General features: G+C 44.8%; 4 protein-coding genes and 1 pseudogene across 5 annotated transcripts in view; 4 read left to right on the top strand and 1 right to left on the bottom strand.

Moving 5' to 3' along the window:
* Nucleotides 1-8,242: 8,242 nt before the first annotated feature.
* Nucleotides 8,243-10,570, bottom strand: LOC308160757 (kelch-like protein 10; the record flags this gene model as incomplete). Its single annotated transcript, XM_080534698.1, has 5 exons — nucleotides 8,243-8,608; nucleotides 8,696-8,845; nucleotides 8,958-9,551; nucleotides 9,658-10,147; nucleotides 10,476-10,570. 5 exons carry the CDS (start codon nucleotides 10,568-10,570, stop codon nucleotides 8,243-8,245), a joined length of 1,695 nt encoding a protein of 564 aa, XP_080390824.1.
* Nucleotides 10,571-16,899: 6,329 nt separating this feature from the next.
* Nucleotides 16,900-18,719, top strand: LOC308160756 (kelch-like protein 10; the record flags this gene model as incomplete). The annotated part of the gene is made up of 4 exons (XM_080534697.1): nucleotides 16,900-17,319; nucleotides 17,426-18,004; nucleotides 18,117-18,266; nucleotides 18,354-18,719. 4 exons carry the CDS (start codon nucleotides 16,900-16,902, stop codon nucleotides 18,717-18,719), a joined length of 1,515 nt encoding a protein of 504 aa, XP_080390823.1.
* A 19,540-nt stretch (nucleotides 18,720-38,259) lies between these two features.
* On the top strand, nucleotides 38,260-40,093 carry LOC308160754 (kelch-like protein 10; annotated as a pseudogene). Its single transcript has 4 exons — nucleotides 38,260-38,679; nucleotides 38,786-39,378; nucleotides 39,491-39,640; nucleotides 39,728-40,093. The product of its transcript is annotated as a kelch-like protein 10 (transcript).
* A 14,683-nt stretch (nucleotides 40,094-54,776) lies between these two features.
* LOC308160753 (kelch-like protein 10) lies at nucleotides 54,777-56,596 on the top strand (the record flags this gene model as incomplete). Its single annotated transcript, XM_080534695.1, has 4 exons — nucleotides 54,777-55,196; nucleotides 55,303-55,881; nucleotides 55,994-56,143; nucleotides 56,231-56,596. 4 exons carry the CDS (start codon nucleotides 54,777-54,779, stop codon nucleotides 56,594-56,596), a joined length of 1,515 nt encoding a protein of 504 aa, XP_080390821.1.
* A 6,279-nt stretch (nucleotides 56,597-62,875) lies between these two features.
* LOC308160752 (kelch-like protein 10) overlaps nucleotides 62,876-72,089 on the top strand; it is a gene marked incomplete at both ends in the record, with an annotated part of 125,048 nt that continues 115,834 nt past the window's right edge. The window contains 4 exons of the mRNA XM_080534694.1: nucleotides 62,876-62,970; nucleotides 63,298-63,781; nucleotides 63,888-64,481; nucleotides 64,594-64,743. Of these exons, the coding sequence (XP_080390820.1) occupies nucleotides 62,876-62,970; nucleotides 63,298-63,781; nucleotides 63,888-64,481; nucleotides 64,594-64,743 (1,323 nt within the window). The remainder of the gene's footprint in view (nucleotides 62,971-63,297; nucleotides 63,782-63,887; nucleotides 64,482-64,593; nucleotides 64,744-72,089) is intronic.

The raw sequence follows: 72,089 nt of genomic DNA, 5'->3' as shown, positions 1-72,089 counted from the left end.
ATTGCAGGTACCTGTGCCAGTGAACCACAGTGAACCGCCCACCACAAACAGAAGATCATCCACCACCTCGATGCCAAAGTTGCTCCGTGGGTTCAACATGGTGGGAACTGCGCGCCAGGTGTTGGTCTGGGGATTGTAGCACTCTGCGTGTCGCAGACAGTTGGCTCCATCAAAGCCGCCCACCTAAGAGAGGATAGGAGAAATGTGGGTCAATAACAGAATATCAGAACTTGAGCATTGATTTATTGTGTATTTTTATGTAGGTCTCACCGCATAGACCTGCTCCCCATAGGCGATGACCCCCAACCCAATGCGGCGGCTTCTCATGGGGGCGATCAGAGTCCATTGGTTGGTCTCAGGGTTGAAGCACTCTGCTGTACACAGCCGCTCATTCCGATTGGAACCACCACATATGTATACCTAGAGTTAAGGCAACTTGTAAATTCATCCATCCTGGCTTTTTAATAGATTCATTGTACAATAGTTATCAAGTTGTGTTCCAGGTACAGTTAGTCTTACCTATTCCACTTACCTTTCCAAAAAGTGTGGTGGCACTGGCATCACTCCTCTGCTCATGCATGGGTGAGATGAGTGTCCACTGGTTGGTCTCAGGCTCATAGCGCTCAGCAGTGTTGAGTCGCACATAGCCATCAAAGCCGCCCATGGCGTAGATGCAGCCACCCAGCACAGCCACACTGACCCAGCAGCGCCGTGAGTGCATGGGTGCCACTTGGTGCCAAGTGTGTGTGACTGGGTTGAATTTGCGCACGTCGTAAAAGCCTCCCACGCAGTACACAAAACCATTGAGGTAGGCAGCACCGTGAAAGGCCCGTGCGCTCTCCTCCTCTCGAGTCACATTGACCCATCGGTCAGCCCGTGCATCATACGCCTCAATGCCATTGGTGAGGCTGCCACCACACCAACCACCGATGGCCAGTAAGATGGCATAGGGCAGGCGAGGGCGGGTCAGAGGGTTGCTGCTGTCAGAGCTGAACATGGCCTTCAGTGCGTTGATGATGATGGGCTTGCAGTCATCATTGGCTCTCACCAGTGGATTATTCTTCACATTGTTCATGAAGTAGTCTGCTGTCATCAAGGCCATGCGTACCTAAGCAAACAGACACAGACAGATATGGACACAGAATGCAGTCGGCAGCCTTTATGAAACGCATCAAACATTTACGTGTTACGTGTGTTGTCCAACTCTCAGTCACCTTAGGCAACAGCACCGAGATCTGGGCTTCGCGGTCTTGAGGAGAATGGCCAATCCAGCACAGGATGGCCTCAAACACTACATCTTCCTGCTTCACATTCAGGTCGTCCTTCTCAATGATGTCACGAAACTGCCACAGCGAGAGTTCTAGGAACTCCTCGGAGCTACGCACCATCTCCTTAAAGTGATGCAGGATGAAGAGAGAGGACCTGCGCCTCAGCTCATAGCAGGAGTAGAAGTCTGCAAACGTACAGATGCCAATGCAGTTCTCCGGGCACAGCTGGGCCTCTAGGTAGTCAGAGCAGGCTTGCACACTGCCCATGACAGAGAACTGATCTGCAGCCACCAGAAGCTGCTCCACATTCTCGTCAGTGACAGGCACAGAGCGTGTGTAGGCATACTCAATAATGAGACGCATCATGTCCGGTGACACACCAGGAATATTGTACACCCGCTTTTCTTTGTTCCAGACAATTGTGAAGAGAGCTCTGTGGGTCAGGGTTTAGAGAGGAGGGATATGATGGTCAGGAATCATCCATACTGTACCTGATTTTCTCAATACTCTTTTCAATACAGCACAGCTATATAATAAACACCCTCTGCAAGTATATGACAATATAAAGAGGGGTACACAAATATTATGAATCAATAGTTGCATGCTATCTTTTATAGAATGTATCATTGCTGCCACAAAGAACAATGTGTAAGCTCTTGTAGGATCTGGCTATTTTCTTCTGATTATCCTTTGGATCCATGCCAAGTGAATCCCTGCCATCCATCATGGCCACATCCCCACAAAGTTAAGACACTCACCGGAAATAAGGACTGCAGCCGCAAAGGATATTCTTGTGTGCGTTGAAGTCGATGCCATTGACTTTAATCACCACGTCACAGAATTTTCCTTCCATCCTCTATCAAATGATGGTAAGTGTAGTGTCCTTGTTTTTCAATGAAAGACTACAATACGTTAAATGGAGTGGCCGACCAGAAACCACAATGATCAAAATGTTCTGAGCCTTGACTGTCTTACACTAATGTTAGCTAGCCAGATTCTAGCTAGACACATTATTTAGACACATAGAAAGACAAACTAAAACACTAGAACAACAGTCACATGAACAACTACAGGACAGTCTTGTCAGATACGGTAGCTAATCAGTTTCGTGTTTGTAAATATGTCGTGTTGCCATCTGTCAGTGGGTATCATCATAACAAGGCAGTCATCACCCTGCAATTACTAAGGGTAGAGGGTAATAGCGGGTAATAGCGCGGCTAATGTTAACAAGCTAACGGTTGATAATGCTAACGTTTAGGACGTTATCACATCATTTCAGTCAGTCTAACTTGATAACTAAGTTGATAGTCTCTTTTTATCAGCACAGCACGTTTCATACACGTTTCAATAACACTTAGCATCTCAGTAGAACTCACCGAGACTTTGCCTTCGGCAAATAGCAGCAGACTTGTAACTTCAGGGGCTACAGGTCTTTCAAGGTTCGGTGGATCTGGTTGGGGAAGATATTTCCTTTACTGAATATTTTAGAAAGCTATACTAGATTTACCGATAGTAACCACACACATATATTTTACTTACACGTGTTACTCCGTTCTCTGCCTCAACATGTCTGCTTCCAGTGGCGGTAGATATTGATAGATATCGGCTGGCCAATAGAGGGCGCTAGGGCGTTTTGAGGGACTTTAAGAACGTAATTGAACGGGAGAGCCTTCTTTATGCTGCCATCTTGTCCGTGTCTCAACCGGAAGCCTATATGGAGCATGTTCATCTGTGACAGAGTTAGAAACATTTGAGGAGTCACCAAGAGCCAAGTCAGGCTCAGAAATGGAGGATACTCTTTCTGGGTCACTTAGATATAAATCATGTTCATTAACTTTTCTGAAAATTCCTTTTGTTGATGAGCGTGACCTTGTTTGTTGTATTCCTACATGTCTTATGCCTTTATTAGTACAGGGATCACTAACACCCTGTGCAAAACCTCCACTGGCTGTGTACTGATGGTGTCTGTTAGTATAATGTCAGAGTACATTTACATTTACAGTCCCACAGAGTACATTTACATTTGTCAAAAATGGTCGTCTCTTTTTTGATATTAGCTGTGTTGATATTACCCCCCTGCCCCCCTCTACCCTTTCTGTCAGCCCTGAAAATATGGTAACCATTATGTCATCATCCGATATGGATGTGCTTAACCATTACTGAAAAAATTAAAATGTCTGCATTAGGTAAGAGAAGATAAGTTGACATTGTGTATTGTACACGTATTGTTATTTACAAAAAACCCTGTTCTTAAAGGCAGACTAACTGCTTTTTAAAAGTTAACAGTTTGAACCCTCTCCTCCCCTCCTACCTCTCCCACCAACCCCTCTCCTCCACCCACCCCTCTCCTCCACCCTCTCCTCCCACCCTCCCCTTCTCCCACCCCTCCCCTCCTCCCTCCCCTCCTCTCACCCTCCTCCCTCCCCTCCTCTCACCCTCCTCCCTCCAACCCCTCCCCCTCCTCCAGGACTCGTGAGAGCCTTGCCTCCAACACCTCCAGCATCATGACGGAGAATAACAGACGTCAGAACTCTGCAGTCCTGAGCCCCCGTCACATGATCCCCGGTCACCTGACCAGCGTCGGCCCGCCCTTCAACTTCCGCGCTATCCCACAACCCCCTGCTTCCGCGCAGAAGGACAAGCTGACCAAGCCCCCGACCCTGGCCTCCATCACTAGCGTCTGACAGACAGACAGACAGACAGACAGACAGACAGACAGACAGACAGATAGGCAGACACAGGCAGAGAGACAAACAGACGGACAGAGAGAGACAGACAGACAGACAGACAGACTGACAGAGAGACACGCATACAGACAGACAGAGAGAGACAGACAGACAGACTGACAGACAGAGTCAGGCAGACAGACAGACAGACAGACAGACTGACAGGCAGACATATAGGTAGCGAGACAGACACACAGGCAGACAGACAGACACACACACACACACACACACACACACACAGAGAGACAGACAGACAAACAGGCAGACTGACAGACAGACAGACAGACAGACCTAGAGAGACAGACACACAGACACACAGACGCACAGACAGACAAACTGACCTCCATCGCAGGCGTCTGATGGATGTACGGAGGGACTGATAGAGGTGGAGGAGATGGGAGCAACCCTGAAGCCCCCCCCCTTTCCCTCCCTAGGGATGATGGGACTGTTCGTGACACTGGCATGACTTCCACTTACTGTTCTTACTGCTTCTAGAACACTCTACTGCAAAAACAACAACAACAACAACAACAACAACAAGAAAACTAAAATATCCTCTCTACCCTGCCCCCTCCAGGATGTACCTGGCTTGGGACTGAAATGATTGTTATTTTTTGCCTTTTCCAGAATTCCTGGATGTTGTAACTGGAGAGAGTTGTTGCCAGGAGACACAGACTGTTGGAGGAACACTCGTGGTGCGTTCACGACATGTGTCTGAATTACCACTTTGAAATGTCTCATTTGGAAACTCGTTGTACAAAGATGATACCCGAGTTTCTGACTCAGAGGGTGTCAGAATCCACCAATGGGAAGCCTCGGTTACCTTTCACTCTGAGGTTCCAAGTCTCCGAGGTGTCATGACCTTAGACACCTCGCCCCCCCCCCCCCCCCCCCCCCCCCCCGTCTGGGAGACTCTGGTGTCAACGCAGCGTTACCACGGCGACCAGAACTGGTCACCCTGTGACGACACACAACGTTACCACGACGACCAGAGACACAGCCTCCTGAGAAGCAGTGAACCAGGAAGAGCTCCAGAGGGTCTGATATGTGCAAAGTATTCTAGTTCCATCCTCCTATCCCTATAAGTTCTTTATTGTTGCGATCATGTATACTCAATTCTTTTAAATGTTTAAATGACCAAATACTTGGAGAAGAAAAAAACGTCATTAAAAAGAATAATGTTGAAATGAGAATTTATGACTGGCAAAAGTTTATTTATTTTTGGGGGTTGTATCTGTGTTTGAACCACCTGTGTTTTCACACACAATCATTTCATTGGATGAGAAATATCTTGCCCCACGCCATGGTGACACATTAAGTGTGATAGCTGTCAGCCTGTCATGTGTCTCAGACATACATACATACATACATACATACATACATACATACATACATACATACATACATACATACAGACAGACACAATGAGGTGATACAATGTGGACAGACTAGTTCATACAGGGGAGAGCTGTATCAGTGAGGAGCAAGACAGAGAGCTGAGCACTGATGTGGGAGACAGATCATAACCGTAAGTTGGTGTTTTACATAGTTTTTCACTGTTTAATATGATTTGAATAAACTTGCATGCCTTTGTATCATCTCACAAAATGATGTAGCCCTAACATACTACAGTAGCCAACTGTATGTGACCAGCCTGTTAAGAAAGCCTCAACCTGATTTTGTCCAGCTGACTGTGATCTAGTAGGTTCAACTACATGAGGCCCTAGATAATAATAGATAATAATGACTGTGTCTAGACTAGTCAACAGTCTTTACAAAGGTCACTATTGACCAATCAGCAGAGCTATAAGACTGACAGAAGACTGTTGAATACACTCCTCTATGAAGGGTCAATTAGTTGGTTTACTGTATGTCTTTTTTATGTAAAAATGGGCTTGTGTGATCAAAGTTAACTTTTAGGGTTATAGAGAGACATTGTAAATATCCCTTGTTAGCTTCAGGAGAGAGAGATACTGTATATACAGTATCAGCATACTTTCATGTCCCTTTCCTATGCTGTAGTTTCTCACTTCACAGTTTTTAACTTTGGTCTCCTTTAATGTGCTGCGTGTGTTCATTGTTCAGGTTTACAGCAAGAGGTCCTTTAAGGAGAGAGTGGAGGAGACCCCTGGCTCTAAAATGAGTCTCTCTGGAGAGAGAGAGGAGGGGACCACTGCCTCTAAAATTAGTCTCTCTGGGGATGTTGAAGCCATGGGGTAAGAGAAGAGTCTCTGGAGGGCATTTACCATGAAGATGATGATATTGATGATGATGATTATAGATACTTCATTCATAACCAGATTAATGTTAGACATAGGAATGTAGATGTACTGTAGTTCAATGCACACTGTATTTACTGTGTACACTAGTCTCAGGGAGATCACACTGAACACCAAAGGCTCAAAGATGATAGATCAACATGTCATGATGCATTGTTACACAGATCAAGCTTCATACACTCAAACTCAAAGGTTTTGATGTTCCACTAAGATCAAGCCTACACACATGCAGTTGGACAGTGGTGTGTTTTCCCTGAGTTGTTGGATGTACAGATGTCCCCTCTCCCTTGTGTGCAGTGTGCAGGGTGTAGTGTGTAGTGTGCATGGTGTAGTGTGTAGTGGCAGTGTAGCTCTCGTGATGAGTAGCCCTGCCAGTCCAAATGGATGTCCTAATGGTAGAATCTTAGGTCATCCAGGGGAGAGATCCCCAGTTTGAGCCCTGCTGGTTACATCAATCCCACTCTGACCACCAGAGGGCAGCAGTGTATGCTCATAAGAGTTTGTCACATTGGGTATTTGAGCCATGATGCTGTACTTATCTTATTGAAGTTCTTGCAGTCCAAAGAGAACAAGACTGTGATGACAGAGGCAGGAAACTAAGGGAGTCTTGAGGAGAGAAATACCCACTGTGTTGTAATCACACATGACCATGACCCATCTTCCACTAATAGCATAAAGAAGTAAATATGTTTCCATTGTCAGTTTTGCTTTGAAGCACACTTCCACTTCAACATGGTTTTGTTTCCCATTCTTTTAGAGGTAAAACGGATATGACCCCTTGAACTTTAATCATGTGTGGTATTTGACATTTTAGATTTAGGGTCTGCTTTTGAGTGTGTTTATTTTCATGTTTCACCTGAACTTTTTGAAATTGTCCTCCTGCTTCCTCCTGCTGTGAGAATAGCGCTCCATCACTTTGTCAATGATGTTGTCCCTTTTTCACACAAAACACACACGCACACACATGCATACGCGCGCGCACACACACACACACACACACACACACACGCACGCACGCACGCACACACACACAGTAACACAGCTGTTATGAAACACACAAAATACATATCAATAATTTATACAGATGAGGTAGTTAGGTTTGGTTTGAGTTCAGAAACTCTGACCCTGGACCTTTTTAGATGCTTGTTTTGTTTTCATACAAATTGGATTTGACGTACTATGGGCATAAAGCAATAATGCTCAAAGGACATGATTGAAATGGTAAGATGTCAGGAAAGAAAGGCCTCTAGTCGCTGCCAGATAATGAAGTTGACCACACCAAGTCAATTCTGTGATGTAGGTGCAATAGCGACCACTGGCAGATTAGCCAGATCAGTCCAGTAATCTGCAACAGGGTTGACAATCATTTCAACATCTAACAATATATAAACAAATAAACAGGATAGTTACTGTCCTCCAAGATGGAGTCCCATTGACAATATCATTATCCGCACTCATAGTTCAGCAGCACATAACTGTACAGATGACATATTGCATTCAATACCCACTAGGGGGCAACAAAGTAACTTTTTAAATATAACCTTGATGCCTGATCTGTCTTGAATGTGGGGTTGAAATGGATAGCTAATCTACATGATTGTTGTGTAGCCCAATATGTGTATGCATCTTTCAAGGCAAACGATAACATTCGTCTTTTGTTTGGAGGGTATTTACATGTAGACGTCAGATATACACGTATTGATGGACATTAATGGGCATGGGCTTGCCCAGCAAAGTTAAGACATGATTGCAAACTAGCATTCAATTAAAGCCTCCCTTATACGTTCATTGTAGAAAAATTATTGTACCACCCGGCCTGATAGAAGCAATAAGAAAGACAGAAATGTTATGTGATTTCCATGGGCACTTGAAGGATTTATTTGGATGGTTTCTGTCTCTGCCCAGATGGACTGCAGTGGGCAGGACCGGGTCATGTAGGGATGGGGGGTAATGGTGGGTAGATATGGTGTCAGACAGTAAGGATGCTATTGGAGGTGGACAGTTTGAGCTCCTCCCGGGGGTTCTGCAGGGTATCTCGCGGGGCAGCATACTCGAGCACATTGGGTAGTCCGTGCACCACACAGCAGCTAACGCCACTGCGGAGGATGCCCATGTCATGGGCGTCATGCCACTCATCTGTCTTCTCATCGTAGCACTCCACATTGCAGGTATCTGTGCCAGTGAAGCCGCCCACCACAAACAGAAGATCATCCACCACCTCGATGCCAAAGTTGCTCCGTGGGTTCAACATGGTGGGAACTGCGCGCCAGGTGTTGGTCTGGGGATTGTAGCACTCTGCGTGTCGCAGACGGTTGGCTCCATCAAAGCCGCCCACCTAAGAGAGGATAGGAGAAATGTGGGTCAATAACAGAATATCAGAACTTGAGCATAGATTTATTGTGTATTTTTATGTAGGTCTCACCGCATAGACCTGCTCCCCAAAGGCGATGACCCCCAACCCACAACGTCGTCTTCTCATGGGGGCGATCAGAGTCCATTGGTTGGTCTCAGGGTTGAAGCACTCTGCTGTACACAGCCACTCATTCCGATTCATACCACCACATATGTATACCTAGAGTTAAGGCAACTTGTAAATTCATCCATCCTGGCTTTTTAATAGATTCATTGTACAATAGTTATCAAGTTGTGTTCCAGGTACAGTTAGTCTTACCTATTCCACTTACCTTTCCAAAAAGTGTGGTGGCACTGGCATCACTTCTCTGCTCATGCATGGGTGAGATGAGTGTCCACTGGTTGGTCTCAGGCTCATAGCGCTCAACAGTGTTGACTGGCACATGGCCATCAAAGCCGCCCATGGCGTAGATGCAGCCACCCAGCACAGCCACACTGACCCAGCAGCGCCGTGAGTGCATGGGTGCCACTTGGTGCCAAGTGTGTGTGACTGGGTTGAACTTGCGCACACTACTGATGTAGTCAACGTCGTAAAAGCCTCCCACGCAGTACACAAAACCATTGAGGTAGGCAGCACCGTGAAAGGCCCGTGCGCTCTCCTCCTCTCGAGTCACATTGACCCATCGGTCAGCCCGTGCATCATACGCCTCAATGCCATTGGTGAGGCTGCCACCACACCAACCACCGATGGCCAGTAAGATGGCATAGGGCAGGCGAGGGCGGGTCAGAGGGTTGCTGCTGTCAGAGCTGAACATGGCCTTCAGTGCGTTGATGATGATGGGCTTGCAGTCATCATTGGCTCTCACCAGTGGATTATTCTTCACATTGTTCATGAAGTAGTCTGCTGTCATCAAGGCCATGCGTACCTAAGCAAACAGACACAGACAGATATGGACACAGAATGCAGTCGGCAGCCTTTATGAAATGCATCAAACATTTACGTGTTACGTGTGTTGTCCAACTCTCAGTCACCTTAGGCAACAGCACCGAGATCTGGGCTTCGCGGTCTTGAGGAGAATGGCCAATCCAGCACAGGATGGCCTCAAACACTACATCTTCCTGCTTCACATTCAGGTCGTCCTTCTCAATGATGTCACGAAACTGCCACAGCGAGAGTTCTAGGAACTCCTCGGAGCTACGCACCATCTCCTTAAAGTGATGCAGGATGAAGAGAGAGGACCTGCGCCTCAGCTCATAGCAGGAGTAGAAGTCTGCAAACGTACAGATGCCAATGCAGTTCTCCGGGCACAGCTGGGCCTCTAGGTAGTCAGAGCAGGCTTGCACAATGCCCATGACAGAGAACTGATCTGCAGCCACCAGAAGCTGCTCCACATTCTCGTCAGTGACAGGCACAGAGCGTGTGTAGGCATACTCAATAATGAGACGCATCATGTCCGGTGACACACCAGGAATATTGTACACCCGCTTTTCTAGGTTGTTCCAGACAATTGTGAAGAGAGCTCTGTGGGTCAGGGTTTAGAGAGGAGGGTTTATGATGGTCAGGAATCATCCATATACTGTACCAGATTTTCTCAATACTCTTTTCAATACAGCACAGCTATATAATAAACACCCTCTGCAAGTATATGACAATATAAAGAGGGGTACACAAATATTATGAATCAATAGTTGCATGCTATCTTTTATAGAATGTATCATTGCTGCCACAAAGAACAATGTGTAAGCTCTTGTAGGATCTGGCTATTTTCTTCTGATTATCCTTTGGATCCATGCCAAGTGAATCCCTGCCATCCATCATGGCCACATCCCCACAAAGTTAAGACACTCACCGGAAATATGGACTGCAGCCGCAAAGGATATTCTTGTGTGCGTTGAAGTCGATGCCATTGACTTTAATCACCACATCACAGAATTTTCCTTCCATCCTCTATCAAATGATGGTAAGTGTAGTGTCCTTGTTTTTCAATGAAGGACTACAATACGTTAAATGGAGTGGCCGACCAGAAACCACAAAGATCAAAATGTTCTGAGCCTTGACTGTCTTACACTAATGTTAGCTAGCCAGATTCTAGCTAGACACATTATTTAGACACATAGAAAGACAAACTAAAACACTAGAACAACAGTCACATGAACAACTACAGGACAGTCTTGTCAGATACGGTAGCTAATCAGTTTCGTGTTTGTAAATATGTCGTGTTGCCATCTGTCAGTGGGTATCATCATAACAAGGCAGTCATCACCCTGCAATTACTAAGGGTAGAGGGTATTAGCGGGTAATAGAGGGTAATAGCGCGGCTAATGTTAACAAGCTAACGGTTGATAATGCTAACGTTTAGGACGTTATCACATCATTTCAGTCAGTCTAACTTGATAACTAAGTTGATAGTCTCTTTTTATCAGCACAGCACGTTTCATACACGTTTCAATAACACCGTAGCATCTCAGTAGAACTCACCGAGACGTTGCCTTCGGCAAATAGCAGCAGACGTGTAACTTCAGGGGCTACAGGTCTTTCAAGGTTCGGTGGATCTGGTTGGGGAAGATATTTCCTTTACTGAATATTTTAGAAAGCTATACTAGATTTACCGATAGTAACCACACACATATATTTTACTTACACGTGTTACTCCGTTCTCTGCCTCAACATGCCTGCTTCCAGTGGCGGTAGATATTGATAGATATCGGCTGGCCAATAGAGGGCGCTAGGGCGTTTTGAGGGACTTTAAGAACGTAATTGAACGGGAGAGCCTTCTTTATGCTGCCATCTTGTCCGTGTCTCAACCGGAAGCCTATATGGACAGGGGTGCACATAACTTTTTGGGGCCAGTGCTCAGAGGAGCACCTAGGGATGCTGCTTGGTGCTCCCCGAGCTCGCGAGTCACGACCCGTCCCACAGGATGGATAAAAAAGGGATACATGGATAACTTATAGTAGCAAAACGACATTTATTCATAAATAAAGATGAACGAACAAATGATTGTGTGCAAAACAAAATAAACAAATGCAAAATCAAATGACTGCTCTTTAAGCATGAAAGTCTGTCAGACTCCTTTAAACACAATGAAATCAACTGACATCTCTTTAAGCACTGCTCTGTTCTGTAAACACTGAAATCAACTTTTCAACAAAAAGTTACAGCCTAAGCATTTATTTATGCTACAAGCTTAATCATCTTCATCACTGCTCTCTTGACTGCTGTTAATACTGTCCTCAATTTCAACCATGGTAGAGGATGTTGTAGGCTATCACTTTAAATAGCTCATTATTTTGATTGTGCAACAAAGTCTTTTTTTTTCTTTTTCTAATAGAATTCCCAACCATATTCCCTGGGTCAGGGATGTGCGATAATGAAGCTGTAAAACAAACGTCTGAACGTTTGAAAGCTTCAGAGAAAAGAAACGTGAAGTCCCTTGGTGTTGTTTTTCCTTTTAGCGACGAGTCGTTCGGGACTGAATTTTTACGTGGCGGCGCCGCGGCGTGATAACCGTGCGATACGCGATACGCGGAATGAAAGTACGATTTACGATACTTTCCGAATGTTTTCGTGAGGGGAGTCGCCGTGGTCGTCGTCGGTCGACTGTTGTGATGGATTACTCGTCGGGGACGGCAAATAGTTACTTAGTGGGGCTTGCAGTGATGCAGCAGTCAGCAGTCAGCAGGTGGATTTTGAGGAAGTAAATTCCTCTCCCAGCGCTTCCAGCTGTTGGTGCGCAAGAGCGCGTTCATGCGGCTGATCTACCGCGCAGGATGCATTTTGGCGACGCATGCGCACTGGCGCACCAGTTATGTGCACCCCTGTATATGGAGCATGTTCATCTGTGACAGAGTTAGAAACATTTGAGGAGTCACCAAGAGCCAAGTCAGGCTCAGAAATGGAGGATACTCTTTCTGGGTCACTTAGATATAAATCATGTTCATTAACTTTTCTGAAAATTCCTTTTGTTGATGAGCGTGACCTTGTTTGTTGTATTCCTACATGTCTTATGCCTTTATTAGTACAGGGATCACTAACACCCTGTGCAAAACCTCCACTGGCTGTGTACTGATGGTGTCTGTTAGTATAATGTCAGAGTACATTTACATTTACAGTCCCACAGAGTACATTTACATTTGTCAAAAATGGTCGTCTCTTTTTTGATATTAGCTGTGTTGATATTACCCCCCTGCCCCCCTCTACCCTTTCTGTCAGCCCTGAAAATAGGGTAACCATTATGTCATCATCCGATATGGATGTGCTTAACCATTACTGAAAAAATGAAAATGTCTGCATTAGGTAAGAGAAGATAAGTTGACATTGTGTATTGTACACGTATTGTTATTTACAAAAAAAACTGTTCTTAAAGGCAGACTAACTGTTTTTTAAAAGTTAACAGTTTGAACCCTCTCCTCCCCTCCTACCTCTCCCACCAACCCCTCTCCTCCACCCACCCCTCTCCTCCACCCTCTCCTCCCACCCTCCCCTTCTCCCACCCCTCCCCTCCTCTCACCCTCCTCCCTCCCACCCCTCCCCTCCTCCCTCCCCTCCTCTCACCCTCCTCCCTCCAACCCCTCCCCCTCCTCCAGGACTCGTGAGAGCCTTGCCTCCAACACCTCCAGCATCATGACGGAGAATAACAGACGTCAGAACTCTGCAGTCCTGAGCCCCCGTCACATGATCCCCGGTCACCTGACCAGCGTCGGCCCGCCCTTCAACTTCCGCGCTATCCCACAACCCCCTGCTTCCGCGCAGAAGGACAAGCTGACCAAGCCCCCGACCCTGGCCTCCATCACTAGCGTCTGACAGACAGACAGACAGACAGACAGACAGATAGGCAGACACAGGCAGAGAGACAAACAGACGGACAGAGAGAGACAGACAGACAGACAGACAGACAGACTGACAGAGAGACACGCATACAGACAGACAGAGAGAGACAGACAGACAGACTGACAGACAGAGTCAGGCAGACAGACAGACAGACAGACTGACAGGCAGACATATAGGTAGCGAGACAGACACACAGGCAGACAGACAGACAGACACACACACACACACACACACAGAGAGACAGACAGACAGACAAACAGGCAGACTGACAGACAGACAGACCTAGAGAGACAGACAGACAGACACACAGACGCACAGACAGACAAACTGACCTCCATCGCAGGCGTCTGATGGATGTACGGAGGGACTGATAGAGGTGGAGGAGATGGGAGCAACCCTGAAGCCCCCCCCCCCCCCCCTTTCCCTCCCTAGGGATGATGGGACTGTTCGTGACACTGGCATGACTTCCACTTACTGTTCTTACTGCTTCTAGAACACTCTACTGCAAAAAAAACAACAACAACAACAACAACAAGAAAACTAAAATATCCTCTCTACCCTGCCCCCTCCAGGATGTACCTGGCTTGGGACTGAAATGATTGTTATTTTTTGCCTTTTCCAGAATTCCTGGATGTTGTAACTGGAGAGAGTTGTTGCCAGGAGACACAGACTGTTGGAGGAACACTCGTGGTGCGTTCACGACATGTGTCTGAATTACCACTTTGAAATGTCTCATTTGGAAACTCGTTGTACAAAGATGATACCCGAGTTTCTGACTCAGAGGGTGTCAGAATCCACCAATGGGAAGCCTCGGTTACCTTTCACTCTGAGGTTCCAAGTCTCCGAGGTGTCATGACCTTAGACACCTCGCCCCCCCCCCCGTCCGTCCGTCCGTCTGGGAGACTCTGGTGTCAACGCAGCGTTACCACGGCGACCAGAACTGGTCACCCTGTGACGACACAAATGTTTCTAACTCTGTCACAGATGAACATGCTCCATATAGGCTTCCGGTTGAGACACGGACAAGATGGCAGCATAAAGAAGGCTCTCCCGTTCAATTACGTTCTTAAAGTCCCTCAAAACGCCCTAGCGCCCTCTATTGGCCAGCCGATATCTATCAATATCTACCGCCACTGGAAGCAGGTTGAGGCAGAGAACGGAGTAACACGTGTAAGTAAAATATATGTGTGTGGTTACTATCGGTAAATCTAGTATAGCTTTCTAAAATATTCAGTAAAGGAAATATCTTCCCCAACCAGATCCACCGAACCTTGAAAGACCTGTAGCCCCTGAAGTTACACGTCTGCTGCTATTTGCCGAAGGCAAAGTCTCGGTGAGTTCTACTGAGATGCTACGGTGTTATTGAAACGTGTATGAAACGTGCTGTGCTGATAAAAAGAGACTATCAACTTAGTTATCAAGTTAGACTGACTGAAATGATGTGATAACGTCCTAAACGTTAGCATTATCAACCGTTAGCTTGTTAACATTAGCCACGCTATTACCCTCTATTACCCTCTACCCTTAGTAATTGCAGGGTGATGACTGCCTTGTTATGATGATACCCACTGACAGATGGCAACACGACATATTTACAAACACGAAACTGATTAGCTACCGTATCTGACAAGACTGTCCTGTAGTTGTTCATGTGACTGTTGTTCTAGTGTTTTAGTTTGTCTTTCTATGTGTCTAAATAATGTGTCTAGCTAGAATCTGGCTAGCTAACATTAGTGTAAGACAGTCAAGGCTCAGAACATTTTGATCTTTGTGGTTTCTGGTCGGCCACTCCATTTAACGTATTGTAGTCTTTCATTGAAAAACAAGGACAATACACTTACCATAATTTGATAGAGGATGGAAGGAAAATTCTGTGACGTGGTGATTAAAGTCAATGGCATCGACTTCAACGCACACAAGAATATCCTTTGCGGCTGCAGTCCATATTTCCGGTGAGTGTCTTAACTTTGTGGGGATGTGGCCATGATGGATGGCAGGGATTCACTTGGCATGGATCCAAAGGATAATCAGAAGAAAATAGCCAGATCCTACAAGAGCTTACACATTGTTCTTTGTGGCAGCAATGATACATTCTATAAAAGATAGCATGCAACTATTGATTCATAATATTTGTGTACCCCTCTTTATATTGTCATATACTTGCAGAGGGTGTTTATTATATTGCTGTGCTGTAAGGCTGCCACGATTAGTCGACTAGTCACGACGACGTCGACTACCAAAATCGTCGCCGACATATTTGGTAATCGCCGTAGTCGCATGTTTTTTTTGAGCTGAAATAAGCGTTTGTTTTTTTGTTTTTTTTTGCCTAGCACCAGGGGAGCCCCCCCTCCCAAATTTCGTTGTTTGGTACCTGTACTATATCAATGACAATAAAGACCATTCATTTCATTCGATAAGCATTCGTTTTTCTTCCCTGAAGCTGCCACTGGCTAGCGTCTCCCAGTGTCTTTGATGTACATGCGCAGTGTCGGTCATCCGGGGCACACGTGACTTCCCCGGAAAAACAAACAGAGAAATGTCTTCCTGTCCTCGTACCTCTAAAGTGTGGGAGCATTTCAACCACAACGTTGAAAAAAAGAATGTAAAATGTAAAATTTGCAAAGCTGAACTCGCTTATCATGGCAGCACGTCTATGATGCGCGAGCATCTAAAAAGGAAGCACGTTGTGGCAGATGACGAGGAAGACGATGGCTCGTCTCGGTAAGCTAGTTAGCTTGTTATTGGCTAACGATATCGTTACGTTAAAAGCCTTCTTACATTATTTTACGTTGTCATCAAAGCGATACTTATCAAATAGCTAAAAATGTTGTCTTAACGTTACAGTGCTAAGAAGGCGCGTTCTACTATGAGATGAGTGAAGCAAAGCAAAACTTTTGTACTCTGTACAAGTATTTATTTTTGTTTTTGTATTCTTTTGGTTGCCTAGTGCCTAGCCTACCTCATTTTACTCAGCAGTTTGCACCCTCTACTACTCTTTACATTACATTACATGCAAGTGATGCCAGAAATAAATCTGCAAAGTTCATTAAAATATCTATTTTTGAGTGAACAATCATTTTAATTGTCTTTATTTTTAGTTAGCACATGCCTACAACAACAACTAACAACTTCAAGCTAAATTTAGAAGCTGATTTAGAAGATGATAGCTAAATAAGAGCGATTGAGTAATTGTGCGATAAGCTGTAATTTATGATCCGATTAGTCGACTAATCGTTAAAATAATCGGTGACTAGTCGACTATGAAAATAATCGTTTGTGGCAGCCCTGTTGAAAAGAGTATTGAGAAAATCTGGTACAGTATATGGATGATTCCTGACCATCATATCCCTCCTCTCTAAACCCTGACCCACAGAGCTCTCTTCACAATTGTCTGGAACAACCTAGAAAAGCGGGTGTACAATATTCCTGGTGTGTCACCGGACATGATGCGTCTCATTATTGAGTATGCCTACACACGCTCTGTGCCTGTCACTGACGAGAATGTGGAGCAGCTTCTGGTGGCTGCAGATCAGTTCTCTGTCATGGGCATTGTGCAAGCCTGCTCTGACTACCTAGAGGCCCAGCTGTGCCCGGAGAACTGCATTGGCATCTGTACGTTTGCAGACTTCTACTCCTGCTATGAGCTGAGGCGCAGGTCCTCTCTCTTCATCCTGCATCACTTTAAGGAGATGGTGCGTAGCTCCGAGGAGTTCCTAGAACTCTCGCTGTGGCAGTTTCGTGACATCATTGAGAAGGACGACCTGAATGTGAAGCAGGAAGATGTAGTGTTTGAGGCCATCCTGTGCTGGATTGGCCATTCTCCTCAAGACCGCGAAGCCCAGATCTCGGTGCTGTTGCCTAAGGTGACTGAGAGTTGGACAACACACGTAACACGTAAATGTTTGATGCATTTCATAAAGGCTGCCGACTGCATTCTGTGTCCATATCTGTCTGTGTCTGTTTGCTTAGGTACGCATGGCCTTGATGACAGCAGACTACTTCATGAACAATGTGAAGAATAATCCACTGGTGAGAGCCAATGATGACTGCAAGCCCATCATCATCAACGCACTGAAGGCCATGTTCAGCTCTGACAGCAGCAACCCTCTGACCCGCCCTCGCCTGCCCTATGCCATCTTACTGGCCATCGGTGGTTGGTGTGGTGGCAGCCCCACCAATGGCATTGAGGCGTATGATGCACGGGCTGACCGATGGGTCAATGTGACTGAGGAGAGCGCACGGGCCTACCACGGTGCTGCCTACCTCAATGGTTTTGTGTACTGCGTGGGAGGCTTTGACGACTTCAGTAGTGTGCGCAAGTTCAACCCAGTCACACACACTTGGCACCAAGTGGCACCCATGCACTCACGGCGCTGCTACGTCAGTGTGGCTGTGCTAGGTGGCTGCATCTACGCCATGGGCGGCTTTGATGGCTATGTGCGACTCAACACTGCTGAGCGCTATGAGCCTGAGACCAACCAGTGGACACTCATCTCACCCATGCATGAGCAGAGAAGTGATGCCAGTGCCACCACACTTTTTGGAAAGGTAAGTGGAATAGGTAAGACTAACTGTACCTGGAACACAACTTAATAACTATTGTACAATTAATCTATTAAAAAGCCAGGATGGATGAATTTACAAGTTGCCTTAACTCTAGGTATACATATGTGGTGGTAACAATCGGAATGAGCGGCTGTGTACAGCAGAGTGCTTCAACCCTGAGACCAACCAATGGACTCTGATCGCCCCCATGAGAAGCCGCCGCATTGGGTTGGGGGTCATCGCCTATGGGGAGCAGGTCTATGCGGTGAGACCTACATAAAAATACACAATAAATCTATGCTCAAGTTCTGATATTCTGTTATTGACCCACATTTCTCCTATCCTCTCTTAGGTGGGCGGCTTTGATGGAGCCAACTGTCTGCGACACGCAGAGTGCTACAATCCCCAGACCAACACCTGGCGCGCAGTTCCCACCATGTTGAACCCACGGAGCAACTTTGGCATCGAGGTGGTGGATGATCTTCTGTTTGTGGTGGGCGGCTTCACTGGCACAGGTACCTGCAATGTGGAGTGCTACGATGAGAAGACAGATGAGTGGCATGACGCCCATGACATGGGCATCTTCCGCAGTGGCGTTAGCTGCTGTGTGGTGCACGGACTACCCAATGTGCTCGAGTATGCTGCCCCGCGAGATACCCTGCAGAACCCCCGGGAGGAGCTCAAACTGTCCACCTCCAATAGCATCCTTACTGTCTGACACCATATCTACCCACCATTACCCCCCATCCCTACATGACCCGGTCCTGCCCACTGCAGTCCATCTGGGCAGAGACAGAAACCATCCAAATAAATCCTTCAAGTGCCCATGGAAATCACATAACATTTCTGTCTTTCTTATTGCTTCTATCAGGCCGGGTGGTACAATAATTTTTCTACAATGAACGTATAAGGGAGGCTTTAATTGAATGCTAGTTTGCAATCATGTCTTAACTTTGCTGGGCAAGCCCATGCCCATTAATGTCCATCAATACGTGTATATCTGACGTCTACATGTAAATACCCTCCAAACAAAAGACGAATGTTATCGTTTGCCTTGAAAGATGCATACACATATTGGGCTACACAACAATCATGTAGATTAGCTATCCATTTCAACCCCACATTCAAGACAGATCAGGCATCAAGGTTATATTTAAAAAGTTACTTTGTTGCCCCCTAGTGGGTATTGAATGCAATATGTCATCTGTACAGTTATGTGCTGCTGAACTATGAGTGCGGATAATGATATTGTCAATGGGACTCCATCTTGGAGGACAGTAACTATCCTGTTTATTTGTTTATATATTGTTAGATGTTGAAATGATTGTCAACCCTGTTGCAGATTACTGGACTGATCTGGCTAATCTGCCAGTGGTCGCTATTGCACCTACATCACAGAATTGACTTGGTGTGGTCAACTTCATTATCTGGCAGCGACTAGAGGCCTTTCTTTCCTGACATCTTACCATTTCAATCATGTCCTTTGAGCATTATTGCTTTATGCCCATAGTACGTCAAATCCAATTTGTATGAAAACAAAACAAGCATCTAAAAAGGTCCAGGGTCAGAGTTTCTGAACTCAAACCAAACCTAACTACCTCATCTGTATAAATTATTGATATGTATTTTGTGTGTTTCATAACAGCTGTGTTACTGTGTGTGTGTGTGCGTGCGTGCGTGCGTGCGTGCGTGTGTGTGTGTGTGTGTGCGTGCGTGTGTGTGTGTGAGTGTGTGTGTGTGTGTGTGTGTGTGTGTGTGTGTGTGTGTGCGCGCGTATGCATGTGTGTGCGTGTGTGTTTTGTGTGAAAAAGGGACAACATCATTGACAAAGTGATGGAGCGCTATTCTCACAGCAGGAGGAAGCAGGAGGACAATTTCAAAAAAGTTCAGGTGAAACATGAAAATAAACACTCAAAAGCAGACCCTAAATCTAAAATGTCAAATACCACACATGATTAAAGTTCAAGGGGTCATATCCGTTTTACCTCTAAAAGAATGGGAAACAAAACCATGTTGAAGTGGAAGTGTGCTTCAAAGCAAAACTGACAATGGAAACATATTTACTTCTTTATGCTATTAGTGGAAGATGGGTCATGGTCATGTGTGATTACAACACAGTGGGTATTTCTCTCCTCAAGACTCCCTTAGTGTCCTGCCTCTGTCATCACAGTCTTGTTCTCTTTGGACTGCAAGAACTTCAATAAGATAAGTACAGCATCATGGCTCAAATACCCAATGTGACAAACTCTTATGAGCATACACTGCTGCCCTCTGGTGGTCAGAGTGGGATTGATGTAACCAGCAGGGCTCAAACTGGGGATCTCTCCCCTGGATGACCTAAGATTCTACCATTAGGACATCCATTTGGACTGGCAGGGCTACTCATCACGAGAGCTACACTGCCACTACACACTACACCATGCACACTACACACTACACCCTGCACACTGCACACAAGGGAGAGGGGACATCTGTACATCCAACAACTCAGGGAAAACACACCACTGTCCAACTGCATGTGTGTAGGCTTGATCTTAGTGGAACATCAAAACCTTTGAGTTTGAGTGTATGAAGCTTGATCTGTGTAACAATGCATCATGACATGTTGATCTATCATCTTTGAGCCTTTGGTGTTCAGTGTGATCTCCCTGAGACTAGTTTACACAGTAAATACAGTGTGCATTGAACTACAGTATATATACATTCCTATGTCTAACATTAATCTGGTTATGAATGAAGTATCTATAATCATCATCATCAATATCATCATCTTCATGGTAAATGCCCTCCAGAGACTCTTCTCTTACCCCATGGCTTCAACATCCCCAGAGAGACTAATTTTAGAGGCAGTGGTCCCCTCCTCTCTCTCCCCAGAGAGACTCATTTTAGAGCCAGGGGTCTCCTCCACTCTCTCCTTAAAGGACCTCTTGCTGTAAACCTGAACAATGAACACACGCAGCACATTAAAGGAGACCAAAGTTAAAAACTGTGAAGTGAGAAACTACAGCATAGGAAAGGGACATGAAAGTATGCTGATACTGTATATACAGTATCTCTCTCTCCTGAAGCAAACAAGGGATATTTACAATGTCTCTCTATAACCCTAAAAGTTAACTTTGATCACACAGCGCCCTTTTTTACATAAAAAAGACATACAGTAAACCAACTAATTGACCCTTCATAGAGGAGTGTATTCAACAGTCTTCTGTCAGTCTTATAGCTCTGCTGATTGGTCAATAGTGACCTTTGTAAAGACTGTTGACTAGTCTAGACACAGTCATTATTATCTATTATTATCTAGGGCCTCATGTAGTTGAACCTACTAGATCACAGTCAGCTGGACAAAATCAGGTTGAGGCTTTCTTAACAGGCTGGTCACATACAGTTGGCTACTGTAGTATGTTAGGGCTACATCATTTTGTGAGATGATACAAAGGCATGCAAGTTTATTCAAATCATATTAAACAGTGAAAAACTATGTAAAACACCAACTTACGGTTATGATCTGTCTCCCACATCAGTGCTCAGCTCTCTGTCTTGCTCCTCACTGATACAGCTCTCCCCTGTATGAACTAGTCTGTCCACATTGTATCACCTCATTGTGTCTGTCTGTCTGTATGTATGTATGTATGTATGTATGTATGTATGTATGTATGTATGTATGTATGTATGTATGTATGTATGTATGTATGTATGTATGTATGTATGTCTGAGACACATGACAGGCTGACAGCTATCACACTTAATGTGTCACCATGGGAGGGGTGGGGCAAGATATTTCTCATCCAATGAAATGATTGTGTGTGAAAACACAGGTGGTTCAAACACAGATACAACCCCCAAAAATAAATAAACTTTTGCCAGTCATAAATTCTCATTTCAACATTATTCTTTTTAATGACGTTTTTTTCTTCTCCAAGTATTTGGTCATTTAAACATTTAAAAGAATTGAGTATACATGATCGCAACAATAAAGAACTTATAGGGATAGGAGGATGGAACTAGAATACTTTGCACATATCAGACCCTCTGGAGCTCTTCCTGGTTCACTGCTTCTCAGGAGGCTGTGTCTCTGGTCGTCGTGGTAACGTTGTGTGTCGTCACAGGGTGACCAGTTCTGGTCGCCGTGGTAACGCTGCGTTGACACCAGAGTCTCCCAGACGGACGGACGGACGGGGGGGGGGGCGAGGTGTCTAAGGTCATGACACCTCGGAGACTTGGAACCTCAGAGTGAAAGGTAACCGAGGCTTCCCATTGGTGGATTCTGACACCCTCTGAGTCAGAAACTCGGGTATCATCTTTGTACAACGAGTTTCCAAATGAGACATTTCAAAGTGGTAATTCAGACACATGTCGTGAACGCACCACGAGTGTTCCTCCAACAGTCTGTGTCTCCTGGCAACAACTCTCTCCAGTTACAACATCCAGGAATTCTGGAAAAGGCAAAAAATAACAATCATTTCAGTCCCAAGCCAGGTACATCCTGGAGGGGGCAGGGTAGAGAGGATATTTTAGTTTTCTTGTTGTTGTTGTTGTTGTTGTTTTTTTTGCAGTAGAGTGTTCTAGAAGCAGTAAGAACAGTAAGTGGAAGTCATGCCAGTGTCACGAACAGTCCCATCATCCCTAGGGAGGGAAAGGGGGGGGGGGGGGGGCTTCAGGGTTGCTCCCATCTCCTCCACCTCTATCAGTCCCTCCGTACATCCATCAGACGCCTGCGATGGAGGTCAGTTTGTCTGTCTGTGCGTCTGTGTGTCTGTCTGTCTGTCTCTCTAGGTCTGTCTGTCTGTCAGTCTGCCTGTTTGTCTGTCTGTCTGTCTCTCTGTGTGTGTGTGTGTGTGTGTGTCTGTCTGTCTGTCTGCCTGTGTGTCTGTCTCGCTACCTATATGTCTGCCTGTCAGTCTGTCTGTCTGTCTGTCTGCCTGACTCTGTCTGTCAGTCTGTCTGTCTGTCTCTCTCTGTCTGTCTGTATGCGTGTCTCTCTGTCAGTCTGTCTGTCTGTCTGTCTGTCTGTCTCTCTCTGTCCGTCTGTTTGTCTCTCTGCCTGTGTCTGCCTATCTGTCTGTCTGTCTGTCTGTCTGTCTGTCAGACGCTAGTGATGGAGGCCAGGGTCGGGGGCTTGGTCAGCTTGTCCTTCTGCGCGGAAGCAGGGGGTTGTGGGATAGCGCGGAAGTTGAAGGGCGGGCCGACGCTGGTCAGGTGACCGGGGATCATGTGACGGGGGCTCAGGACTGCAGAGTTCTGACGTCTGTTATTCTCCGTCATGATGCTGGAGGTGTTGGAGGCAAGGCTCTCACGAGTCCTGGAGGAGGGGGAGGGGTTGGAGGGAGGAGGGTGAGAGGAGGGGAGGGAGGAGGGGAGGGGTGGGAGGGAGGAGGGTGAGAGGAGGGGAGGGGTGGGAGAAGGGGAGGGTGGGAGGAGAGGGTGGAGGAGAGGGGTGGGTGGAGGAGAGGGGTTGGTGGGAGAGGTAGGAGGGGAGGAGAGGGTTCAAACTGTTAACTTTTAAAAAACAGTTAGTCTGCCTTTAAGAACAGTTTTTTTTGTAAATAACAATACGTGTACAATACACAATGTCAACTTATCTTCTCTTACCTAATGCAGACATTTTAATTTTTTCAGTAATGGTTAAGCACATCCATATCGGATGATGACATAATGGTTACCATATTTTCAGGGCTGACAGAAAGGGTAGAGGGGGGCAGGGGGGTAATATCAACACAGCTAATATCAAAAAAGAGACGACCATTTTTGACAAATGTAAATGTACTCTGTGGGACTGTAAATGTAAATGTACTCTGACATTATACTAACAGACACCATCAGTACACAGCCAGTGGAGGTTTTGCACAGGGTGTTAGTGATCCCTGTACTAATAAAGGCATAAGACATGTAGGAATACAACAAACAAGGTCACGCTCATCAACAAAAGGAATTTTCAGAAAAGTTAATGAACATGATTTATATCTAAGTGACCCAGAAAGAGTATCCTCCATTTCTGAGCCTGACTTGGCTCTTGGTGACTCCTCAAATGTTTCTAACTCTGTCACAGATGAACATGCTCCATATAGGCTTCCGGTTGAGACACGGACAAGATGGCAGCATAAAGAAGGCTCTCCCGTTCAATTACGTTCTTAAAGTCCCTCAAAACGCCCTAGCGCCCTCTATTGGCCAGCCGATATCTATCAATATCTACCGCCACTGGAAGCAGACATGTTGAGGCAGAGAACGGAGTAACACGTGTAAGTAAAATATATGTGTGTGGTTACTATCGGTAAATCTAGTATAGTGTAGTATATTTTTACACATTAATAGCCTTCTTATATAACGTATATCTTACACATATATTCACGTATATTTTACACATATTACACGTATATTTTTATTACTTCATATATACTTTATTAAATACTTTTATTATTTCATTACAAACGATCTCGGAAGATTTTCAATTGTCGCACATGCGCAGTCACACACACACGCACATGCACGCCCCCGAGGGTCTAGGCCAATCAGAGGCCTAGAAGGAAGGATCATGATTGGCCAAGAACATACTGTGATGTGATTGGCTGAGGGCCGCTATAAAACCTCTGTGCAGAGGCTGGAGCGGTCTGTCTCTTGTCTACCTCGAATCACGTTGTGACTGTTTCGTGTGCCTGTAATCTGAGGACCCGATCTTTTTTGAATAAATACTTTTAAACTTTGGCCAGGAGTTTTTACCTCTTCTTTTATCACTGAAACAGAGAAATATTCGACATAAGTGGCGACCACGAAGGGACGTTTCCATAGCTCTGGATGACCGGTCGTTTTGCAACTCTTCGAGTCAACAAGGGTAAGTTTCTGCTGAATTCGCGAGGACAAGGCGGAGCTGTGCAAAATAGACTGTGTATATCGAATGAGCTATATTTAAAACGGATCTTGAAGTATATAACTGGGTAGAGGTTAGTCAGAGAGAGCCGGGTTGTAAAACCTGTATTGGGAAAAGCGTTTTAATTGTACGATTTTTATCGTGTGTGTGGTAATTGTGGTATAGCAGAGAAGGAGCTGCTGTAGTCTTGTTTTGAGAACAAGGTATTAGCACAAAAGCTAGGGGGAGACGTTTTCCTGGCGGGCTAATAAATGTGGTTTGTATCAGGCAATAGTCTGATGGAGTGTAAAAGCTTGGTTAATGTGGTTTGTAAGTAAGTGTTTGTCAGGAGATAGCTCTATTCAATGGTATGGAATCGGAATTCCTAGTTTGAAAGAGCAGAGTCCGTGTTGGTGAGCAGAAAATAGCGCTATTTTAAAGGGATACATTGTTAATTTACTTAAGAGCACGGAGGAAAAACGTGGTTTGAGTAGAAAGGGCGCCATTTTTTCTTTGTCTGAAACGCATGTCAGACCTGCGGACAAGGCCGCTAGTTGAATTGGCGCCAATTTTTTTCTTTGTGTGAATGCATGTCAGACCTGCGGACAAGGCCGCTAGTTGAATTGGCGCCAATTTTTTTCTTTGTGTGAATGGATGCAGACTCAGTGGACACACAGAGCCTAGTAGAAAGCATATGCCATTGTAGGAGTATTTGAATAAGATTATCTTGGCAAATAATACGTTGAACTGCATTGAAAGATATTCTTGGAATTGCTGTGTTGTGGAGAATAATAATTATTGTGGAAAAGCAGTGTTGTGTGAAGATTAATCTTACAGTCCACAGCGGTTTGGTAAAAGAACAAAGGAGTGTTGGGTGGCTTCTTTCCCCCCTGACATCCATTTTTTCAAATACACACGCGCGGGTTTGATAGATTTCAGTACTCATCTCTTAAAAGATAACGATAAAACCATGCACATAGACTAGTATTGATAAAAATAGAGATATAGTGAATTGATCTCGGGGTATTTCAAATAAGTTTAAAGGTACGGTTACTCGGAAAACAGGAGTTTACACGAGGCCAGCACATTTCAAACACAGAGAGAGCACGCGGAGCCAATAGGCCCGCTTACAGAATATTGGTGAAAGAATCTAAAAGGTTAATGCATAGATTGATGTTGTGAATGACTTTTCAGTATCACATTGATTTAACTAATTACTTATCAGTTGAATTAATTATTCAGATCATTCATTTTCTGTTTCCCAAAACAATTGATTGATTCCATAAGTTTTAAATCAATGTATATGATGATATAGTGAATAATTCTAACTAATCATTCATTCCTTTCACTTAACAATTGATTTAGGTATAGATTGTAAAAGTAAAAAAGATAGATTGAGAGTTTTAGGTAAGATATAGTCATTCTGTAAGACATCTTCGGTGTGGCGGCCTCTACTGGTCGAAACACGATGGGATGTTTTTAATTATTGACTGCCATCTAGTGGAAGAGACACGATAGGACGTTTTTAATTATTTACTGCCATCTAGTGGATGAAACAAGATAGGACGTTTTTAATTGTTTACTGCCCTCTAGTGGATGAAACACTATAAGACATTTTTAATTGTTTGCTGCTCTCCAGTGGACAGAATACGATAAGACACTTTGGAACACTGGTCCTCCATCAGTGCATCCGCCTGAGGTCGACGACATAGTCTTTTACAATAATAAATGGATGGTTACTTCAATTAATTTAAGTAATTACAAATTGATTGAATTAATTATTCAGATTATTTCATTTTCAGTTTTCACAAAACTTTGATCAATTGGTTTATAGTGGTCTAGGGATGACGTTTTCTTCCACAGGATTACATCAATGAAGTGTAAATGACTAAGTCTAGTTGATTGTGCATTCCTTCCGAGTAGCAGGTCGATTTCCTTACAGATTGTAATTGATAATTGATCATTTTGTTCCTTTCAAATAACAAGTCGATTTCCTTACAGATTGTAATGAATAATTAATCATTTTATTCCTTCCCAATGACAAGTCGATTTCTTTACAGGTTGTGATTAATATTCGTGTTTTACATCTTTTTATTTGAAGTTAAGTTCTTTTTTCACAGTTCTTGATTAAAGAATAGCAGAACAGTTTCTATCTGAGGATTGATCAAGCAAGGGGTTGTGGATCAGAAAGACTTAGAGCGTGACCTGCTTTTGTAATTTGATAATTGTGTTGAACAGCCTTTGTAGTTTAATAATTAAGTTGACCTGAACTATAATTAGTATTGATTGAGCAATTAAGTGACACACCTTCATACATAATAAGGGAAAAAACATTTAGATTAAAACACATACACATAGATTACATTTAAGTCAATAATACACAATACCACTGAAACAATCCGTTGTTCCGGAGTTGTAGTGTTCTGTGTGGACAGTTGACACAGTTAAGAGTTGGACTAGCATCTGTTTAGCAGATACAGCAACAGAAGGTGGGTTGTAAGAAAAGTACACCTTATAGCATATTTTCAGCATATTAAGCAGTATAAATATTTCAGACATGGGAGCCAAACCCAGTAACATTGTGAGGGCTGTTAATACAGACAAGGGAATATTAGCAAATTCATCTCCTGTGGCTATAGTGGAAAAAATGAATCCTCTTGTTAAGGAGATTAGCGAAATATCAACGAAATGGAATATTCGTTGGGCAGACATTGAACAACCATGGCCAGCAGAGGGCACCTTTGATTTACAATTAATTGCAACATTGGAGATACTTATCAATGCACATAAGGCGCATCAAAAAGGAAAGATTAGATCAGAGAAACGCAGGTTAGAGTTAGCTATTTTAGACCTCTTCAAGGTAGAGGGGCAGAAAGTAGCATTAGCTTGGAATGAGAAAACAGCTCACATGGATCCAGAAAAAAGAGATGAATTGGCCAAAGCAATGGAAGAGAAAGTGAACATTCCATTCTCACACACAGCTCCAATCTCCAGTCCTCCTCCCTATGCCAAGAGACTGGAGGACAATTCTCAGCGGATCTACCCTCAGGTCCCTGTCCTAAGTACGAGCGGAACCTTCACTATCCAAGATAAGGATGAAAATGTACTAGAGAGGGGAAGAGCGAGAGTGACCGTGGACTTCGAACCAGAGAACAGGTCAGGTGCCAAACAGAAAAAGAAGGAGGAGCCGAGGGGAAAAGGGGACGACAGGAGGGACAAGACGGATGACGGTGAAGATGGCAGTGGAGGTGATAGCAAAGATTCCAGTGATGACAGCAATGCACAAGGAGGCTACAGTGCTCCGATAAGAAAACTACTAGCCAGGGCCGAAAAGCAGGGAGGGAAAATACGCTATAAGAAGGGAAAAGAAGAAAATAGTTCTGAAGATGAGCAGAAGTCTCTGAAGGCAGGGAAGAGAAGAGAGAGCTTAAAGCAAAAGAAGAAGAAGCTGCAGGAAGACAGGGATGAAGAGGAGGGAGAAAGGAGGGCAAGAAAACTCCGTGCGAAAATCCTAAGAAACGAAGAGGACTACAGACAACAGCTGCAGGACCTAGACGTAGAGAGAGAAACGTGTCGTCAATCTCAAGCGGCAGCATCACCTGCATCCCGGTTGAACTCCCCAAGGTCCGGAGCGACACCAAGGCGGGAAGTAAAAACGGAGCCACAAGTAAGCGATTATGAAACAGCATCGGAAGAAGAGGAAACTCAGGGGAACTTCCCAGTGCTGATTCGAGGTAACCAGATGGAATATCGTCCTTGGAATCATACAGATCTGTCAGAAGTGATCGAAAAACTCCCAGTCCTGGAAGATGGTGGCCACCCTTGGACGACGCAAGTCGACGTGAGATTGACAGGAACGCACGCTGCTATGGGAGATTTGAAAAGACTCTTAGCTACCATTACAGGATTGGACACCATACAGGAAATATTGATGAAGGCGGGACTTCATAGATATATCGATACATCCGTTTATGATCCAGAACTCTTCGCAGCAAACAGAGGCAAGCTGTGGAAGGCAATCAGAGAAACATACCCTACTCACATTCACCCAGACAATGTCATTGTGAAGCCACTGGGGGGAGATGAAAATCCCCGGGGGTTCGTTGCCCGTGTGCACTCTCAATGGAGAAGTGTGACAGGGAAGGATGCCGAAGATAACCCGTTAGAAAAAGCCATAATCAGGGAAAAGATTCAACAAGGTCTCCCTACCCCAGTTAAGAACAAGTTAGCAGAAGTGGTGGGGCTACGACACATGAGCAAGGCTGTTTATATAGACAACATAGCACACCAAGTAGAATTATTTAGAAAGAAGATTCAGGCACAGAAGGCACAAGACGAGGACTCACTCAGAAAACTAACTCAAGTGCAATTGACAGAAGGCAAGAAAACCAGAGAGAGAGAGCAGACTATAGCCCTACAGGTCCCATCTCAGCCACAGCAACTGCAAATTGTCCCTCCCCAGTCATACCCACAGGGGCCACAAGGGGGGAATCCATACCCACAGGGGCCACCAGGGGTGCAAGTGGTTCCATACCAGCCATACAACCAGCCTGGCCAAGGACCACCACAAGAGGGATGGACCGCAGCACCGAGGAAGGTACTAGGACCATGTTTCGTATGCGGCCAGTATGGACACTTAAAACGTACCTGCTTTAAGAAGAACCAGGGGGGCGCAGGGGGGAAACAGAAAGGAGGATATAAGCCCCCTGCTGCACCGGCTCCAGGAGTGGTGAACCCCTATGGAGGCCCAGCAGCTGCGATATAGGGGTGCCCAGAAGATCCGAAAGGGGGGTGCCAGCTGGTGGTGACAAACAGGCCTGAAGATGAACCTACAATATGGGTGTCGGTCAACCAACGTCCATTAGAATTGATGGTGGACAGTGGAGCAGCCTACACCTGTCTGAAGCCTGAAGACGCCACGCACCTTCCTATGTCTGGGAAATATGTGAAGACAATCGGATTCGAGGGAATTAAACAGCTGATCCCTACCACTGAGCTTGTAAGCTTAGAGTACAAAGGACAGAGAGCAGATCTGTCAATACTTGTATCAGAACACACGCCAATAGGGCTACTAGGGAGAGATGCACTATGCCAGTTAAATTGTACCGTGAAATGCACCCCTGACGGCTGTCAGGTGACAGTGCCACAGGAGAACAGACAGCTGTCTGTCATGATGGACAACAATGCATCTATGGTATATTGGGTGGGAGGGCTTAGCCCAGACCTAATGGAACCAGCAAGGATGTGGGACAATTATATCCTGGCACACATGGCAGAGGCCAGAAGGCCTACTGATCCATTGCATTGTACACTCCAGTATTTTAGAGAAGTTGCAGATGCAACCCCAGATGAGTGGCTGAAGCATCAGCCAAAACAGGTACAGCTTAGTGCAAGTTGTATAATCCTAGGCCCTCAGGGAGTGGCTATGAAGATAAACAGTGACACTTATCTAGATCAGGAGCATAAGATTGAGGGTAGCATCCCTCATGTGACACTTATGATATCTGAACACTATAAGCAGAAGCATTTAGGGGCAATGATGGCAGACTCAGAAAAAGCCAGATTTGTAACGACAAAAGAAAACCCTGCTATCTGGAGGAGCATTGATGGACAGTTCACAAAACTGATGATCTCTGCTCAAGGAATAGGACATCCGCAGACTGTGAAGCTAATGAACCAGCTAATCCTTCCTGTACAAGCTGACAGAGACCTCAGAGAAGAAATGATGCAGAATGTGCCAGCCGACCTGTGGGCAAAGAACAGTACAGACATTGGATTTGTGAAATCAGCTCGTCCATTGAGAGTTGAACTCATACCGGGTGCAGAACCCCCTTGGAAAAACCAATACCCATTGAAACAGGAAGCAATTGATGGAATTGAGCCACAGATCAAAGGACTGTTAGAGGCAGGAGTCCTGAAGATAACTCAATATCCGTTAAGCAATACACCTCTTCTGCCAGTGACGAAACCTGATGGTTCATATCGTCTGGTACATGACCTACGGGCTGTGAATGAGGTAGTCGTCAGCTATCCAGCTGAAGTTCCTGATCCTCATGTGCTGTTGACTCAGATTCCATCTACAGCCAAAGTATTTACAGTGATTGATTTATGCGGGGCTTTCTTTTCTATACCTCTTAGTGTAGAAAGTCAAGGGTTATTTGGGTTTACCTACAAAGGTCAGCATTATCAATATACCAGAATGCCACAGGGGTACAAACACAGTCCTCATGTTTTTAATCAGGTCTTAAGGGAGGACTTAGACGGGTTAGAACAGATGATAAGTAGTACTGCCATTCAGTACATGGATGACATACTCCTTTGTGCCCCAGATGAAGAAACATGTCACAGGGATTCCGTTAAACTGTTAAAGGTTTTGGCGGAGAAGGGACACAAGGTGTCTAAAAAGAAGCTACAGTATTGTCAGGAAAAGGTAACTTACTTAGGACAATCCATTACACAGGGACATCGCAGCGTCACAAATGAACATTTGGAAGCTATTCAGAAGGCTCCAAAACCACGAACGGTTAGGGAAATGATGATGTTTTTGGGCATTACTGGGTATAGTTCAGCATGGGTGGAGGATTACTCTAGACTAGTCGCTCCATTGAGGGGGATGATTAAGGAAACAGGTAGCGATAACCTCCAATCTTGCATTACTTGGACAAGGGAAGCTGATTTGGCGTTTGAGACAATTAAACACAAATTGCAAGAAGCGCCAGCTTTAGCGCTTCCAGATTATTCCAAAGAATTTGGATTGTATGTTTCTTCTTCAGCCGAGGGGAAGTATGCCTGCGCTGTTCTCACGCAACCAACAGGCATTGGACCTAGTCCACAGCCCATAGCCTATTACTCTGTCGCATATTCAGAGGTAGAAATGGGTTTCGCGCCATGCTACAGAGCAATGGCCGGGGCTTATCTTATGTACGAGAAGGCAACAACCTTAACAATGGGGTACCCAATTACCATTCTCTGCCACCACAGTCTAAGGAACCTCTTGAATCAAGGCAAGTACACTTTGACGATGCCTAGGATTAGGGATTATTACAGGATGTTGGAAAGGGAAGATGTAACCTTACTAAGATGTAACACACTTAACCCAGCAGAGACCTTGCCAACCCCAGAAGATGGGGAACCACACGATTGTGTGAAGGAAGCTACGAGGTACTCTAAGCTTAGAGCAGATCTACTAGCTTTGCCTTTAAAGGAAACTGACGTTGAGTATTGGACTGATGGATCTTGTTACCGGGTAGGAGAACATTTACGTGCCGGGTATGCCATAGTCCGATCCCAAAATTCGGAGTTCATTGTGGAACAAGCCGAGGCTGTTCCTCAGCCTTGTTCAGCTCAGTTGGCTGAATTGATTGCCCTCACAGAAGCATGCAATTTGGGAACCGGACAAAGAGTGACAGTATACACCGACTCTGCCTATGCCCACAATGTGTGTCATTTACATGGAGCTGTATGGAAGGGACGGGGTTTTAAGAAAACTGATGGTTCGCCTATTCAGCACCACGCTCAAATCATGAAGCTGTTACAAGCCATGATGAAACCAAGGGAATTAGCCATAGTGAAGTGTGCCGCACACAGATCTGACTCATCACATGTCACACAAGGTAACAGGGCTGCAGATGATGCAGCCAAAGCTATTACAGGAGCAGACAAAGCAGGTAAAGTTCTGCTGGTCACACATGAAGTACAGTTACAGGGCATGGTCACGCTTGAGGATTTGTTGATGTTACAGAGTGAGGCAAATGCGCTAGACAAAAACTTATGGTTAACCAGGGGAGCTAGTCAGGATGACACAGGTCTATGGAGAAATCATGAGGGACTGGTTGTGGCACCCCCAGATTTATTAGGCGTACTGATACAGGAAGCCCATGGATTAGCACATGTGTCCAGGGGGGAGGTAAGACGCAAGATCACCAAGGAATATGGTTTTTGGGCTCCATATTTGTTGGAACAAATAGACCATGTCCTTGGTCAATGTGTGGTCTGTTTGAAGAACAATATCAGACCTGGAATACCAGTGGGAACTGGGCATATCCCTACCCCAAACGGGCCAATGAAACATTTAGTGATTGACTATGTGGACATGATTCAACCTGTTGCAGGATACAGGTACATGCTAGTTGTAGTAGACAGGTTCAGCAGATGGGTAGAAGCTTGCCCCACTCGAAGAAAGGATGCTCAGTCTGTAGCAAAGTTCCTATGCAGGGAAGTCATGCCTAGGTTTGGAATTCCAGATAGGATATCGTCAGACAATGGTAAGGAATTTGTGGATAAGACGGTAAAGCTTATACTACAAAAGTTGGGAATCAAGCAGAGACTTGGGTGTATTTACTCACCTCAAAGCCAGGGGATAGTAGAGAGGATGAACGGGGTCCTTAAGAACCGTCTTTCTAAGGTCTGTAAGCATACAGGTCTTAATTGGTTGGAAGGACTCCCTCTTGCATTGATGGCCTGTCGTTCCAGTGAGATTCGAGGGCTGCACTTGACTCCCCATGAACTGGTAATGGGGAGGATAATGACAGCTCCCTGTGTACGAACCAGTGGGAAAGGGCCAAGTTTGGCTCTCCTGGAGAGTGACATGAAAGCCTATGTACAGTACATGACTAACCGGCAAAAGAGTATCTCTTCTTATGTGCTCCACAAACAGGAACGTGAAGAGGAGGTGAACGCACAGGAGAGGAAGGACGCGTTGCAACCGGGTGACAAAGTATACGTGAAGGTCTACAGACGGAAGTGGCATGAGGCTCGACGGGAAGGACCATACGAGGTCGTTCGGTGCACTGGGACTGCCCTCCAAATCAAGGGGTCCCCCACCTGGTATCACGTTCATCACTGCATCAAGGCACCCAATGAGGACGATGAGGGAGAACCTCAGCAGGATGGTGAGGAGACCCCTGGGGACGAGGAAGTCCACAGCTTGGACATCCAGGCTGACGAAGATGTTGGTGAGTATCTGCGCCATGATGCAGATGATGCCGGGGGCCTCGTCCCAGACCCTGTCCAGCCCACTGATGAGTGGGTCAACGGAGACCGTGAAGGATCCAGTGACTGCGACACCCCTCTTGGGGGTTCTACCGAGCCTGGTGTTGCCCCTGTTGTCACCCCTTCCGACCCTGACAATGCTCCAGACGGAGATGTCAGCAACCCGGGCGGCTGCCCGGACCGAGGTACCATTGAGAGACACAGACCTGTCAGTGATACACCTCAACCAGACAGACCCCGTAAAACACCAAGGCCAATTAGGAGGAAACTCAAGCCATGCCGTTTCAGAGACTAATATACCCCTTAGTGTTCCTACCCCATTGACTTCTTTGGACAATGTTACACTTTACTCACACACTGTTATGCCTGGACGTCAGAGAAGAATGATCATAGCAAGTAGAGCTTTTGCTTGCCCACATTCACGTTGTACTATTGATGATTGTTTGATCTATACCGCCGAAGAGAGCGAGTGGTATTTATTGGATACTACATATGTTACACTTGATCAATACTCAAGCAACACGCAAGAAACTCGTGTGACATTAACTAATGTTGACCAGAGGTCGAACTCGTATTGGTGTGCTAGACGTGATATCGGTGAACCGGTGGCTAGTAAATCCAACAATTTCAAGGACAAAATTTGTAGGACCAGGCCTGACTTTCCACACCACTATAGGTTGGACTGTGAGACATTGGTGCATAAATATGTTCACGATGAGTTACCAGGAAAGGTTGAAAATGTTGCTGTGAAGGCTCCTACGAAGGCGATTGTAGTCGTTACTGACGATTATTTGTTGTATGATTCTAATCACCTGGGGACACGGTCCCACCCTAATTCTGCCACTAGTATCATGAAAGATTTTGCTTCAAAAATGAATTATTCTGATTGCTGGATTTGTCAACAGGTCCCTGTAAGTGCGTCTGCTCCTATGTTTTTCCCCATACCGTTAACTAAAGCAGAATGGCTTCATTATAATTGGCAGGGTTTAGCCCCATTTGTTTTACAGGGCAAGAACCAGAGCTCTTCTTGTCAGCCCAGCACGATTCTGGTTCCTTTAAATTCTTCCTATGCAGGTGTGGATATTGGTGTGTTGGAACGTCTGACAGCAGCGGTTAACAAACACCATAGGCCTAGCGGTGTGGGGAAGGTTATTATTGATAGGCTTACACATTTGTCACAACCAACAGGTCCGAAGAAGATATATATTATCCAAGCTATGTTCGCTCAATTAAATGGTACTGCATTGAGTCCTCATCTGTCATGTTCTGGGAGTGTGACTTCTACACGGTGGAGGGGTTCAGTTGTTATTTCTGGATTGAAATGTAAAGTTGTTGATTGTGCTACGGTGCCTCAAATGAAATTACATGATACCAATACTACCAGACGGCAGAAAGGCACCACGCAGCTTAAAGTCATGCCTCTCGTAAATATTACAACCTGTATTGACATTCAAGTACGGCCCAAGATCAGCTCGGTTCGTCAGTTAGGGGCTGCGTCTTGTATAGGTGGAACCATTTTCTCGTATCCTGGTACGGAGCTTCAACTCCCGGAACATGTGTTTCTTGTGTGTGATAATGATGCATTCTCTAAGCTTCCTGCTTTGATTGAGGGTGGTTGTTATTTGGCTCATCTGATACCTTTGATTAGGAAAGTTACTCGGGAGGAGATGTCTGTACTTCACAAACAAGCAACCCATCGTAGTCGTAGGGCGTTGTCTACCGCTCAGAAGTTTTTTGGCCTAATATTCCCAAGTTATGGTGTCTACAACTCTCAGACTGAATTAAGTGCCTTATCATCCGTTCTTGAAAAACACATTAATGCTTCGGATGCTGTAGTGTCTGCCCTGGCCACTGAATTGACTGAAACTAAGAATGTAGCTCTCCAAAATAGAATGGCTTTGGACATTATTTTGGCCAGTCAGGGTGGTACTTGTGCTTTAATAGGCGGTGAATGCTGCAGTTATATTTCGGATTCTGGTAACGCTTTGCATGATTTTCATGAATCTAACAAGAAGGGTGTAGAGGATTTACATAAAGAACACGGTTGGAATATGTTAGATTTCTTTGATTCTGCTTTTTCAGGTATTGGTAATATGATCAGGTCCGTCGCTATTATTTTTGTTGTCATTATCATCTGTATTATGTTACTTGGTATTTTGATCAAATGTTGTGGAAAGTGTATTTCTGATGTTCCTATTAATGCTTTAATGTTGACCAACATAGCTGATGAGCAAAAGCTGGATTCTGTTTTGCTTTCTGATTTTGTTTCCTCCTTTGATGATTTGTTTATTAAGTGATGTTTTATGATTATTTGCTTCGATTACTGTTTGTTTCTTTCTATATCATGTGATTGATGTCAGTTGAGAAGTGGTGTGGTGGTTATGCAAAGATAGGAAAGCGGTTCTGTTCCTAGCACAACGAAGAAAACGCTCTTGACTGGGAAAGGATATCAATCTGAGACAGCGGTAAAGGCTGTTCTCCAACTGGGTTCATGTGCTAGTAACCTCTGTCCCTGGCGCTTCAAGGACAAAGAAAACATCGGTCGTTGGAAGTTTCTATATTAATTTGTGCATGATGGACTGTGTTTAGTTTAATTGTGGTTGTTATTTTCAAGATTCTTTTTATTATTGGTTGGTTTCTATTTTTTGCATGATGTCTTTGGGTTCTTAGTAGTTATTTTTTATTTTTTTATTTTTTAATTTTTTTTTTTATTTTTTATTTTTTTATATTTTCTTAGCTGTGATATGTGGGGTTTGTGTTTTTGTTTTGGTTTATGTGATCATTTAGTTTCGGAACACCCTCTGGGTGGTCCGAGGGGGGATGTGTAGTATATTTTTACACATTAATAGCCTTCTTATATAACGTATATCTTACACATATATTCACGTATATTTTACACATATTACACGTATATTTTTATTACTTCATATATACTTTATTAAATACTTTTATTATTTCATTACAAACGATCTCGGAAGATTTTCAATTGTCGCACATGCGCAGTCACACACACACGCACATGCACGCCCCCGAGGGTCTAGGCCAATCAGAGGCCTAGAAGGAAGGATCATGATTGGCCAAGAACATACTGTGATGTGATTGGCTGAGGGCCGCTATAAAACCTCTGTGCAGAGGCTGGAGCGGTCTGTCTCTTGTCTACCTCGAATCACGTTGTGACTGTTTCGTGTGCCTGTAATCTGAGGACCCGATCTTTTTTGAATAAATACTTTTAAACTTTGGCCAGGAGTTTTTACCTCTTCTTTTATCACTGAAACAGAGAAATATTCGACAATAGCTTTCTAAAATATTCAGTAAAGGAAATATCTTCCCCAACCAGATCCACCGAACCTTGAAAGACCTGTAGCCCCTGAAGTTACACGTCTGCTGCTATTTGCCGAAGGCAACGTCTCGGTGAGTTCTACTGAGATGCTAAGTGTTATTGAAACGTGTATGAAACGTGCTGTGCTGATAAAAAGAGACTATCAACTTAGTTATCAAGTTAGACTGACTGAAATGATGTGATAACGTCCTAAACGTTAGCATTATCAACCGTTAGCTTGTTAACATTAGCCGCGCTATTACCCGCTATTACCCTCTACCCTTAGTAATTGCAGGGTGATGACTGCCTTGTTATGATGATACCCACTGACAGATGGCAACACGACATATTTACAAACACGAAACTGATTAGCTACCGTATCTGACAAGACTGTCCTGTAGTTGTTCATGTGACTATTGTTCTAGTGTTTTAGTTTGTCTTTCTATGTGTCTAAATAATGTGTCTAGCTAGAATCTGGCTAGCTAACATTAGTGTAAGACAGTCAAGGCTCAGAACATTTTGATCTTTGTGGTTTCTGGTCGGCCACTCCATTTAACGTATTGTAGTCCTTCATTGAAAAACAAGGACACTACACTTACCATCATTTGATAGAGGATGGAAGGAAAATTCTGTGACGTGGTGATTAAAGTCAATGGCATCGACTTCAACGCACACAAGAATATCCTTTGCGGCTGCAGTCCTTATTTCCGGTGAGTGTATTAACTTTGTGGGGATGTGGCCATGATGGATGGCAGGGATTCACTTGGCATGGATCCAAAGGATAATCAGAAGAAAATAGCCAGATCCTACAAGAGCTTACACATTGTTCTTTGTGGCAGCAATGATACATTCTATAAAAGATAGCATGCAACTATTGATTCATAATATTTGTGTACCCCTCTTTATATTGTCATATACTTGCAGAGGGTGTTTATTATATTGCTGTGCTGTATTGAAAAGAGTATTGAGAAAATCTGGTACAGTATATGGATGATTCCTGACCATCATATCCCTCCTCTCTAAACCCTGACCCACAGAGCTCTCTTCACAATTGTCTGGAACAACCTAGAAAAGCGGGTGTACAATATTCCTGGTGTGTCACCGGACATGATGCGTCTCATTATTGAGTATGCCTACACACGCTCTGTGCCTGTCACTGACGAGAATGTGGAGCAGCTTCTGGTGGCTGCAGATCAGTTCTCTGTCATGGGCATTGTGCAAGCCTGCTCTGACTACCTAGAGGCCCAGCTGTGCCCGGAGAACTGCATTGGCATCTGTACGTTTGCAGACTTCTACTCCTGCTATGAGCTGAGGCGCAGGTCCTCTCTCTTCATCCTGCATCACTTTAAGGAGATGGTGCGTAGCTCCGAGGAGTTCCTAGAACTCTCGCTGTGGCAGTTTCGTGACATCATTGAGAAGGACGACCTGAATGTGAAGCAGGAAGATGTAGTGTTTGAGGCCATCCTGTGCTGGATTGGCCATTCTCCTCAAGACCGCGAAGCCCAGATCTCGGTGCTGTTGCCTAAGGTGACTGAGAGTTGGACAACACACGTAACACGTAAATGTTTGATGCATTTCATAAAGGCTGCCGACTGCATTCTGTGTCCATATCTGTCTGTGTCTGTTTGCTTAGGTACGCATGGCCTTGATGACAGCAGACTACTTCATGAACAATGTGAAGAATAATCCACTGGTGAGAGCCAATGATGACTGCAAGCCCATCATCATCAACGCACTGAAGGCCATGTTCAGCTCTGACAGCAGCAACCCTCTGACCCGCCCTCGCCTGCCTATGCCATCTTACTGGCCATCGGTGGTTGGTGTGGTGGCAGCCTCACCAATGGCATTGAGGCGTATGATGCACGGGCTGACCGATGGGTCAATGTGACTCGAGAGGAGGAGAGCGCACGGGCCTTTCACGGTGCTGCCTACCTCAATGGTTTTGTGTACTGCGTGGGAGGCTTTTACGACGTTGACTACTTCAGTAGTGTGCGCAAGTTCAACCCAGTCACACACACTTGGCACCAAGTGGCACCCATGCACTCACGGCGCTGCTGGGTCAGTGTGGCTGTGCTGGGTGGCTGCATCTACGCCATGGGCGGCTTTGATGGCTATGTGCGACTCAACACTGCTGAGCGCTATGAGCCTGAGACCAACCAGTGGACACTCATCTCACCCATGCATGAGCAGAGAAGTGATGCCAGTGCCACCACACTTTTTGGAAAGGTAAGTGGAATAGGTAAGACTAACTGTACCTGGAACACAACTTAATAACTATTGTACAATTAATCTATTAAAAAGCCAGGATGGATGAATTTACAAGTTGCCTTAACTCTAGGTATACATATGTGGTGGTAACAATCGGAATGAGCGGCTGTGTACAGCAGAGTGCTTCAACCCTGAGACCAACCAATGGACTCTGATCGCCCCCATGAGAAGCCGCCGCATTGGGTTGGGGGTCATCGCCTATGGGGAGCAGGTCTATGCGGTGAGACCTACATAAAAATACACAATAAATCTATGCTCAAGTTCTGATATTCTGTTATTGACCCACATTTCTCCTATCCTCTCTTAGGTGGGCGGCTTTGATGGAGCCAACTGTCTGCGACACGCAGAGTGCTACAATCCCCAGACCAACACCTGGCGCGCAGTTCCCACCATGTTGAACCCACGGAGCAACTTTGGCATCGAGGTGGTGGATGATCTTCTGTTTGTGGTGGGCGGCTTCACTGGCACAGGTACCTGCAATGTGGAGTGCTACGATGAGAAGACAGATGAGTGGCATGACGCCCATGACATGGGCATCTTCCGCAGTGGCGTTAGCTGCTGTGTGGTGCACGGACTACCCAATGTGCTCGAGTATGCTGCCCCGCGAGATACCCTGCAGAACCCCCGGGAGGAGCTCAAACTGTCCACCTCCAATAGCATCCTTACTGTCTGACACCATATCTACCCACCATTACCCCCCATCCCTACATGACCCGGTCCTGCCCACTGCAGTCCATCTGGGCAGAGACAGAAACCATCCAAATAAATCCTTCAAGTGCCCATGGAAATCACATAACATTTCTGTCTTTCTTATTGCTTCTATCAGGCCGGGTGGTACAATAATTTTTCTACAATGAACGTATAAGGGAGGCTTTAATTGAATGCTAGTTTGCAATCATGTCTTAACTTTGCTGGGCAAGCCCATGCCCATTAATGTCCATCAATACGTGTATATCTGACGTCTACATGTAAATACCCTCCAAACAAAAGACGAATGTTATCGTTTGCCTTGAAAGATGCATACACATATTGGGCTACACAACAATCATGTAGATTAGCTATCCATTTCAACCCCACATTCAAGACAGATCAGGCATCAAGGTTATATTTAAAAAGTTACTTTGTTGCCCCCTAGTGGGTATTGAATGCAATATGTCATCTGTACAGTTATGTGCTGCTGAACTATGAGTGCGGATAATGATATTGTCAATGGGACTCCATCTTGGAGGACAGTAACTATCCTGTTTATTTGTTTATATATTGTTAGATGTTGAAATGATTGTCAACCCTGTTGCAGATTACTGGACTGATCTGGCTAATCTGCCAGTGGTCGCTATTGCACCTACATCACAGAATTGACTTGGTGTGGTCAACTTCATTATCTGGCAGCGACTAGAGGCCTTTCTTTCCTGACATCTTACCATTTCAATCATGTCCTTTGAGCATTATTGCTTTATGCCCATAGTACGTCAAATCCAATTTGTATGAAAACAAAACAAGCATCTAAAAAGGTCCAGGGTCAGAGTTTCTGAACTCAAACCAAACCTAACTACCTCATCTGTATAAATTATTGATATGTATTTTGTGTGTTTCATAACAGCTGTGTTACTGTGTGTGTGTGTGCGTGCGTGCGTGCGTGTGTGTGTGTGTGTGTGCGTGTGTGTGTGTGTGTGTGTGTGTGTGTGTGTGTGTGTGTGTGCGCGCGCGTATGCATGTGTGTGCGTGTGTGTTTTGTGTGAAAAAGGGACAACATCATTGACAAAGTGATGGAGCGCTATTCTCACAGCAGGAGGAAGCAGGAGGACAATTTCAAAAAAGTTCAGGTGAAACATGAAAATAAACACACTCAAAAGCAGACCCTAAATCTAAAATGTCAAATACCACACATGATTAAAGTTCAAGGGGTCATATCCGTTTTACCTCTAAAAGAATGGGAAACAAAACCATGTTGAAGTGGAAGTGTGCTTCAAAGCAAAACTGACAATGGAAACATATTTACTTCTTTATGCTATTAGTGGAAGATGGGTCATGGTCATGTGTGATTACAACACAGTGGGTATTTCTCTCCTCAAGACTCCCTTAGTGTCCTGCCTCTGTCATCACAGTCTTGTTCTCTTTGGACTGCAAGAACTTCAATAAGATAAGTACAGCATCATGGCTCAAATACCCAATGTGACAAACTCTTATGAGCATACACTGCTGTCCTCTGGTGGTCAGAGTGGGATTGATGTAACCAGCAGGGCTCAAACTGGGGATCTCTCCGCTGGATGACCTAAGATTCTACCATTAGGACATCCATTTGGACTGGCAGGGCTACTCATCACGAGAGCTACACTGCCACTACACACTACACCATGCACACTACACACTACACCCTGCACACTGCACACAAGGGAGAGGGGACATCTGTACATCCAACAACTCAGGGAAAACACACCACTGTCCAACTGCATGTGTGTAGGCTTGATCTTAGTGGAACATCAAAACCTTTGAGTTTGAGTGTATGAAGCTTGATCTGTGTAACAATGCATCATGACATGTTGATCTATCATCTTTGAGCCTTTGGTGTTCAGTGTGATCTCCCTGAGACTAGTTTACACAGTAAATACAGTGTGCATTGAACTACAGTACATATACATTCCTATGTCTAACATTAATCTGGTTATGAATGAAGTATCTATAATCATCATCATCAATATCATCATCTTCATGGTAAATGCCCTCCAGAGACTCTTCTCTTACCCCATGGCTTCAACATCCCCAGAGAGACTAATTTTAGAGGCAGTGGTCCCCTCCTCTCTCTCCCCAGAGAGACTCATTTTAGAGCCAGGGGTCTCCTCCACTCTCTCCTCAAAGGACCTCTTGCTGTAAACCTGAACAATGAACACACGCAGCACATTAAAGGAGACCAAAGTTAAAAACTGTGAAGTGAGAAACTACAGCATAGGAAAGGGACATGAAAGTATGCTGATACTGTATATACAGTATCTCTCTCTCCTGAAGCTAACAAGGGATATTTACAATGTCTCTCTATAACCCTAAAAGTTAACTTTGATCACACAAGCCCATTTTTACATAAAAAAGACATACAGTAAACCAACTAATTGACCCTTCATAGAGGAGTGTATTCAACAGTATTCTGTCAGTCTTATAGCTCTGCTGATTGGTCAATAGTGACCTTTGTAAAGACTGTTGACTAGTCTAGACACAGTCATTATTATCTATTATTATCTAGGGCCTCATGTAGTTGAACCTACTAGATCACAGTCAGCTGGACAAAATCAGGTTGAGGCTTTCTTAACAGGCTGGTCACATACAGTTGGCTACTGTAGTATGTTAGGGCTACATCATTTTGTGAGATGATACAAAGGCACGCAAGTTTATTCAAATCATATTAAACAGTGAAAAACTATTAAAAACACCAACTTACGGTTATGATCTGTCTCCCACATCAGTGCTCAGCTCTCTGTCTTGCTCCTCACTGATACAGCTCTCCCCTGTATGACCTAGTCTGTCCACATTGTATCACCTCATTGTGTCTGTCTGTCTGTATGTATGTATGTATGTATGTATGTATGTATGTATATATGTATGTATGTATGTATGTATGTATGTATGTATGTATGTATGTATGTATGTATGTATGTATGTATGTATGTATGTATGTCTGAGACACATGACAGGCTGACAGCTATCACACTTAATGTGTCACCATGGGAGGGGTGGGGCAAGATATTTCTCATCCAATGAAATGATTGTGTGTGAAAACACAGGTGGTTCAAACACAGATACAACCCCCAAAAATAAATAAACTTTTGCCAGTCATAAATTCTCATTTCAACATTATTCTTTTTAATGACGTTTTTTTCTTCTCCAAGTATTTGGTCATTTAAACATTTAAAAGAATTGAGTATACATGATCGCAACAATAAAGAACTTATAGGGATAGGAGGATGGAACTAGAATACTTTACACATATCAGACCCTCTGGAGCTCTTCCTGGTTCACTGCTTCTCAGGAGGCTGTGTCTCTGGTCGTCGTGGTAACGTTGTGTGTCGTCACAGGGTGACCAGTTCTGGTCGCCGTGGTAACGCTGCGTTGACACCAGAGTCTCCCAGACGGACGGACGGGGGGGGGGGGGGCGAGGTGTCTAAGGTCATGACACCTCGGAGACTTGGAACCTCAGAGTGAAAGGTAACCGAGGCTTCCCATTGGTGGATTCTGACACCCTCTGAGTCAGAAACTCGGGTATCATCTTTGTACAACGAGTTTCCAAATGAGACATTTCAAAGTGGTAATTCAGACACATGTCGTGAACGCACCACGAGTGTTCCTCCAACAGTCTGTGTCTCCTGGCAACAACTCTCTCCAGTTACAACATCCAGGAATTCTGGAAAAGGCAAAAAATAACAATCATTTCAGTCCCAAGCCAGGTACATCCTGGAGGGGGCAGGGTAGAGAGGATATTTTAGTTTTCTTGTTGTTGTTGTTGTTGTTGTTGTTTTTGCAGTAGAGTGTTCTAGAAGCAGTAAGAACAGTAAGTGGAAGTCATGCCAGTGTCACGAACAGTCCCATCATCCCTAGGGAGGGAAAGGGGGGGGGGGCTTCAGGGTTGCTCCCATCTCCTCCACCTCTATCAGTCCCTCCGTACATCCATCAGACGCCTGCGATGGAGGTCAGTTTGTCTGTCTGTGCGTCTGTGTGTCTGTCTGTCTGTCTCTCTAGGTCTGTCTGTCTGTCAGTCTGCCTGTTTGTCTGTCTGTCTGTCTCTCTGTGTGTGTGTGTGTGTCTGTCTGTCTGTCTGCCTGTGTGTCTGTCTCGCTACCTATATGTCTGCCTGTCAGTCTGTCTGTCTGTCTGTCTGCCTGACTCTGTCTGTCAGTCTGTCTGTCTGTCTCTCTCTGTCTGTCTGTATGCGTGTCTCTCTGTCAGTCTGTCTGTCAGTCTGTCTGTCTGTCTCTCTCTGTCCGTCTGTTTGTCTCTCTGCCTGTGTCTGCCTATCTGTCTGTCTGTCTGTCTGTCTGTCTGTCAGACGCTAGTGATGGAGGCCAGGGTCGGGGGCTTGGTCAGCTTGTCCTTCTGCGCGGAAGCAGGGGGTTGTGGGATAGCGCGGAAGTTGAAGGGCGGGCCGACGCTGGTCAGGTGACCGGGGATCATGTGACGGGGGCTCAGGACTGCAGAGTTCTGACGTCTGTTATTCTCCGTCATGATGCTGGAGGTGTTGGAGGCAAGGCTCTCACGAGTCCTGGAGGAGGGGGAGGGAGGAGGGTGAGAGGAGGGGAGGGGTGGGAGGGAGGAGGGTGAGAGGAGGGGAGGGAGGAGGGGAGGGGTGGGAGAAGGGGAGGGTGGGAGGAGAGGGTGGAGGAGAGGGGTGGGTGGAGGAGAGGGGTTGGTGGGAGAGGTAGGAGGGGAGGAGAGGGTTCAAACTGTTAACTTTTAAAAAGCAGTTAGTCTGCCTTTAAGAACAGGGTTTTTTGTAAATAACAATACGTGTACAATACACAATGTCAACTTATCTTCTCTTACCTAATGCAGACATTTTAATTTTTTCAGTAATGGTTAAGCACATCCATATCGGATGATGACATAATGGTTACCATATTTTCAGGGCTGACAGAAAGGGTAGAGGGGGGCAGGGGGGTAATATCAACACAGCTAATATCAAAAAAGAGACGACCATTTTTGACAAATGTAAATGTACTCTGTGGGACTGTAAATGTAAATGTACTCTGACATTATACTAACAGACACCATCAGTACACATCCAGTGGAGGTTTTGCACAGGGTGTTAGTGATCCCTGTACTAATAAAGGCATTAGACATGTAGGAATACAACAAACAAGGTCACGCTCATCAACAAAAGGAATTTTCAGAAAAGTTAATGAACATGATTTATATCTAAGTGACCCAGAAAGAGTATCCTCCATTTCTGAGCCTGACTAGGCTCTTGGTGACTCCTCAAATGTTTCTAACTCTGTCACAGATGAACATGCTCCATATAGGCTTCCGGTTGAGACACGGACAAGATGGCAGCACAAAGAAGGCTCTCCCGTTCAATTACGTTCTTAAAGTCCCTCAAAACGCCCTAGCGCCCTCTATTGGCCAGCCGATATCTATCAATATCTACCGCCACTGGAAGCAGACATGTTGAGGCGGAGAACGGAGTAACACGTGTAAGTAAAATATATGTGTGTGGTTACTATCGGTAAATCTAGTATAGCTTTCTAAAATATTCAGTAAAGGAAATATCTTCCCCAACCAGATCCACCGAACCTTGAAAGACCTGTAGCCCCTGAAGTTACACGTCTGCTGCTATTTGCCGAAGGCAACGTCTCGGTGAGTTCTACTGAGATGCTACGGTGTTATTGAAACGTGTATGAAACGTGCTGTGCTGATAAAAAGAGACTATCAACTTAGTTATCAAGTTAGACTGACTGAAATGATGTGATAACGTCCTAAACGTTAGCATTATCAACCGTTAGCTTGTTAACATTAGCCGCGCTATTACCCGCTATTACCCTCTACCCTTAGTAATTGCAGGGTGATGACTGCCTTGTTATGATGATACCCACTGACAGATGGCAACACGACATATTTACAAACACGAAACTGATTAGCTACCGTATCTGACAAGACTGTCCTGTAGTTGTTCATGTGACTGTTGTTCTAGTGTTTTAGTTTGTCTTTCTATGTGTCTAAATAATGTGTCTAGCTAGAATCTGGCTAGCTAACATTAGTGTAAGACAGTCAAGGCTCAGAACATTTTGATCTTTGTGGTTTCTGGTCGGCCACTCCATTTAACGTATTGTAGTCTTTCATTGAAAAACAAGGACACTACACTTACCATAATTTGATAGAGGATGGAAGGAAAATTCTGTGACGTGGTGATTAAAGTCAATGGCATCGACTTCAACGCACACAAGAATATCCTTTGCGGCTGCAGTCCATATTTCCGGTGAGTGTCTTAACTTTGTGGGGATGTGGCCATGATGGATGGCAGGGATTCACTTGGCATGGATCCAAAGGATAATCAGAAGAAAATAGCCAGATCCTACAAGAGCTTACACATTGTTCTTTGTGGCAGCAATGATACATTCTATAAAAGATAGCATGCAACTATTGATTCATAATATTTGTGTACCCCTCTTTATATTGTCATATACTTGCAGAGGGTGTTTATTATATAGCTGTGCTGTATTGAAAAGAGTATTGAGAAAATCTGGTACAGTATATGGATGATTCCTGACCATCATATCCCTCCTCTCCAAACCCTGACCCACAGAGCTCTCTTCACAATTGTCTGGAACAACCTAGAAAAGCGGGTGTACAATATTCCTGGTGTGTCACCGGACATGATGCGTCTCATTATTGAGTATGCCTACACACGCTCTGTGCCTGTCACTGACGAGAATGTGGAGCAGCTTCTGGTGGCTGCAGATCAGTTCTCTGTCATGGGCATTGTGCAAGCCTGCTCTGACTACCTAGAGGCCCAGCTGTGCCCGGAGAACTGCATTGGCATCTGTACGTTTGCAGACTTCTACTCCTGCTATGAGCTGAGGCGCAGGTCCTCTCTCTTCATCCTGCATCACTTTAAGGAGATGGTGCGTAGCTCCAAGGAGTTCCTGGAACTCTCGCTGTGGCAGTTTCGTGACATCATTGAGAAGGACGACCTGAATGTGAAGCAGGAAGATGTAGTGTTTGAGGCCATCCTGTGCTGGATTGGCCATTCTCCTCAAGACCGCAAAGCCCAGATCTCGGTGCTGTTGCCTAAGGTGACTGAGAGTTGGACAACACACGTAACACGTAAATGTTTGATGCATTTCATAAAGGCTGCCGACTGCATTCTGTGTCCATATCTGTCTGTGTCTGTTTGCTTAGGTACGCATGGCCTTGATGACAGCAGACTACTTCATGAACAATGTGAAGAATAATCCACTGGTGAGAGCCAATGATGACTGCAAGCCCATCATCATCAACGCACTGAAGGCCATGTTCAGCTCTGACAGCAGCAACCCTCTGACCCGCCCTCGCCTGCCCTATGCCATCTTACTGGCCATCGGTGGTTGGTGTGGTGGCAGCCCCACCAATGGCATTGAGGCGTATGATGCACGGGCTGACCGATGGGTCAATGTGACTCAGGAGAGCGCACGGGCCTACCACGGTGCTGCCTACCTCAATGGTTTTGTGTACTGCGTGGGAGGCTTTGACGACGTTGACGACTTCAGTAGTGTGCGCAAGTTCAACCCAGTCACACACACTTGGCACCAAGTGGCACCCATGCACTCACAGCGCTGCTACGTCAGTGTGGCTGTGCTGGGTGGCTGCATCTACGCCATGGGCGGCTGTAATGGCTATGTGCAACTCAACACTGCTGAGCGCTATGAGCCTGAGACCGACCAGTGGACACTCATCTCACCCATGCATGAGCAGAGAAGTGATGCCAGTGCCACCACACTTTTTGGAAAGGTAAGTGGAATAGGTAAGACTAACTATACCTGGAACACAACTTGATAACTATTGTACAATGAATCTATTAAAAAGCCAGGATGGATGAATTTACAAGTTGCCTTAACTCTAGGTATACATATGTGGTGGTATGAATCGGAATGAGTGGCTGTGTACAGCAGAGTGCTTCAACCCTGAGACCAACCAATGGACTCTGATCGCCCCCATGAGAAGACGACGTTGTGGGTTGGGGGTCATCGCCTATGGGGAGCAGGTCTATGCGGTGAGACCTACATAAAAATACACAATAAATCTATGCTCAAGTTCTGATATTCTGTTATTGACGCACATTTCTCCTATCCTCTCTTAGGTGGGCGGCTTTGATGGAGCCAACCGTCTGCGACACGCAGAGTGCTACAATCCCCAGACCAACACCTGGCGCGCAGTTCCCACCATGTTGAACCCACGGAGCAAATTTGGCATCGAGGTGGTGGATGATCTTCTGTTTGTGGTGGGCGGCTTCACTGGCACAGGTACCTGCAATGTGGAGTGCTACGATGAGAAGACAGATGAGTGGCATGACGCCCATGACATGGGCATCCTCCGCAGTGGCGTTAGCTGCTGTGTGGTGCACGGACTACCCAATGTGCTCGAGTATGCTGCCCCGCGAGATACCCTGCAGAACCCCCGGGAGGAGCTCAAACTGTCCACCTCCAATAGCATCCTTACTGTCTGACACCATATCTACCCCCCATCCCTACATGACCCGGTCCTGCCCACTGCAGTCCATCTGGGCAGAGACAGAAACCATCCAAATAAATCCTTCAAGTGCCCATGGAAATCACATAACATTTCTGTCTTTCTTATTGCTTCTATCAGGCCGGGTGGTACAATAATTTTTCTACAATGAACGTATAAGGGAGGCTTTAATTGAATGCTAGTTTGCAATCATGTCTTAACTTTGCTGGGCAAGCCCATGCCCATTAATGTCCATCAATACGTGTATATCTGACGTTTACATGTAAATACCCTCCAAACAAAAGACGAATGTTATCGTTTGCCTTGAAAGATGCATACACATATTGGGCTACACAACAATCATGTAGATTAGCTATCCATTTCAACCCCACATTCAAGACAGATCAGGCATCAAGGTTATATTTAAAAAGTTACTTTGTTGCCCCCTAGTGGGTATTGAATGCAATATGTCATCTGTACAGTTATGTGCTGCTGAACTATGAGTGCGGATAATGATATTGTCAATGGGACTCCATCTTGGAGGACAGTAACTATCCTGTTTATTTGTTTATATATTGTTAGATGTTGAAATGATTGTCAACCCTGTTGCAGATTACTGGACTGATCTGGCTAATCTGCCAGTGGTCGCTATTGCACCTACATCACAGAATTGACTTGGTGTGGTCAACTTCATTATCTGGCAGCGACTAGAGGCCTTTCTTTCCTGACATCTTACCATTTCAATCATGTCCTTTGAGCATTATTGCTTTATGCCCATAGTACGTCAAATCCAATTTGTATGAAAACAAAACAAGCATCTAAAAAGGTCCAGGGTCAGAGTTTCTGAACTCAAACCAAACCTAACTACCTCATCTGTATAAATTATTGATATGTATTTTGTGTGTTTCATAACAGCTGTGTTACTGTGTGTGTGTGTGTGTGTGCGCGTGCGTGCGTGTGTGTGTGTGTGTGTGTGTGTGTGTATGTGTGCGCGTATGCATGTGTGTGCGTGTGTGTTTTGTGTGGAAAAGGGACAACATCATTGACAAAGTGATGGAGCGCTATTCTCACAGCAGGAGGAAGCAGGAGGACAATTTCAAAAAGTTCAGGTGAAACATGAAAATAAACACACTCAAAAGCAGACCCTAAATCTAAAATGTCAAATACCACACATGATTAAAGTTCAAGGGGTCATATCCGTTTTACCTCTAAAAGAATGGGAAACAAAACCATGTTGAAGTGGAAGTGTGCTTCAAAGCAAAACTGACAATGGAAACATATTGCACACAAGGGAGAGGGGACATGTGTACATCCAACAACTCAGGGAAAACACACCACTGTCCAACTGCATGTGTGTAGGCTTGATCTTAGTGGAACATCAAAACCTTTGAGTTTGAGTGTATGAAGCTTGATCTGTGTAACAATGCATCATGACATGTTGATCTATCATCTTTGAGCCTTTGGTGTTCAGTGTGATCTCCCTGAGACTAGTTTACACAGTAAATACAGTGTGCATTGAACTACAGTACATCTACATTCCTATGTCTAACATTAATCTGGTTATGAATGAAGTATCTATAATCATCATCATCAATATCATCATCTTCATGGTAAATGCCCTCCAGAGACTCTTCTCTTACCCCATGGCTTCAACATCCCCAGAGAGACTAATTTTAGAGGCAGTGGTCCCCTCCTCTCTCTCCCCAGAGAGACTCATTTTAGAGCCAGGGGTCTCCTCCACTCTCTCCTCAAAGGACCTCTTGCTGTAAACCTGAACAATGAACACACGCAGCACATTAAAGGAGACCAAAGTTAAAAACTGTGAAGTGAGAAACTACAGCATAGGAAAGGGACATGAAAGTATGCTGATACTGTATATACAGTATCTCTCTCTCCTGAAGCTAACAAGGGATATTTACAATGTCTCTCTATAACCCTAAAAGTTAACTTTGATCACACAAGCCCATTTTTACATAAAAAAGACATACAGTAAACCAACTAATTGACCCTTCATAGAGGAGTGTATTCAACAGTCTTCTGTCAGTCTTATAGCTCTGCTGATTGGTCAATAGTGACCTTTGTAAAGACTGCTGACTAGTCTAGACACAGTCATTATTATCTATTATTATCTAGGGCCTCATGTAGTTGAACCTACTAGATCACAGTCAGCTGGACAAAATCAGGTTGAGGCTTTCTTAACAGGCTGGTCACATACAGTTGGCTACTGTAGTATGTTAGGGCTACATCATTTTGTGAGATGATACAAAGGCATGCAAGTTTATTCAAATCATATTAAACAGTGAAAAACTATGTAAAACACCAACTTACGGTTATGATCTGTCTCCCACATCAGTGCTCAGCTCTCTGTCTTGCTCCTCACTGATACAGCTCTCCCCTGTATGAACTAGTCTGTCCACATTGTATCACCTCATTGTGTCTGTCTGTATGTATGTATGTATGTATGTATGTATGTATGTATGTATGTCTGAGACACATGACAGGCTGACAGCTATCACACTTAATGTGTCACCATGGGAGGGGTGGGGCAAGATATTTCTCATCCAATGAAATGATTGTGTGTGAAAACACAGGTGGTTCAAACACAGATACAACCCCCAAAAATAAATAAACTTTTGCCAGTCATAAATTCTCATTTCAACATTATTCTTTTTAATGACGTTTTTTTCTTCTCCAAGTATTTGGTCATTTAAACATTTAAAAGAATTGAGTATACATGATCGCAACAATAAAGAACTTATAGGGATAGGAGGATGGAACTAGAATACTTTGCACATATCAGACCCTCTGGAGCTCTTCCTGGTTCACTGCTTCTCAGGAGGCTGTGTCTCTGGTCGTCGTGGTAACGTTGTGTGTCGTCACAGGGTGACCAGTTCTGGTCGCCGTGGTAACGCTGCGTTGACACCAGAGTCTCCCAGGCGGGGGGGGGGGGGGGGGGGGGCGAGGTGTCTAAGGTCATGACACCTCGGAGACTTGGAACCTCAGAGTGAAAGGTAACCGAGGCTTCCCATTGGTGGATTCTGACACCCTCTGAGTCAGAAACTCGGGTATCATCTTTGTACAACGAGTTTCCAAATGAGACATTTCAAAGTGGTAATTCAGACACATGTCGTGAACGCACCACGAGTGTTCCTCCAACAGTCTGTGTCTCCTGGCAACAACTCTCTCCAGTTACAACATCCAGGAATTCTGGAAAAGGCAAAAAATAACAATCATTTCAGTCCCAAGCCAGGTACATCCTGGAGGGGGCAGGGTAGAGAGGATATTTTAGTTTTCTTGTTGTTGTTGTTGTTGTTTTTGCAGTAGAGTGTTCTAGAAGCAGTAAGAACAGTAAGTGGAAGTCATGCCAGTGTCACGAACAGTCCCATCATCCCTAGGGAGGGAAAGGGGGGGGGCTTCAGGGTTGCTCCCATCTCCTCCACCTCTATCAGTCCCTCCGTACATCCATCAGACGCCTGCGATGGAGGTCAGTTTCTCTGTCTGTGCGTCTGTGTGTCTGTCTGTCTGTCTCTCTAGGTCTGTCTGTCTGTCAGTCTGCCTGTTTGTCTGTCTGTCTGTCTCTGTGTGTGTGTGTGTGTGTGTCTGTCTGTCTGTCTGTCTGCCTGTGTGTCTGTCTCGCTACCTATATGTCTGCCTGTCAGTCTGTCTGTCTGTCTGTCTGTCTGTCTGCCTGACTCTGTCTGTCAGTCTGTCTGTCTCTCTCTGTCTGTCTGTATGCGTGTCTCTCTGTCAGTCTGTCTGTCTGTCTGTCTGTCTGTCTCTCTCTGTCCGTCTGTTTGTCTCTCTGCCTGTGTCTGCCTATCTGTCTGTCTGTCTGTCTGTCTGTCTGTCTGTCTGTCTGTCAGACGCTAGTGATGGAGGCCAGGGTCGGGGGCTTGGTCAGCTTGTCCTTCTGCGCGGAAGCAGGGGGTTGTGGGATAGCGCGGAAGTTGAAGGGCGGGCCGACGCTGGTCAGGTGACCGGGGATCATGTGACGGGGGCTCAGGACTGCAGAGTTCTGACGTCTGTTATTCTCCGTCATGATGCTGGAGGTGTTGGAGGCAAGGCTCTCACGAGTCCTGGAGGAGGGGGAGGGAGGAGGGTGAGAGGAGGGGAGGGGTGGGAGGGAGGAGGGTGAGAGGAGGGGAGGGAGGAGGGGAGGGGTGGGAGAAGGGGAGGGTGGGAGGAGAGGGTGGAGGAGAGGGGTGGGTGGAGGAGAGGGGTTGGTGGGAGAGGTAGGAGGGGAGGAGAGGGTTCAAACTGTTAACTTTTAAAAAGCAGTTAGTCTGCCTTTAAGAACAGTTTTTTTTTGTAAATAACAATACGTGTACAATACACAATGTCAACTTATCTTCTCTTACCTAATGCAGACATTTTAATTTTTTCAGTAATGGTTAAGCACATCCATATCGGATGATGACATAATGGTTACCATATTTTCAGGGCTGACAGAAAGGGTAGAGGGGGGCAGGGGGGTAATATCAACACAGCTAATATCAAAAAAGAGACGACCATTTTTGACAAATGTAAATGTACTCTGTGGGACTGTAAATGTAAATGTACTCTGACATTATACTAACAGACACCATCAGTACACAGCCAGTGGAGGTTTTGCACAGGGTGTTAGTGATCCCTGTACTAATAAAGGCATAAGACATGTAGGAATACAACAAACAAGGTCACGCTCATCAACAAAAGGAATTTTCAGAAAAGTTAATGAACATGATTTATATCTAAGTGACCCAGAAAGAGTATCCTCCATTTCTGAGCCTGACTTGGCTCTTGGTGACTCCTCAAATGTTTCTAACTCTGTCACAGATGAACATGCTCCATATAGGCTTCCGGTTGAGACACGGACAAGATGGCAGCATAAAGAAGGCTCTCCCGTTCAATTACGTTCTTAAAGTCCCTCAAAACGCCCTAGCGCCCTCTATTGGCCAGCCGATATCTATCAATATCTACCGCCACTGGAAGCAGACATGTTGAGGCAGAGAACGGAGTAACACGTGTAAGTAAAATATATGTGTGTGGTTACTATCGGTAAATCTAGTATAGCTTTCTAAAATATTCAGTAAAGGAAATATCTTCCCCAACCAGATCCACCGAACCTTGAAAGACCTGTAGCCCCTGAAGTTACACGTCTGCTGCTATTTGCCGAAGGCAAAGTCTCGGTGAGTTCTACTGAGATGCTACGGTGTTATTGAAACGTGTATGAAATGTGCTGTGCTGATAAAAAGAGACTATCAACTTAGTTATCAAGTTAGACTGACTGAAATGATGTGATAACGTCCTAAACTAAACGTTAGCATTATCAACCGTTAGCTTGTTAACATTAGCCGCGCTATTACCCTCTATTACCCGCTAATACCCTCTACCCTTAGTAATTGCAGGGTGATGACTGCCTTGTTATGATGATACCCACTGACAGATGGCAACACGACATATTTACAAACACGAAACTGATTAGCTACCGTATCTGACAAGACTGTCCTGTAGTTGTTCATGTGACTGTTGTTCTAGTGTTTTAGTTTGTCTTTCTATGTGTCTAAATAATGTGTCTAGCTAGAATCTGGTCAGTCAAGGCTCAGAACATTTTGATCTTTGTGGTTTCTGGTCGGCCACTCCATTTAACGTATCGTAGTCTTTCATTGAAAAACAAGGACAATACACTTACCATCATTTGATAGAGGATGGAAGGAAAATTCTGTGACGTGGTGATTAAAGTCAATGGCATCGACTTCAACGCACACAAGAATATCCTTTGCGGCTGCAGTCCATATTTCCGGTGAGTGTCTTAACTTTGTGGGGATGTGGCCATGATGGATGGCAGGGATTCACTTGGCATGGATCCAAAGGATAATCAGAAGAAAATAGCCAGATCCTACAAGAGCTTACACATTGTTCTTTGTGGCAGCAATGATACATTCTATAAAAGATAGCATGCAACTATTGATTCATAATATTTGTGTACCCCTCTTTATATTGTCATATACTTGCAGAGGGTGTTTATTATATAGCTGTGCTGTATTGAAAAGAGTATTGAGAAAATCTGGTACAGTATATGGATGATTCCTGACCATCATATCCCTCCTCTCTAAACCCTGACCCACAGAGCTCTCTTCACAATTGTCTGGAACAACAAGCGGGTGTACAATATTCCTGGTGTGTCACCGGACATGATGCGTCTCATTATTGAGTATGCCTACACACGCTCTGTGCCTGTCACTGACGAGAATGTGGAGCAGCTTCTGGTGGCTGCAGATCAGTTCTCTGTCATGGGCATTGTGCAAGCCTGCTCTGACTACCTAGAGGCCCAGCTGTGCCCGGAGAACTGCATTGGCATCTGTACGTTTGCAGACTTCTACTCCTGCTATGAGCTGAGGCGCAGGTCCTCTCTCTTCATCCTGCATCACTTTAAGGAGATGGTGCGTAGCTCCGAGGAGTTCCTAGAACTCTCGCTGTGGCAGTTTCGTGACATCATTGAGAAGGACGACCTGAATGTGAAGCAGGAAGATGTAGTGTTTGAGGCCATCCTGTGCTGGATTGGCCATTCTCCTCAAGACCGCGAAGCCCAGATCTCGGTGCTGTTGCCTAAGGTGACTGAGAGTTGGACAACACACGTAACACGTAAATGTTTGATGCATTTCATAAAGGCTGCCGACTGCATTCTGTGTCCATATCTGTCTGTGTCTGTTTGCTTAGGTACGCATGGCCTTGATGACAGCAGACTACTTCATGAACAATGTGAAGAATAATCCACTGGTGAGAGCCAATGATGACTGCAAGCCCATCATCATCAACGCACTGAAGGCCATGTTCAGCTCTGACAGCAGCAACCCTCTGACCCGCCCTCGCCTGCCCTATGCCATCTTACTGGCCATCGGTGGTTGGTGTGGTGGCAGCCCCACCAATGGCATTGAGGCGTATGATGCACGGGCTGACCGATGGGTCAATGTGACTGAGGAGAGCGCACGGGCCTACCACGGTGCTGCCTACCTCAATGGTTTTGTGTACTGCGTGGGAGGCTTTGACGACTTCAGTAGTGTGCGCAAGTTCAACCCAGTCACACACACTTGGCACCAAGTGGCACCCATGCACTCACGGCGCTGCTACGTCAGTGTGGCTGTGCTAGGTGGCTGCATCTACGCCATGGGCGGCTTTGATGGCTATGTGCGACTCAACACTGCTGAGCGCTATGAGCCTGAGACCAACCAGTGGACACTCATCTCACCCATGCATGAGCAGAGAAGTGATGCCAGTGCCACCACACTTTTTGGAAAGGTAAGTGGAATAGGTAAGACTAACTGTACCTGGAACACAACTTAATAACTATTGTACAATTAATCTATTAAAAAGCCAGGATGGATGAATTTACAAGTTGCCTTAACTCTAGGTATACATATGTGGTGGTAACAATCGGAATGAGCGGCTGTGTACAGCAGAGTGCTTCAACCCTGAGACCAACCAATGGACTCTGATCGCCCCCATGAGAAGCCGCCGCATTGGGTTGGGGGTCATCGCCTATGGGGAGCAGGTCTATGCGGTGAGACCTACATAAAAATACACAATAAATCTATGCTCAAGTTCTGATATTCTGTTATTGACCCACATTTCTCCTATCCTCTCTTAGGTGGGCGGCTTTGATGGAGCCAACTGTCTGCGACACGCAGAGTGCTACAATCCCCAGACCAACACCTGGCGCGCAGTTCCCACCATGTTGAACCCACGGAGCAACTTTGGCATCGAGGTGGTGGATGATCTTCTGTTTGTGGTGGGCGGCTTCACTGGCACAGGTACCTGCAATGTGGAGTGCTACGATGAGAAGACAGATGAGTGGCATGACGCCCATGACATGGGCATCTTCCGCAGTGGCGTTAGCTGCTGTGTGGTGCACGGACTACCCAATGTGCTCGAGTATGCTGCCCCGCGAGATACCCTGCAGAACCCCCGGGAGGAGCTCAAACTGTCCACCTCCAATAGCATCCTTACTGTCTGACACCATATCTACCCACCATTACCCCCCATCCCTACATGACCCGGTCCTGCCCACTGCAGTCCATCTGGGCAGAGACAGAAACCATCCAAATAAATCCTTCAAGTGCCCATGGAAATCACATAACATTTCTGTCTTTCTTATTGCTTCTATCAGGCCGGGTGGTACAATAATTTTTCTACAATGAACGTATAAGGGAGGCTTTAATTGAATGCTAGTTTGCAATCATGTCTTAACTTTGCTGGGCAAGCCCATGCCCATTAATGTCCATCAATACGTGTATATCTGACGTCTACATGTAAATACCCTCCAAACAAAAGACGAATGTTATCGTTTGCCTTGAAAGATGCATACACATATTGGGCTACACAACAATCATGTAGATTAGCTATCCATTTCAACCCCACATTCAAGACAGATCAGGCATCAAGGTTATATTTAAAAAGTTACTTTGTTGCCCCCTAGTGGGTATTGAATGCAATATGTCATCTGTACAGTTATGTGCTGCTGAACTATGAGTGCGGATAATGATATTGTCAATGGGACTCCATCTTGGAGGACAGTAACTATCCTGTTTATTTGTTTATATATTGTTAGATGTTGAAATGATTGTCAACCCTGTTGCAGATTACTGGACTGATCTGGCTAATCTGCCAGTGGTCGCTATTGCACCTACATCACAGAATTGACTTGGTGTGGTCAACTTCATTATCTGGCAGCGACTAGAGGCCTTTCTTTCCTGACATCTTACCATTTCAATCATGTCCTTTGAGCATTATTGCTTTATGCCCATAGTACGTCAAATCCAATTTGTATGAAAACAAAACAAGCATCTAAAAAGGTCCAGGGTCAGAGTTTCTGAACTCAAACCAAACCTAACTACCTCATCTGTATAAATTATTGATATGTATTTTGTGTGTTTCATAACAGCTGTGTTACTGTGTGTGTGTGTGCGTGCGTGCGTGCGTGTGTGTGTGTGTGTGTGTGCGTGTGTGTGTGTGTGTGTGTGTGTGTGTGTGTGTGTGTGTGTGTGTGTGCGCGCGTATGCATGTGTGTGCGTGTGTGTTTTGTGTGAAAAAGGGACAACATCATTGACAAAGTGATGGAGCGCTATTCTCACAGCAGGAGGAAGCAGGAGGACAATTTCAAAAAAGTTCAGGTGAAACATGAAAATAAACACACTCAAAAGCAGACCCTAAATCTAAAATGTCAAATACCACACATGATTAAAGTTCAAGGGGTCATATCCGTTTTACCTCTAAAAGAATGGGAAACAAAACCATGTTGAAGTGGAAGTGTGCTTCAAAGCAAAACTGACAATGGAAACATATTTACTTCTTTATGCTATTAGTGGAAGATGGGTCATGGTCATGTGTGATTACAACACAGTGGGTATTTCTCTCCTCAAGACTCCCTTAGTGTCCTGCCTCTGTCATCACAGTCTTGTTCTCTTTGGACTGCAAGAACTTCAATAAGATAAGTACAGCATCATGGCTCAAATACCCAATGTGACAAACTCTTATGAGCATACACTGCTGTCCTCTGGTGGTCAGAGTGGGATTGATGTAACCAGCAGGGCTCAAACTGGGGATCTCTCCGCTGGATGACCTAAGATTCTACCATTAGGACATCCATTTGGACTGGCAGGGCTACTCATCACGAGAGCTACACTGCCACTACACACTACACCATGCACACTACACACTACACCCTGCACACTGCACACAAGGGAGAGGGGACATCTGTACATCCAACAACTCAGGGAAAACACACCACTGTCCAACTGCATGTGTGTAGGCTTGATCTTAGTGGAACATCAAAACCTTTGAGTTTGAGTGTATGAAGCTTGATCTGTGTAACAATGCATCATGACATGTTGATCTATCATCTTTGAGCCTTTGGTGTTCAGTGTGATCTCCCTGAGACTAGTTTACACAGTAAATACAGTGTGCATTGAACTACAGTACATATACATTCCTATGTCTAACATTAATCTGGTTATGAATGAAGTATCTATAATCATCATCATCAATATCATCATCTTCATGGTAAATGCCCTCCAGAGACTCTTCTCTTACCCCATGGCTTCAACATCCCCAGAGAGACTAATTTTAGAGGCAGTGGTCCCCTCCTCTCTCTCCCCAGAGAGACTCATTTTAGAGCCAGGGGTCTCCTCCACTCTCTCCTTAAAGGACCTCTTGCTGTAAACCTGAACAATGAACACACGCAGCACATTAAAGGAGACCAAAGTTAAAAACTGTGAAGTGAGAAACTACAGCATAGGAAAGGGACATGAAAGTATGCTGATACTGTATATACAGTATCTCTCTCTCCTGAAGCTAACAAGGGATATTTACAATGTCTCTCTATAACCCTAAAAGTTAACTTTGATCACACAAGCCCATTTTTACATAAAAAAGACATACAGTAAACCAACTAATTGACCCTTCATAGAGGAGTGTATTCAACAGTATTCTGTCAGTCTTATAGCTCTGCTGATTGGTCAATAGTGACCTTTGTAAAGACTGTTGACTAGTCTAGACACAGTCATTATTATCTATTATTATCTAGGGCCTCATGTAGTTGAACCTACTAGATCACAGTCAGCTGGACAAAATCAAGTTGAGGCTTTCTTAACAGGCTGGTCACATACAGTTGGCTACTGTAGTATGTTAGGGCTACATCATTTTGTGAGATGATACAAAGGCACGCAAGTTTATTCAAATCATATTAAACAGTGAAAAACTATTAAAAACACCAACTTACGGTTATGATCTGTCTCCCACATCAGTGCTCAGCTCTCTGTCTTGCTCCTCACTGATACAGCTCTCCCCTGTATGAACTAGTCTGTCCACATTGTATCACCTCATTGTGTCTGTCTGTCTGTCTGTCTGTCTGTATGTATGTATGTATGTATGTCAAGGACCCCAATTGAAATAAGCCAGTGGCTTTCTTGGGTTTTTATCCTGTTAGTTGACCTTGTATGTAATATGTACTTTCATGTACCTACTTCTGCAAATCTTCTAATAAAGTTTTCAATCAATCAATGTATGTATGTATGTATGTATGTATGTATGTATGTATGTATGTCTGAGACACATGACAGGCTGACAGCTATCACACTTAATGTGTCACCATGGGAGGGGTGGGGCAAGATATTTCTCATCCAATGAAATGATTGTGTGTGAAAACACAGGTGGTTCAAACACAGATACAACCCCCAAAAATAAATAAACGTTTGCCAGTCATAAATTCTCATTTCAACATCTTTTTAATGACGTTTTTTTCTTCTCCAAGTATTTGGTCATTTAAACATTTAAAAGAATTGAGTATACATGATCGCAACAATAAAGAACTTATAGGGATAGGAGGATGGAACTAGAATACTTTGCACATATCAGAGACCCTCTGGAGCTCTTCCTGGTTCACTGCTTCTCAGGAGGCTGTGTCTCTGGTCGTCGTGGTAACGTTGTGTGTCGTCACAGGGTGACCAGTTCTGGTCGCCGTGGTAACGCTGCGTTGACACCAGAGTCTCCCAGACGGGGGGGGGGGGGGGGGGGGGCGAGGTGTCTAAGGTCATGACACCTCGGAGACTTGGAACCTCAGAGTGAAAGGTAACCGGGGCTTCCCATTGGTGGATTCTGACACCCTCTGAGTCAGAAACTCGGGTATCATCTTTGTACAACGAGTTTCCAAATGAGACATTTCAAAGTGGTAATTCAGACACACGTCGTGAACGCACCATGAGTGTTCCTCCAACAGTCTGTGTCTCCTGGCAACAACTCTCTCCAGTTACAACATCCAGGAATTCTGGAAAAGGCAAAAAATAACAATCATTTCAGTCCCAAGCCAGGTACATCCTGGAGGGGGCAGGGTAGAGAGGATATTTTAGTTTTCTTGTTGTTGTTGTTGTTGTTGTTGTTGTTGTTGTTGTTTTTGCAGTAGAGTGTTCTAGAAGCAGTAAGAACAGTAAGTGGAAGTCATGCCAGTGTCACGAACAGTCCCATCATCCCTAGGGAGGGAAAGGGGGGGCTTCAGGGTTGCTCCCATCTCCTCCACCTCGATCAGTCCCTCCGTACATCCATCAGACGCCTGCGATGGAGGTCAGTTTGTCTGTCTGTGCGTCTGTGTGTCTGTCTGTCTCTCTAGGTCTGTCTGTCTGTCTGTCAGTCTGCCTGTTTGTCTGTCTGTCTGTGTGTGTGTGTGTGTGTGTGTGTGTCTGTCTGTGTGTCTGTCTGCCTGTGTGTCTGTCTCGCTACCTATCTGTCTGCCTGTCAGTCTGTCTGTCTGTCTGTCTGCCTGACTCTGTCTGTCAGTCTGTCTGTCTGTCTCTGTCTGTCTGTATGCGTGTCTCTCTGTCAGTCTGTCTGTCTGTCTGTCTCTCTCTGTCCATCTGTTTGTCTCTCTGCCTGTGTCTGCCTATCTGTCTGTCTGTCTGTCTGTCTGTCTGTCTGTCAGACGCTAGTGATGGAGGCCAGGGTCGGGGGCTTGGTCAGCTTGTCCTTCTGCGCGGAAGCAGGGGGTTGTGGGTTAGCGCGGAAGTTGAAGGGCGGGCCGACGCTGGTCAGGTGACCGGGGATCATGTGACGGGGGCTCAGGATTGCAGAGTTCTGACGTCTGTTATTCTCCGTCATGATGCTGGAGGTGTTGGAGGCAAGGCTCTCACGAGTCCTGGAGGAGGGGGAGGGGTTGGAGGGAGGAGGGTGAGAGGAGGGGAGGGAGGAGGGTGAGAGGAGGGGAGGGAGGAGGGGAGGGGTGGGAGAAGGGGAGGGTGGGAGGAGAGGGTGGAGGAGAGGGGTGGGTGGAGGAGAGGGGTTGGTGGGAGAGGTAGGAGGGGAGGAGAGGGTTCAAACTGTTAACTTTTAAAAAGCAGTTAGTCTGCCTTTAAGAACAGTTTTTTTTGTAAATAACAATACGTGTACAATACACAATGTCAACTTATCTTCTCTTACCTAATGCAGACATTTTAATTTTTTCAGTAATGGTTAAGCACATCCATATCGGATGATGACATAATGGTTACCATATTTTCAGGGCTGACAGAAAGGGTAGAGGGGGGCAGGGGGGTAATATCAACACAGCTAATATCAAAAAAAAAACGACCATTTTTGACAAATGTAAATGTACTCTGTGGGACTGTAAATGTAAATGTACTCTGACATTATACTAACAGACACCATCAGTACACAGCCAGTGGAGGTTTTGCACAGGGTGTTAGTGATCCCTGTACTAATAAAGGCATAAGACATGTAGGAATACAACAAACAAGGTCACGCTCATCAACAAAAGGAATTTTCAGAAAAGTTAATGAACATGATTTATATCTAAGTGACCCAGAAAGAGTATCCTCCATTTCTGAGCCTGACTTGGCTCTTGGTGACTCCTCAAATGTTTCTAACTCTGTCACAGATGAACATGCTCCATATAGGCTTCCGGTTGAGACACGGACAAGATGGCAGCATAAAGAAGGCTCTCCCGTTCAATTACGTTCTTAAAGTCCCTCAAAACGCCCTAGCGCCCTCTATTGGCCAGCCGATATCTATCAATATCTACCGCCACTGGAAGCAGGTTGAGGCAGAGAACGGAGTAACACGTGTAAGTAAAATATATGTGTGTGGTTACTATCGGTAAATCTAGTATAGCTTTCTAAAATATTCAGTAAAGGAAATATCTTCCCCAACCAGATCCACCGAACCTTGAAAGACCTGTAGCCCCTGAAGTTACACGTCTGCTGCTATTTGCCGAAGGCAAAGTCTCGGTGAGTTCTACTGAGATGCTACGGTGTTATTGAAACGTGTATGAAACGTGCTGTGCTGATAAAAAGAGACTATCAACTTAGTTATCAAGTTAGACTGACTGAAATGATGTGATAACGTCCTAAACGTTAGCATTATCAACCGTTAGCTTGTTAACATTAGCCGCGCTATTACCAGCTATTACCCTCTACCCTTAGTAATTGCAGGGTGATGACTGCCTTGTTATGATGATACCCACTGACAGATGGCAACACGACATATTTACAAACACGAAACTGATTAGCTACCGTATCTGACAAGACTGTCCTGTAGTTGTTCATGTGACTGTTGTTCTAGTGTTTTAGTTTGTCTTTCTATGTGTCTAAATAATGTGTCTAGCTAGAATCTGGCTAGCTAACATTAGTGTAAGACAGTCAAGGCTCAGAACATTTTGATCTTTGTGGTTTCTGGTCGGCCACTCCATTTAACGTATTGTAGTCCTTCATTGAAAAACAAGGACACTACACTTACCATCATTTGATAGAGGATGGAAGGAAAATTCTGTGACGTGGTGATTAAAGTCAATGGCATCGACTTCAACGCACACAAGAATATCCTTTGCGGCTGCAGTCCATATTTCCGGTGAGTGTCTTAACTTTGTGGGGATGTGGCCATGATGGATGGCAGGGATTCACTTGGCATGGATCCAAAGGATAATCAGAAGAAAATAGCCAGATCCTACAAGAGCTTACACATTGTTCTTTGTGGCAGCAATGATACATTCTATAAAAGATAGCATGCAACTATTGATTCATAATATTTGTGTACCCCTCTTTATATTGTCATATACTTGCAGAGGGTGTTTATTATATAGCTGTGCTGTATTGAAAAGAGTATTGAGAAAATCTGGTACAGTATATGGATGATTCCTGACCATCATATCCCTCCTCTCTAAACCCTGACCCACAGAGCTCTCTTCACAATTGTCTGGAACAACAAGCGGGTGTACAATATTCCTGGTGTGTCACCGGACATGATGCGTCTCATTATTGAGTATGCCTACACACGCTCTGTGCCTGTCACTGACGAGAATGTGGAGCAGCTTCTGGTGGCTGCAGATCAGTTCTCTGTCATGGGCATTGTGCAAGCCTGCTCTGACTACCTAGAGGCCCAGCTGTGCCCGGAGAACTGCATTGGCATCTGTACGTTTGCAGACTTCTACTCCTGCTATGAGCTGAGGCGCAGGTCCTCTCTCTTCATCCTGCATCACTTTAAGGAGATGATGCGTAGCTCCGAGGAGTTCCTAGAACTCTCGCTGTGGCAGTTTCGTGACATCATTGAGAAGGACGACCTGAATGTGAAGCAGGAAGATGTAGTGTTTGAGGCCATCCTGTGCTGGATTGGCCATTCTCCTCAAGACCGCGAAGCCCAGATCTCGGTGCTGTTGCCTAAGGTGACTGAAAGTTGGACAACACACGTAACACGTAAATGTTTGATGCATTTCATAAAGGCTGCCGACTGCATTCTGTGTCCATATCTGTCTGTGTCTGTTTGCTTAGGTACGCATGGCCTTGATGACAGCAGACTACTTCATGAACAATGTGAAGAATAATCCACTGGTGAGAGCCAATGATGACTGCAAGCCCATCATCATCAACGCACTGAAGGCCATGTTCAGCTCTGACAGCAGCAACCCTCTGACCCGCCCTCGCCTGCCCTATGCCATCTTACTGGCCATCGGTGGTTGGTGTGGTGGCAGCCTCACCAATGGCATTGAGGCGTATGATGCACGGGCTGACCGATGGGTCAATGTGACTCGAGAGGAGGAGAGCGCACGGGCCTTTCACGGTGCTGCCTACCTCAATGGTTTTGTGTACTGCGTGGGAGGCTTTTACGACGTTGACTACTTCAGTAGTGTGCGCAAGTTCAACCCAGTCACACACACTTGGCACCAAGTGGCACCCATGCACTCACGGCGCTGCTGGGTCAGTGTGGCTGTGCTGGGTGGCTGCATCTACGCCATGGGCGGCTTTGATGGCTATGTGCGACTCAACACTGCTGAGCGCTATGAGCCTGAGACCAACCAGTGGACACTCATCTCACCCATGCATGAGCAGAGAAGTGATGCCAGTGCCACCACACTTTTTGGAAAGGTAAGTGGAATAGGTAAGACTAACTGTACCTGGAACACAACTTGATAACTATTGTACAATGAATCTATTAAAAAGCCAGGATGGATGAATTTACAAGTTGCCTTAACTCTAGGTATACATATGTGGTGGTTCCAATGGGAATGAGCGGCTGTGTACAGCAGAGTGCTTCAACCCTGAGACCAACCAATGGACTCTGATCGCCCCCATGAGAAGACGACGTTGTGGGTTGGGGGTCATCGCCTATGGGGAGCAGGTCTATGCGGTGAGACCTACATAAAAATACACAATAAATCTATGCTCAAGTTCTGATATTCTGTTATTGACCCATATTTCTCCTATCCTCTCTTAGGTGGGCGACTTTGATGGAGCCAACTGTCTGCGACACGCAGAGTGCTACAATCCCCAGACCAACACCTGGCGCGCAGTTCCCACCATGTTAAACCCACGGAGCAACTTTGGCATCGAGGTGGTGGATGATCTTCTGTTTGTGGTGGGCGGTTCACTGTGGTTCACTGGCACAGATACCTGCAATGTGGAGTGCTACGATGAGAAGACAGATGAGTGGCATGACGCCCATGACATGGGCATCCTCCGCAGTGGCGTTAGCTGCTGTGTGGTGCACGGACTACCCAATGTGCTCGAGTATGCTGCCCCGCGAGATACCCTGCAGAACCCCCGGGAGGAGCTCAAACTGTCCACCTCCAATAGCATCCTTACTGTCTGACACCATATCTACCCACCATTACCCCCCATCCCTACATGACCCGGTCCTGCCCACTGCAGTCCATCTGGGCAGAGACAGAAACCATCCAAATAAATCCTTCAAGTGCCCATGGAAATCACATAACATTTCTGTCTTTCTTATTGCTTCTATCAGGCCGGGTGGTACAATAATTTTTCTACAATGAACGTATAAGGGAGGCTTTAATTGAATGCTAGTTTGCAATCATGTCTTAACTTTGCTGGGCAAGCCCATGCCCATTAATGTCCATCAATACGTGTATATCTGACGTCTACATGTAAATACCCTCCAAACAAAAGACGAATGTTATCGTTTGCCTTGAAAGATGCATACACATATTGGGCTACACAACAATCATGTAGATTAGCTATCCATTTCAACCCCACATTCAAGACAGATCAGGCATCAAGGTTATATTTAAAAAGTTACTTTGTTGCCCCCTAGTGGGTATTGAATGCAATATGTCATCTGTACAGTTATGTGCTGCTGAACTATGAGTGCGGATAATGATATTGTCAATGGGACTCCATCTTGGAGGACAGTAACTATCCTGTTTATTTGTTTATATATTGTTAGATGTTGAAATGATTGTCAACCCTGTTGCAGATTACTGGACTGATCTGGCTAATCTGCCAGTGGTCGCTATTGCACCTACATCACAGAATTGACTTGGTGTGGTCAACTTCATTATCTGGCAGCGACTAGAGGCCTTTCTTTCCTGACATCTTACCATTTCAATCATGTCCTTTGAGCATTATTGCTTTATGCCCATAGTACGTCAAATCCAATTTGTATGAAAACAAAACAAGCATCTAAAAAGGTCCAGGGTCAGAGTTTCTGAACTCAAACCAAACCTAACTACCTCATCTGTATAAATTATTGATATGTATTTTGTGTGTTTCATAACAGCTGTGTTACTGTGTGTGTGTGTGCGTGCGTGCGTGTGTGTGTGTGTGTGTGTGTGTGTGTGTGTGTGTGTGTGTGTGTGTGTGTGTGTGTGCGCGCGTATGCATGTGTGTGCGTGTGTGTTTTGTGTGGAAAAGCAACAACATCATTGACAAAGTGATGGAGCGCTATTCTCACAGCAGGAGGAAGCAGGAGGACAATTTCAAAAAGTTCAGGTGAAACATGAAAATAAACACACTCAAAAGCAGACCCTAAATCTAAAATGTCAAATACCACACATGATTAAAGTTCAAGGGGTCATATCCGTTTTACCTCTAAAAGAATGGGAAACAAAACCATGTTGAAGTGGAAGTGTGCTTCAAAGCAAAACTGACAATGGAAACATATTTACTTCTTTATGCTATTAGTGGAAGATGGGTCATGGTCATGTGTGATTACAACACAGTGGGTATTTCTCTCCTCAAGACTCCCTTAGTTTCCTGCCTCTGTCATCACAGTCTTGTTCTCTTTGGACTGCAAGAACTTCAATAAGATAAGTACAGCATCATGGCTCAAATACCCAATGTGACAAACTCTTATGAGCATACACTGCTGCCCTCTGGTGGTCAGAGTGGGATTGATGTAACCAGCAGGGCTCAAACTGGGGATCTCTCCCCTGGATGACCTAAGATTCTACCATTAGGACATCCATTTGGACTGGCAGGGCTACTCATCACGAGAGCTACACTGCCACTACACACTACACCATGCACACTACACACTACACCCTGCACACTGCACACAAGGGAGAGGGGACATCTGTACATCCAACAACTCAGGGAAAACACACCACTGTCCAACTGCATGTGTGTAGGCTTGATCTTAGTGGAACATCAAAACCTTTGAGTTTGAGTGTATGAAGCTTGATCTGTGTAACAATGCATCATGACATGTTGATCTATCATCTTTGAGCCTTTGGTGTTCAGTGTGATCTCCCTGAGACTAGTTTACACAGTAAATACAGTGTGCATTGAACTACAGTACATCTACATTCCTATGTCTAACATTAATCTGGTTATGAATGAAGTATCTATAATCATCATCATCAATATCATCATCTTCATGGTAAATGCCCTCCAGAGACTCTTCTCTTACCCCATGGCTTCAACATCCCCAGAGAGACTAATTTTAGAGGCAGTGGTCCCCTCCTCTCTCTCCCCAGAGAGACTCATTTTAGAGCCAGGGGTCTCCTCCACTCTCTCCTCAAAGGACCTCTTGCTGTAAACCTGAACAATGAACACACGCAGCACATTAAAGGAGACCAAAGTTAAAAACTGTGAAGTGAGAAACTACAGCATAGGAAAGGGACATGAAAGTATGCTGATACTGTATATACAGTATCTCTCTCTCCTGAAGCTAACAAGGGATATTTACAATGTCTCTCTATAACCCTAAAAGTTAACTTTGATCACACAAGCCCATTTTTACATAAAAAAGACATACAGTAAACCAACTAATTGACCCTTCATAGAGGAGTGTATTCAACAGTCTTCTGTCAGTCTTATAGCTCTGCTGATTGGTCAATAGTGACCTTTGTAAAGACTGTTGACTAGTCTAGACACAGTCATTATTATCTATTATTATCTAGGGCCTCATGTAGTTGAACCTACTAGATCACAGTCAGCTGGACAAAATCAGGTTGAGGCTTTCTTAACAGGCTGGTCACATACAGTTGGCTACTGTAGTATGTTAGGGCTACATCATTTTGTGAGATGATACAAAGGCACGCAAGTTTATTCAAATCATATTAAACAGTGAAAAACTATGAAAAACACCAACTTACGGTTATGATCTGTCTCCCACATCAGTGCTCAGCTCTCTGTCTTGCTCCTCACTGATACAGCTCTCCCCTGTATGAACTAGTCTGTCCACATTGTATCACCTCATTGTGTCTGTCTGTCTGTATGTATGTATGTATGTATGTATGTATGTATGTATGTATGTATGTATGTCATACATACATACATCAGGGTTTCCGTTAGAAAAATTTGGTGCCGGTCAACGTGTCCGGGAAGATTTCAATTTGTCGGACAAACGGGAAAAATTCCGGTCATCATATTAGAATATAATATAGGTGTTTGTCGCGGTGATTAGCTGTTGTGTAGCCTATATAGGCCATTTAATGTCCATTTCTCATCCGATACGATTAGATCGCGAACTATATAATAATATAGGCTTTCATGATTCGCATGCGCTACTATGGCATAATATGTCCAGGGCTGCACGCGCGCCACACTGGGCAGCCTAGTCACCTTTGCTACTTTGAATTACGACTGTAGGCTACTTTAAGATGTTTATTTCAATTGCATTAATGGGATTTGAGTATGTAATTGGTAATTTTAAGTATGCCTATAGTTTAGCTTTTGATGGCTATTTGAACGGACTGCATCGATCGATCAATGAACGGACATTACGTTAACTGAAGTGTGTTAAATAGTTTCACGACAGTAATGTAAGTTTTTTATATTCTCTTTCCAGTTTTACCCTTTTTATCAATAAAACAACGTAATTTCTATAACCACGTCTCCCTGATTGGGAAGGCATTAAGTCTAGCTGCCTGTCAAATCATACTTTCTCGGACTCGGGAGTATGAGAATGGGGAGGATGTATCGGGGGGGATACACACCCGTGGACTATTTCACCTTAGTGGCACAAATTAAACTCTAACACTATAGAATCTATAGATAGACTAAAATGATGGACACCGACTGAATAACTGAGTGGGGGAAGACAAGTCTCAAATGTGAAACAATTATAACATTTAATACATAAAGTTAAAACATACACAAATATATAACATTGATATCCCTAAACTCAAATGTAGTGTGGTATTGTCAACCTAATCTAATCAATCCTAATCTAATGGTACCAGTAGCCCAGGTTGTCGATAGTAGCGCACTACTCCTGTAGTACTTCTCCCGACTCAGGGCTGGAACGGGCACGGCAGGCTCAATCAATGAACGGGGTTGAGATGGCCGCTAGCGTCCTTTACTAGCCGCATCTCACGGCCCTCGGTGGTCATTCACTAGTCTAGCACATCCAAAACACGCAGAACAATAACCTTGACTCCGGTCACTGCAGTGGTTTTATTTAGACTAGATCAAACTAAATTACGGTAACTGACTAAACTACGGTACTCGCGCCGTTGAGAGACAGGGTTGCCAGATGGGGCGGGTTACCGCCGAATGGGCTACTGCGTTTAGCGGTTATTTTCACCGGACAATATGACCGAAGAGGTTTAAATATGTCGGACTTCAACAGATTTTATCGGACAAAGACCGGTAATTACCGGTTAACGGAAACCCTGACATACATACATACATACATACATACATACATACATACATACATACATACAGACAGACAGACACAATGAGGTGATACAATGTGGACAGACTAGTTCATACAGGGGAGAGCTGTATCAGTGAGGAGCAAGACAGAGAGCTGAGCACTGATGTGGGAGACAGATCATAACCGTAAGTTGGTGTTTTTCATAGTTTTTCACTGTTTAATATGATTTGAATAAACTTGCGTGCCTTTGTATCATCTCACAAAATGATGTAGCCCTAACATACTACAGTAGCCAACTGTATGTGACCAGCCTGTTAAGAAAGCCTCAACCTGATTTTGTCCAGCTGACTGTGATCTAGTAGGTTCAACTACATGAGGCCCTAGATAATAATAGATAATAATGACTGTGTCTAGACTAGTCAACAGTCTTTACAAAGGTCACTATTGACCAATCAGCAGAGCTATAAGACTGACAGAAGACTGTTGAATACACTCCTCTATGAAGGGTCAATTAGTTGGTTTACTGTATGTCTTTTTTATGTAAAAATGGGCTTGTGTGATCAAAGTTAACTTTTAGGGTTATAGAGAGACATTGTAAATATCCCTTGTTAGCTTCAGGAGAGAGAGATACTGTATATACAGTATCAGCATACTTTCATGTCCCTTTCCTATGCTGTAGTTTCTCACTTCACAGTTTTTAACTTTGGTCTCCTTTAATGTGCTGCGTGTGTTCATTGTTCAGGTTTACAGCAAGAGGTCCTTTGAGGAGAGAGGTCCTTTGAGGAGAGAGTTTTCTGCCCTAACTGAGCTGTTTGACAACAAAATTTCCCCATTGGGGACAATAAAGGTTTTCAATCAATCAATCAATCAATCAAGACCCCTGGCTCTAAAATGAGTCTCTCTGGGGAGAGAGAGGAGGGGACCACTGCCTCTAAAATTAGTCTCTCTGGGGATGTTGAAGCCATGGGGTAAGAGAAGAGTCTCTGGAGGGCATTTACCATGAAGATGATGATATTGATGATGATGATTATAGATACTTCATTCATAACCAGATTAATGTTAGACATAGGAATGTAGATGTACTGTAGTTCAATGCACACTGTATTTACTGTGTAAACTAGTCTCAGGGAGATCACACTGAACACCAAAGGCTCAAAGATGATAGATCAACATGTCATGATGCATTGTTACACAGATCAAGCTTCATACACTCAAACTCAAAGGTTTTGATGTTCCACTAAGATCAAGCCTACACACATGCAGTTGGACAGTGGTGTGTTTTCCCTGAGTTGTTGGATGTACAGATGTCCCCTCTCCCTTGTGTGCAGTGTGCAGGGTGTAGTGTGTAGTGTGCATGGTGTAGTGTGTAGTGGCAGTGTAGCTCTCGTGATGAGTAGCCCTGCCAGTCCAAATGGATGTCCTAATGGTAGAATCTTAGGTCATCCAGGGGAGAGATCCCCAGTTTGAGCCCTGCTGGTTACATCAATCCCACTCTGACCACCAGAGGGCAGCAGTGTATGCTCATAAGAGTTTGTCACATTGGGTATTTGAGCCATGATGCTGTACTTATCTTATTGAAGTTCTTGCAGTCCAAAGAGAACAAGACTGTGATGACAGAGGCAGGAAACTAAGGGAGTCTTGAGGAGAGAAATACCCACTGTGTTGTAATCACACATGACCATGACCCATCTTCCACTAATAGCATAAAGAAGTAAATATGTTTCCATTGTCAGTTTTGCTTTGAAGCACACTTCCACTTCAACATGGTTTTGTTTCCCATTCTTTTAGAGGTAAAACGGATATGACCCCTTGAACTTTAATCATGTGTGGTATTTGACATTTTAGATTTAGGGTCTGCTTTTGAGTGTGTTTATTTTCATGTTTCACCTGAACTTTTTGAAATTGTCCTCCTGCTTCCTCCTGCTGTGAGAATAGCGCTCCATCACTTTGTCAATGATGTTGTCCCTTTTCCACACAAAACACACACGCACACACATGCATACGCGCGCACACACACACACACACACACACACACACACACACACACACACACACACACGCACGCACGCACACACACACACAGTAACACAGCTGTTATGAAACACACAAAATACATATCAATAATTTATACAGATGAGGTAGTTAGGTTTGGTTTGAGTTCAGAAACTCTGACCCTGGACCTTTTTAGATGCTTGTTTTGTTTTCATACAAATTGGATTTGACGTACTATGGGCATAAAGCAATAATGCTCAAAGGACATGATTGAAATGGTAAGATGTCAGGAAAGAAAGGCCTCTAGTCGCTGCCAGATAATGAAGTTGACCACACCAAGTCAATTCTGTGATGTAGGTGCAATAGCGACCACTGGCAGATTAGCCAGATCAGTCCAGTAATCTGCAACAGGGTTGACAATCATTTCAACATCTAACAATATATAAACAAATAAACAGGATAGTTACTGTCCTCCAAGATGGAGTCCCATTGACAATATCATTATCCGCACTCATAGTTCAGCAGCACATAACTGTACAGATGACATATTGCATTCAATACCCACTAGGGGGCAACAAAGTAACTTTTTAAATATAACCTTGATGCCTGATCTGTCTTGAATGTGGGGTTGAAATGGA

Source organism: Nansenia antarctica (assembly GCF_963989245.1).
Source record: "Nansenia antarctica genome assembly, chromosome: 6".
Lineage (NCBI taxonomy): Eukaryota > Metazoa > Chordata > Actinopteri > Argentiniformes > Microstomatidae > Nansenia > Nansenia antarctica.
This window is presented reverse-complemented; position numbering and strand designations above follow the sequence as displayed.